Source organism: Bidens hawaiensis, unplaced genomic scaffold (assembly GCF_021521415.1).
Source record: "Bidens hawaiensis isolate Kalapana, Puna unplaced genomic scaffold, B.hawaiensis_p1.1 tig00013117_1, whole genome shotgun sequence".
Taxonomy (NCBI): domain Eukaryota; kingdom Viridiplantae; phylum Streptophyta; class Magnoliopsida; order Asterales; family Asteraceae; genus Bidens; species Bidens hawaiensis.
In genome coordinates, this window is record NW_027492107.1 from 665,467 (window position 1) to 737,555 (window position 72,089).

The 72,089-nt window shown below is 36.7% G+C and overlaps 2 protein-coding genes and 4 pseudogenes across 4 annotated transcripts; all 6 read left to right on the forward strand.

Moving 5' to 3' along the window:
• The first annotated feature begins 2,564 nt into the window (after nucleotides 1-2,564).
• LOC143543340 (F-box protein At5g50450-like) lies at nucleotides 2,565-6,127 on the forward strand. Its single transcript, XM_077035686.1, has 3 exons — nucleotides 2,565-2,717; nucleotides 2,812-2,974; nucleotides 5,423-6,127. The coding sequence occupies exons 1-3, from the start codon at nucleotides 2,593-2,595 to the stop codon at nucleotides 6,125-6,127; spliced, it is 993 nt and encodes a 330-aa protein (XP_076891801.1). The 5' UTR covers nucleotides 2,565-2,592.
• A 4,371-nt stretch (nucleotides 6,128-10,498) lies between these two features.
• On the forward strand, nucleotides 10,499-22,504 carry LOC143543315 (nucleotide pyrophosphatase/phosphodiesterase-like; annotated as a pseudogene).
• Nucleotides 22,505-27,064: 4,560 nt separating this feature from the next.
• On the forward strand, nucleotides 27,065-31,293 carry LOC143543366 (nucleotide pyrophosphatase/phosphodiesterase-like; annotated as a pseudogene). The gene is made up of 11 exons (XR_013137063.1): nucleotides 27,065-27,331; nucleotides 28,206-28,296; nucleotides 28,379-28,448; nucleotides 28,550-28,672; nucleotides 28,750-28,842; nucleotides 28,916-29,045; nucleotides 29,202-29,283; nucleotides 29,361-29,493; nucleotides 29,583-29,788; nucleotides 30,244-30,679; nucleotides 30,767-31,293. The product of XR_013137063.1 is annotated as a nucleotide pyrophosphatase/phosphodiesterase-like (transcript).
• Nucleotides 31,294-58,198: 26,905 nt separating this feature from the next.
• LOC143543316 (putative inactive purple acid phosphatase 27) lies at nucleotides 58,199-60,170 on the forward strand (annotated as a pseudogene). The gene is made up of 7 exons (XR_013137052.1): nucleotides 58,199-58,303; nucleotides 58,379-58,508; nucleotides 58,643-58,722; nucleotides 58,808-58,940; nucleotides 59,006-59,235; nucleotides 59,320-59,755; nucleotides 59,843-60,170. The product of XR_013137052.1 is annotated as a putative inactive purple acid phosphatase 27 (transcript).
• A 3,931-nt stretch (nucleotides 60,171-64,101) lies between these two features.
• On the forward strand, nucleotides 64,102-66,326 carry LOC143543341 (pentatricopeptide repeat-containing protein At5g50390, chloroplastic pseudogene; annotated as a pseudogene).
• A 210-nt stretch (nucleotides 66,327-66,536) lies between these two features.
• On the forward strand, nucleotides 66,537-70,514 carry LOC143543317 (putative inactive purple acid phosphatase 27). Its single transcript, XM_077035668.1, has 12 exons — nucleotides 66,537-66,695; nucleotides 66,802-66,893; nucleotides 66,989-67,067; nucleotides 67,150-67,272; nucleotides 67,351-67,443; nucleotides 67,518-67,647; nucleotides 67,829-67,910; nucleotides 67,985-68,117; nucleotides 68,199-68,404; nucleotides 68,662-68,787; nucleotides 68,880-69,159; nucleotides 70,105-70,514. Exons 1-12 carry the CDS (start codon nucleotides 66,537-66,539, stop codon nucleotides 70,351-70,353), a joined length of 1,752 nt encoding a protein of 583 aa, XP_076891783.1. The 3' UTR covers nucleotides 70,354-70,514.
• Nucleotides 70,515-72,089: the final 1,575 nt, after the last annotated feature.

Here is a 72,089-nt window from a genome sequence, read left to right on the forward strand (position 1 = left end):
AATCATAGAGAACGAGAATTTGTGAGAATCCACTAATAAAATTGAACTTTCTAAGGTTGTACTATATAATTACACAAATAAATAATATATAAGTTTAAGTGAGTTGTTTCCCCTTTGATTAACCTTAGGTCGACTTTCGGCTATGTCAAACGCTATGAGTTCTGTAACCAGTATAAAATTTATTTTGGTTAATATAAAACACATCACAAAATTGAACGGGTCAACCTGTTATTATTTTTTTGTCAGTTGGTAAAGTCGAGAAACTCGTCAAACTTATTAAAATGATTTTCATGATATAGCTCCAAACTTTTATTATATGAGAAATATTCTCTTAAATTGGTTCATAACTAATTTTTTTCATTTATACATATATGATACTGAGAATAAATTTCCAATAGATAGAGTGTTTTAGGGTATGTTTTTGCACATGCGTTATTTTTTTATTAAGTTCATTTCTTTCTTTTTTTTTTTGAAAAATTCATTTAGTGATATAAATAAAATTAATTTATGTATAATGATAAATGCATATATGTAATATATTTTTCAACATATATTATGTATTGCTTTATTTGTAACTTAATTATTTAGATCATCTCGTGTGTTACACGGACTTTAAAGCTAGTACATGTATATAAAAAAAATTAAAAGATTTGTCCATGATTTTCATTTTTTCACCATTTAATCCTTTTTCAAGATTTAACCATTGTATTGATTTATATAGTTTAATGATTATATAATAAAAATAATGAAGAATTTTATATTTAATTGTAAAAGATCAAAGATTATTCTTTCTAAATTGATATGAATAAGTTAATATAATTTTAGAATGGTATGAAAATTAATGGATAGAGGATTTTCTACATTTAATGAATTGTTATACATTTTAATGAATGTTAATTAGGTGGAAAATGTATTTAAGGGAATTTCATATGTGTAATCCAATGTGCACACTTTATAATGATACCATGTGGGAAAATCATATGCTTTAATATCATAGTTAGATGTAAGGCTAAGCGTAGTGGAGGGCTATAAATTGGGGCGAATTACGACACGTGGCTCCAGTCAGCAAAGAGTAGAAATTTGTTTTTTGAGTGTAATGGTGTAGGGGCTACAAATAGTAATATATATATATATATATATATATATATATATATATACACGTAGTAATATAATAATAATAATTATTATTATTTCCTCCTTCCGGCGACAAAACCCACCCGCCCCCGCCATGGGCGAAGCTATGTGGGGACCGGGGGTGGCCCCGGCCACTGCCGTTTTCTTCGTTAGTATGGTAAATTTTGCGATTTTTCTCGAAAATTTATATAGGTATTAAGCGCGGTCACCCCGATGTATTTTTTCAAAATGCAACCGGTCACTACTGATTTTTTTAAATATAATTCTCCATCGTTTGTTTTTTTTTCTAAAACCTCGCAATATTTATAAACAAAAGTTACAAAATAGTAATCGAATAGTAAAATATTTGTTTTTATAAATATTTTAGGTATTTGCAATTGTTCTTCTCAGTATTCACCCTTAGGGATGAGATTGGTACCGTACCGGTGCCGGTACCGATACCAAAATATTCGGTTCGATACCGGTATTGAAGATAAAATTTGAGATATACCGGTACCAAAACTCAAAACTTTGGTATCAATTCGGTACCGACAGTACCAAATCTGTACCGATTTCGGTACCGATACATGTATCAATACCGAATTTGCTTATCCGTACTCACCCTTTCTCTCGCATCATGAATATTTTAGGTCTTTGTTGGTTAAAATATTATTCTGTTTTTTTTATTGTAAGAAACAATTGTTTGAATAAATGAAGAAAAAATAGATACATAGATGTCATACTGCTTGATCCGACCTGACCCGAATCACCGACACGAACCGAATCGTCGACCCGAAAATTTTTGAGTCCGTGACTTCAGTCACCCCCGTAACTAAGACCAAGCTTCGCCACTGGCCCCCGCCCCATTTCACCCAATATCGCCCGGGGGCGGTGTTCCCCCCAAAGTCGCCCCACTTTTCTCGCCCACTACGTTAAGCCTAATGGGTATTTTCCTTAGAGTGCTCTTCAAATTGAATTCGATGAGACAACATATGTACAAACTTTCTTTAAGGGACATGCCTGCGTAACACTCAACATTTTAAACATACTAAAAGAATAAAGATGATTGAGTAAACTAATAACATTTTTCATACTAAGAGAATGAAGATGATTGACTAAGCTAATAATAATTAATAACGGTTAAAATAAAAGTAAAAAATACTAACATAGATAAATATATTGATATTTTCCATTTATTCTCTCCTTTTTTCTTTATTCATAGTACGTGGGCTCCTTAATATTTAATAACACCACCGTAGCACCTTCTATTTTACTCAAATCTTTATTATACAATCAACTATAAAAGTTAAACCCCTTACAATTTTAATCTTTTAATATTTCTACACAATAAACATATGAATCAACCGTTTCGAGATGCACACCTCTCCATATCCCACACAAATCTCCACATCTACACAAAATAAAAACCATTCAACGTTTCTCACAAAAAAAAAAAAACATATCATCAATATTCTACTCATGAAGAAGAAGCTAAGAATATCTGATCCATTTGAATCATTGCATGATGATATTATTATATCCATCCTATGTAAACTCAGTTCTACCGCATCTTCACCGTCTGATTTCATCTCTATTCTTGACACGTACGTTTTAATATTATTATTATTTTATATTTTGTTATAAGTAAGATCTGAATATAAACAAAAATGTGTGTTGTTTTTTTTTTATTGTTGACAGATGTAAGAGGTTGAATAAGTTAGGGGTTCATCCGTTAGTGTTGTCAAAAGCATGTTCTAAAACGCTTACTGTTAGTGCTAAAAGTTGGTGTGAAGAGGCTCACCGGTTTTTGAAACTGTGTGTTAACGCCGGTAACGTCGAGGCGTGTTATATTCTCGGAATGGTGAGTATTAATAAATTATTTAGGAATGAGATCAGTAACGTACAGATTGAAAACACCGAAACCAAAAACTTGAATAACGAGCATTGGTTGAAAATACGGTACTCGGTATTTTCAATCGGTGCGGTAAAAGTTTTTTTTATGTTTTTGGTTTCGGAATTTTCAATTGGTAGGGTATTTGATATATGGTTTTACTCATTTTTTAGTATAGGTACTAGAAAAATTGAGTAAAGCCATGTCGCGTACCGATTGAAAATACCGAAGACATAAAAGAACTTTTACCGACACCGATTGCCTGAGTACCGCATTTTCAACGGTAACGGCACGACAACCAATGCTCGTTTTTCATGTTTTTGGTTTCGGTATTTTCAATCGGTATGGTAATTGGTATATATGGTTTTACTCATTTTTTAGTACAGGTACTAAAAAACGAGTAAAACCATATAGCGTACCGATTGAAAATACCAAAAACAAAAATATGAATAAACGAGTACCGGTACTATTGAAAATAATGTACTCGGTATTTTCAATCGGTTTCGGTACCCAGTTTCATGTTTTTGGTTTTCGTATGTTATATGGTTATAATTATTATCAGTTTTGGTATTTTTCGATATAATAATGATCCCATCCCTAATTAAAATAGTGGTAGTTTGGTACCATTGAAAATAGCGGAACCAAAAACATAATGAAAAAAACTCCTTAAAATTAATTTCTACTATTATTGTATTAGATTTAGAGCCCGTGTAGCACACACAGGATGATTAAAATAATTGAATTACAAATTAGCAACGAATTTGTGGCAATTACAAATGAAGCAATACATAATGTATATGGAAAAATGTATTACATCTATGCTTATATCATTATACATAAATTGATTTTATTTATATCATAAAATGATTTTTTCGAAAAATTAATAAAGTTAATAAAAAAATACTGCACCTGCAATAACATACATAAGAATACTCTATCTATTGAAAATTTATTATTAGTGTCTTATATGTATAATTGAAAGAAAAATTGGTTATGAACCAATTTCGGATAATACTTCTCATATAATAATATTTTTGAGTTACACTATGAAAAATATTTTGATAAGTTTGAGTTTCTTGACTTTTGCCAATTGACAAAAAAAATAACACATTAACTCGTTCAATTTTATGAATGTTTTGCTTCACTTGAGCATAATTTTGCACGACATGTTTCACATGCAACAATCTGATCACTATTCAAGGAAAAGTCAATGCTGACATAAATGTTTCTAATTTTATAAAAGTTAGAAGCATTGATAGGCCTAGAGGTGACATGTCGAAAGTGTTTGTCATTTTTTCTTAAATTTTAATAGTCATGAAAAATACTCAATGTGCAAAATCCAGAATCTTTAGACTATTTCCAAAAATGCCAATAAAAATAAATTCGAAACCCAATCACAATTAAAATTCTAACTTTCATTTGTTTTACATTTTCAAGTCAAAACTTTGAACCCGTAATAAGTTTGACGATAAATCTATTTGCACTCTCAAATTTTTAAAAATATTCAGATTACCCCCATTTACCCGTAACAAATTTGAGCCAAATGTAGTTGATTTGTACCAAAACGATCTATTCACCAACTTTTAACCCGTAACATCAAATTTAAGTTTGACGAAAAACCTTAAGCAATCGGTGATAAAAAAAACCTAAGAAACTAAATATAATAAACTTTAATATATTTGAAAGTGATTTGTATATACTATCCTTACAATTTAACACGTATTTTATTATATTTGAAAGTGATTAGTATATTCTATCTTCACAATATAACACATATATGCATAGTTTACTAAATTAACAGAAAAAATAAATAGATAGATTTAAATCATATATTTATAATTTATAAATTTATATGACAATGTACAAAAAAAACCAATAGATAAGTGGATTTTTTTTAAAAAAATGGATAAACTTTTAAGCATATATTTATAATTTAATGATTAAAAAATCACTTCTTAAATTGAAAGCATATTAGATTTTTTATATTTTTTTATTTATAATCTTCAACAATAAACGTAGTATAATATGCTAATAATAACATTTAAAATTATATTCTTTTCAATATTTAACAAACAAAGTTTGTTGTTGATTTTTGGATTTCACCAAGTATGTTGTAAAATATATTCTATCAATGTATATAAGTATAACATGTAAATGTTTTTTTTTATAAAAGTGTATAGGTATAATAAAAATATAGTTTAAAAAAAATAATTTAATCATGTTATATATATAATATTAATGAAGCGTAAAAGGAAAGTAAATAATTATTGATATATATGACATATATTAGTTTTGGAGGGAAAAAATTGTGAGGATTAACCAAAAACTGACACGTGTTACAATTATTTTACTTTCTTAGAATAGGTAGATTTTGAATTTATGGTACAAATCTTAATTACTAAACTTCTTATTTTGTAGATCCGATTTTACTGCTTACAAAATCGGAGAAGTGGCGCGTCGTTAATGGCGAAGGCGGCGATTAAGTCACACGCATCGGCACTATACTCGCTCGCATTGATTCAGTTCAACGGTAGCGGTGGTTTAAAGACCGATAAGGATCTCCGTGCAGGCGTTGCTCTGTGCGCGAGAGTAGCGTGCCTCGGCCATGTGGACGCTCTTCGTGAACTCGCACATTGTCTCCAAGACGGTTACGGAGCACGGAAGAACGTCCACCAAGGCCGGCGTCTTCTCGTGCAAGCCAATGCACGAGAATTCGCATCCGTGATAAATGTTTTAAAAAATAAAGATAAAAATAAACCGTTGGTGTTACCGTTACCGTTAATGCACCCGGTGAATAAGTTTATGGTGGAATGGTTCGGGCTAGGGGAAAACCGAGAAAACGTGGCGTGTCATGGTTTAAGAATGTGTTCTTACGAGGCGTGTGGGCGACCCGAGACTCGAATAAGCGAGTTTAGGAGGTGTTCGGGTTGCGGGAAGGTAAACTATTGTTCGCGGGGTTGTCAAGGGTATGACTGGCGGGTACGGCACAAGGGGGAGTGTGGGCCCATGGAGGAGTGGGTGGGCCATGTGGTTGATGACGTGGAGGTGGGAGGTGATGTGAATGGTGAGGATGATCGGACGGTGGAGATTGAAGGAGGCGAAGGTGATGGGATCGAGATCTGATTTGTCATTTGTGTACCGTTTCTACAGTTGGATTTTTTTTAATTTTTTTTTTTACTTTTTCAGATTTTTGTAAAGGTGGTTTTAGGTGAAGGATTTTAACTTTTGAGACCATGATTTACTCTAGTTACTCTGTTTCTTATATTTTCTTTAAAAATCCGTAAATACTAATTTAAATGCTAGAAATATTAGGCCATTCGTAATGGAGAGTTTTGGGGCGGCTTTTTGACCCAAAATGCTAACAACACCGCCCCATGATATCTTGATGTGTTCTCGTATTCAAAAATATACACAAAGCTAGATAAACCGGCAGGTGAGACCGGTTGGAAAATAAACCATTAGAGAAGATGTGGTGTTTTGAAAGTTTTTCCATATATAGTGGAAAACATTCAAAACGTCTCCATTCTCCTCTCTCTCCGTTAGATGGTTTTCCTCCATGGCCCCACCCCTCTTTTGAAGTATGTAAAATTAGGAATTAGCGTTTTTGGTACTGGTACCGATTGTTACCGGTATTTCTTAAATTTTACACGAATTTCGATATTGGTATCAAATACTTTCGAACTTCAAGATCGGTACCGATATCATTCAGAGCTCTTCCCTATATAAAATGCATTTATTGATAGTCTTTATGTAGTTTTTAATAAATATTTCATTATTTATTATAATATTAAATTATTTCAATATTTTCAAATTGCTTAATTAAATTTATTTAATAAACCCCTTATTTTTAGTAAACTTTTTTCTTTCCTTATTAAGCTAAACTAAATTGAGAAAATTATATAAAAAAAGTACCTCAAAATATGCGGAAACCTCAACAACGGAGGAGAGAAGGGCGAATGCATACCCGGATTGAGACGTGTTGAGTGGGTTAGACATAATTTATCAGGACTTGCATCTTTCGAACGACACAACAATGTATAAAGGTTTTTTTTAAAGGTATGATAAAATGTTATGGTCTATTAGGAGAATGATCATATTTATGCACTTAGTTTACTTTAGCTTCATTTTCCTTAAGAGCTATCTATATATTCAATACAACATGTTATGCTTATAAGTTGTAATAATGAGAAAACAGTAACTTATTTTTGTTACACACCTTTTATTTAAACAATGTTTATTAGGCACACAAAACAAAGTTACTAGGGACACACTTTTACTTGAAAAGTTACAAACAGTAATGCTATAATCGTAGTACGTTCCGTATATAATTGTTTATATTATTTAAAAAGGAAATAAAAGTTCGTAAACATTTAATACATTTAAGAATTTATTAAAAGACGACGTTACATTTATTGCATAAGAGTTTAAAAATCTGACAACGTTACATTTAATAGAAAGCTGGTTAACCGAATAAAAACGTATAAAACTTGAAGAGGTAGGTCCCCGCAAAGCCCAGTTGGACCCGCAAGACTCACCTTGAAGAGGTACGTCTGCGCAAAGACCAACTGGATCCGCAAGACCCACCATGCTCAGAGAGATGAAGACCTTACACGCAGTAAGCCAGCTGTCCCCCGCAGGAAAGCCTCCCTTGGTACAGTACCCTGCCTGTTCCCGCAGCTGTGGGTACAAGCCAACAAGGAAGGCTACCCGCACTAACAGTAAGGCTACACGCATAAGGCACTAACTCTTATATACTTCAGCAATGTCACCTGAAGAAGGAATGAGCAGGGTGGGAATATTCCCGCCCAAAAGAGCCAGTCCGTATGCTTCTAGAAGATCTTTTGTACTATACCTACCAAGGTATGGACAAAATAGACAAGATCTGACAAAAGCAACCCATGAACCAATCACAGGGGGACAACTCACTGACAATAGTACGAGGAGGAGCACGCTCCAGTACAAAATGTCACTATCAGCCGCTGCCTACCCACCAACTCCCATCGTGGCACGAACGTAGCCCATAGTTGGTGGAAAAGGAATATTATATACAGCTGGCCGTACATACTTGGAAACCTACATTCGGCTATAAATACTCCAACACCTTGGAACGGTATCATCATCTTCTCTCTAGCTATTTCTCTCTATATACACTTATATTCAGAGCAATCTAGTCTGATTCTCACGCCGGAGGGTGGTCACAAGGAGGAACCCCCCCTTCTCAGTGACGAGCTTACGGTGTCTGTTTTGCAGGTCGAGAAGAATAGCCATCTTTGCCGGACCTAACCCTCGTGGGAAACATCTACTTAACCCTAAGATTATCCGTAATCTGCCGGGGTCATTTAGTGTTTCTTCAAAACTTTTCTTTTATTTGTTTAAAAGTATCATGTTTTTATTATTTGAAATGTTTTTTCTTAAAATTTAACTCGAATAATCATATGTAACTAATAGTGGTACAAGAGCTTCTCAACAAAGCAAAACGTACTCGAGATGGTAATATTGCGAAAAAAAAAGTGAAAACTTGTCTCAAATAAGAGAAATGCATAACTTTGAAGCGGTATATGATAGGAATGTGTATTAAACTGAAAAAAAAAACAACTCGCAACTGATAAGTCGAACCGGAATAAACAATCTCTTGGAGACAGTGAAACTTAACATAGTTTATAAATATATATATCTCTTTAATAAGATCGAGTAGATTAAATTTAAATGGTGGGTAATTTGAAGTTCATGATTTTATCACATATTGTGGAATGCGGATACTATCTTGAAACCCGTCCTTTGATGTACTTCCTCCGTCCCATTATAAGTATCATAGTTTGACTTTTCAAGTATTTCGTTTGCAACTTTGATCGTAAATATTTTTGTTCGTGTCATATAATACTTGATGAAAATTATATCAATGTAAAATACATTTAAAACCAAATCCATTCATATATTTTACATCAAGTATTATATAACATAAACAAAAATATTGTGGGTCAAAGTTAAACAAGAAAGACTTGAAAAATCAAATTATGACACTTATAATGGGACAGAGGAAGTAATAAATTGTTGCACAAACGAGATGCGATTACATGATCTCATGTATCACATTTTAAGCAATGTGTACAAATGTTTTTTTAAACTTCAGTTGTTTAATTATTAAATGAATTCATGCTACCAAATACAATAAAGTAGTTATCGTAACAACTTTCGTTTAACTTCGAAAACTGAACAAACATATGACATATAAGAGGATTCTTATTCAATCCATAACCTCTAAATTTAAAATTACACTAAAAAAATACTACATTTTCTTTCTCTTTTTCAATAAAATAATACATGTTTATACCTTTATCATTACATTTTCTCTTTCTTTCACTCACAACCACTTTCAACAAATATTTATAAAAGTATAGGGGGTGAACAATAATTTTTCATATATACAGAAAAATCACTGCATAGTTTTTCAAATATACTCACAACATCCTAAATCACTTCATAAATTATAAAAACCCACTCACCAAATTTGGCGGTTTGAATGTGAATGCTCTAACTAGAGGTGCACAAAATACCCGGACCCGACCCCGACCCGAGTATTGCTAATACCCGATTTTTCAATACTCGATCATACTTGAACCTGGATTTTTCTAATATGTGATTTGTGCACCTCTAGTCTAATTGGTTGAGTTTTTTTGTTATCCATTAACAAAAAATTTTGATCCACTAAGGCCAATGCTGTATACCTGTAATTACGAGAGCGGGCTGTATGTTGCCGATAAGCCCAATATTGTAGTTAAGGCATTAGTTCAGAAAATTGGCCCAATCATTAAAAATAAGATGATAAAACAATGGATTTCTCTATAAAATGCTAAAGGCATAGCCGGCTTCGATAGGAGAGCAGGGTGGTCGACGCAAATTTTATATTTTATTATAAAAAATATGTACTTTTTAATGTTTATATCCAATTACTCTAACTCATTTAAGTTTATTTTTTAACAAAGTAAGCTCATTTTAAAATTTTAGTTGTTTAAACCCAATAAAAAACCCATTTACTTAAGACAATTTTTTTGCACTTTCGCCCCCAAAAATATTAATGCTTCTCAGAAACAACTATGCATTAAGGTTAGTGAAACGTTCATTTAGAGGTGAGAAAAATATTGAGATCAAGATATGAATCCGAATTCACTCTAACTGGTCCGGTTTGGATCTGATATGTCAGATTATATTGGTTCATGAAACCTGTCCCAACCCAATTCGAACCAGTTCGGTTTATTTCTCCTCAAACCCTAATTCAATCGTATCTGGTTTAGCCCTGATCCGGTTTTGACTTCTATAGATCAAATCAATCGGGTTTTAAAGCCCCAAAATCTGGTTTGTGCATCTCTAGTTTTACCGTCTTTCCATAAATCGTAACATGAAACTTTAACTGCAACTTTTGAACGGGTCATGTATTCACTATCTGATGCGGGATGCAACTACTAAATATGTGTTTATATTGTCGTTTCAAGAAACATGGAGCAACGATTGCGACCATTATTTACCATCCATGGATTTAAAGGACGTGACCAAACAGGTGGGTCGGGTAAGATAGACGGTAATTAGGGGACAAACCACATTGTTTAAACAGTATATGTTATGGCCATCACGAGTTATGGCTAAAAGGAGTTCGAGATAAAATGTTAAAAAGTCACAACTATTGACGTTCGGGTGTTGAAATAATTATACATGTATATTACAACAAAATCAAGAAAAGAATAGTTTTTTCGAGTAGAAACAAATGTGAACATACACGTGGAAAAATAGTTAAAAATAAGGTGTGTGTGGTGCGGTTTTTGGCTAAAACCAAACTGAAAACCAAAACTTCGGTTTTTGTAAAACTTCGGTTTTTGTAGTTTTTGAAACTGTTCAGTTTCGGTTTTCGTTTTTGTCATTTGAGCTTAAAAATTTTAGGGAAAAAAAATTGGCAAAAAAATATGAATTTAGGTATAAATAAATTGGTTAATTGTAAAATAATAGACTATTATACATTTTATCAAAAATATTGGAGTTACATATTTATTAAACTCTTATAAATTACTTAATATAAAATATAAAAAACAAAACTTTAGAAATTCGGTTCGGTTCGGTTTTTTCGGTTGTTTTTACATGCAAAACCAAAACCGAACCGTTAGTGCGGTTTTTACAAAAAACATAAAACCAAACTGTCGGTTTTATTTCGGTTCGATTTTTTCGGCTTTGGATAAGGTTTTTTAAATTTCTTGCCCACACTAGTTAAAAATAAATAATTAAACTAAAAGCAAAATAAACCTAGTTTTTAGAATGATGAGCTGGACTCTGTATATTTAAACACAATGTATGTTTGATTATTCCTGATGCAGTGATGCGGTGTGACGATGTGGGGACCAAATGTGACTGTACAAGTAGATACAAGGATGGAAAAGAACAAATGAAAAAACGTTAAACGTATGTCTTCATTGATAAATAATATATATTTTTTCGAACGGCACATAAATAATATATCATTTCAATTTAAGTAACTACAGTTTGCTATGATAATTCTTTTTCCATTGTCAACAGGGTTGGCTTAACGTTTTTTGCGGCCTAAAACTAACTAAAATGTTTAGACTTTTTCTTTTCTTTTGTTTATGCGTATAGCACTATAAAGTATACAATAATTATAGAATATGAATGGTATGCCGTCATATTGCCGTGATAATGGATAAGAAGCAATCCTCTTTGGTGTGACTCATCAATGAGTTAATAATTCCAAAAGAAATCTAATTTCAAAATCTCATAACGCATGACTCCTATTTATAATGAAGGTCATATAAAACTGCAGGTCTAAAGTCATGAACTCATTTAGCTTACCCACTAGCTTATCCACGAGACAACCAGATTGTGAAGGATTAAAGAGACGCATTAAAATAGAATTATGGTTAAAATATAACTTTTATGTATGATAGCTTTAATATGTATAATTTAGAACATATATTGTGGGGGCTTCAAAGTGTTTTAAAAGTTGTTGTGGCATGTCTTTAACGCCTGGCACATCATGTAAGGGCGTTAAAGCCCGGGCTGGCTTCAACACATAAACGGAGCGACAAAGGAGGAAAAGGTGGGGCCCAAATACTTTAATATAATTATGGTGATACTTTAACATGATAACGGGGCTTTAAACCACACGTGATGTTGAATGGGCGGCACTTTAACGTGACGTGATACTTTAACTTGGGGTTAAACTCTTTCACAACAACAAACCGACAAAAAAATTAATAAAATCTTATCTTACCTCTATAAATTGTAAAAATTAAAATTAATTACAAGTTAAGTATTTAGATTTTTTCTATCTAATTTTTTAACCATATATAAATATCCAGTAAAACATTTAAGATATTATGACTTACTGATTACCATCTCTAGTAACATATTTAAGATATTATGACTTACTGACTACCATCTATAAATAAGACCACAAACTATTCTCTTTTGATGAAATAATGCCAACCATGAAGAGTCTTTCATGTTTCTTGTTTTTGGTCTCATGCACTTTTGTTTATACAGCTACCAGCCATGGTTCATCTTACTCTTGTCTTCTAAGCGGTGACGTCGAGCATCACCCTCATCTTCCAATCGGTGAACAACCACTTGGCAAAATCGCCACTAATAATGCTGTTTTCGCTCTCCATAACTCGGCTTCCATTCACGCTAGCCCTTTCGTTCTAGGTTCTAAGGTAAAAAAAACGTTACCTATCGTTATATCGTGTACCAAATGTTGTAATTAAAACTTTTCAATGGAACTTAACGTGGATTTTTTTTTATGTTCGTTTCAACTACTCTAATATATTTGTATACGCGTGTACTCGATCAATTATCATATATCTCTTTTGATGGTTATTGACACTTAATGTGGTTTGTTTAGACAAGCAAATGCTTTTATAGTTTAACTTGGATTCACATTTTGGGGGTTAAACTAGAGTTTTCATATTAAGGAAGTTGTCTTAGTTGTTTTTGTATTTATATTAAAGATGTTACAATTTACCTTTCAAAAGTATAATAATGCTTTACCCATTTTGAACAATATAATATATTATTATCCACTTAACTATATTATTCAGTTTATTTTATCTGATAACTTATGTTATTTCGTATAAATTTGTTGAATACGGGAGTTGTATTCAAAACAAATTATTATTCATTCTTTTTGTATTATAATATATCGAAAACCGATTTTGATCGAACAATAGCAATACCGGTATTTGTTACTTTGTTAATGCCGGTACCATAATGAACTGAACCAAACAGATTTCGACTAAACAACATCGGTATTATCGAAAACTGGCACTGATATTCATTCTTATGATTTTCGATTGATGTAAAACTATAAAAGTGTAAAACACTTACCAGTTTTCTTTTGGTCATATCACAACTTTATTTTTTGGGTATCGCGAGTGCCAATATCGCAATGAAACAAACCAATACCCACGCAACACGTAGAGGAATTCAACTAATTTACATAAAACGTGTTTTGAAAACTGTTATTTGTAATGTTAGTTATGATACTTTGTTCTGCACATGCAAGTCAATTATTATTGAATGTACAAAATGTTATTAATGGACTTTTACGAGAATAAACAGAAAGTATGTCTTTTTATAGGGCGAGGATACCGAATGGATCAACGTGAACCTTGAGTACCCCGAACCGACTAACGATGACTGGGTTGGAGTTTTTTCACCAGCAATGATCAAGTACCAAATCTTTTTCTATAGTTCATAAAATACTTGCTTCATTATTATTGTTATTTTTTTTTTCTAAACCACTTAATGAATTTTACAGTACATCAGATTGTCACTCTGAAACCGGTAAGTGGCCGGAGGCTCCACTTATGCACAGCCCCAATAAAGGTATGATAATAATATTACCATAAATCTTGAAGGCAATTTTAACTTATGGTTTATAATTAATATTGAATATTAACTTGAACTATGTAACAGTACAAATTTGCAAACCACTCTACTGCTGATTATGCTAACACAGGAAAAGCGAAACTGAGCTTTCGACTTATTAACCAACGCGCTGACTTCTCCTTTGCCTTATTCACAGGCGGACTGGAAAAAGTAAATTTCGTGATTTATTAAAATAAACAAATGTAACACTCTAGACAAGTAAAAAACAAATCCGTAAGCTCATATGTGACTTATTTTGTTTATGGATTTATAGCCAAAATTGGTGGCTGTTTCTGACCCGATATCATTTGCATACCCGAAGGCCCCTCTATACCCTCGTCTTGCCCATGGAAAGGCTTGGGACGAGGTACGTTTTTTAATCCTAGTTAACTTATAATATAATAATTTGAGTTATATGTTTTTGTTATTTATAAATTTATAAAATGCGTTGAGCTATGCAACTATGCAGATGACGGTGACATGGACCAGCGGCTACAATATTGATGAAGCCACTCCGGTTGTTGAGTGGGGTTGGAGAAACCATATTAAAAGGCTTTCTCTGTTAAAAAGAATGGATCAGTCAAAGATTTGTTACATCATTTCCGAAAATTAAAAGATTGGCCACGATTTCCTCCCCAATCCCGGCAAACTTTTTCTCCAAGTCTTTACCTTATTTATTACATTGTAATAATTATAAATAGGGTTCTTTCTTATCATTGTATACACACAATAAAAATCAATACAATATTTTCAGCTTTCAATTCTTTTCTCTCTGTCTTTCTGTACCAGACAACATGGTATCAGAGCGGAGTTCATGATCCTCGAAACAACCCAACAATCTCAACAATCAATCCAAAATCCAAACCACCGCAGTTGCGCCGCGAAACGCCGCCGCCGCCGCCGTGGAACACCTATCCAAAACCCAAAATTCCGACCAAACCACCGCTGCCACCATTAACCGCCGTGAACCGCCGCCACCGCTGCCACCATTTTTCCTTGGATTTGTTGATAGCCAGTCCCTCTTCTCGATTGCTTAGTAGGTCTGATATTGATCGCGACTACAGGTGTAGTACAACTTGATTGATTCGAATCCTATTAACCTCTCATAGAATTGGGGTCCTGGTTTGTCAACTTCCTAACCATGCCAACCAACTATATAGGAAATGACTCTTGGATTTTCGATTCGGGTGCAACCGATACCATGACGTTTGACCCGTCAGATATTCGGTCAAGGTCAAACCCTAGAAGAAACCAAATTTATACCGCCAACGGTGGAACGATGCCGGTGAAAGGGGGAGGAACAATTGAAGTTTCACCAACTCTGAAATTACCAAACTGCCTTTATGTCCCGTCACTATCGCAAAAACTACTCTCGGTTAGCCACATTACCAAAGAGTTAAATTGCACGGTACTAATGCATCCTACTTTCTGTCTTATACAGGATATCAGGACGGGTGCGATTATTGGACGTGGTACTGAGCGCCAAGGATTGTACTATGTGGATGAAGTGGCTCAAAAGGGTACTGTGATGTTGGCACATGGAACCGACAAACGAGAAGCCTGGCTGTGGCATAGAAGGTTAGGGCATCCATCTAATGGATATTTGCATCTTTTATTTCCAAAACTTTTTCCCTCAAATGGAAAAATAGAATGTGAAACCTGTCTATATGCAAAAAGCCATCGACAACCATTCAAACCTAGCAACACGAGAGTTGACACTCCTTTCTCCCTAATTCATTCTGATGTGTGGGGTCCTGCCCCTGTGTTGGGGGGACAGGGTTTCCGGTACTTCTTACTATTCGTGGATGACTGCACTCGCATGACATGGGTATATTTTTTAAAAACCAAATCTGAAGTGTATGAAAAATTTGCTATTTTTTACTCTATGATTCAAACACAATTCCGAACTAAAATTCAAATCCTTCGATCTGATAATGGGGGAGAGTTTGTCAATACACCTATGAAACAGTTCTTCAAAACCAATGGGTTAATCCATCAAACTTCTTGTTCCTATACCCCTGAACAAAACGGTGTATCCGAACGGAAAAACCGAATTATTCTTGAAATGACTCGCGCCCTGCTGATTGAATCTCAGGTTCCAACATCTTTCTGGCCTGAAGCCGTTGCTACCTCTGTCTACCTTTTGAATCGGCTCCCCACAAAAATTCTCAAGTTTAAAACCCCCTTAGATTGTCTTTCTAAATGTTCCAATGTCCCACATCCTCTTACACTCGAACCTCAAATCTTCGGGTGTATCGCGTTTGTTCATATACCCAAAATCAACCGGGACAAGCTCGGCCCATGTGCTGAGAAATGTGTATTTGTCGGCTATGGGATTGACCAAATAGGGTATCGGTGTTATAATCCAAAAACTCGTCAAATGTTTACCACAATGAACGTTGACTTTCTTGAAACCCAATATTTCTATGACACCCAACTCAGTGGTCAGGGGGAGAATGAGTGTATAGACACTCTGAGTTGGCTAGCTCAATTTTCCTCATCTGAAGAAGTAACAACAGAGAATCATCACAGTACGGTGAGCCCTTCAAACACAGCCACACAATCTGCGGAGCACAGTACCATTGAAGAGAGTCCACCCAACGTGATACCTGAAGTACCAACAGAAACTCCATCTACAACAACAGAAACTCCAGATCCACAGGCTGAATCAGTAGTGGAAGAGCAACCTACTCCACAGGTTGATAATGTTGAATCAGTTATAGCAGATACAACCGAGAGGTACACTCTCCTTCCCAGGTCTAATAGAGGGGTTCCTCCAACTCGATACTCCCCAGAAAAACAGTCAAAAAATTCAAGGTATCCTGTAGCGAATATGGTCAACGGGAACTTATCTGACAGCGCTAAAGCATTTACCAGTTCATTATACTCTCAACAAATACCTAATTCTGTGAAAGAAGCTCAAGGAGATAAGAACTGGGAAGAAGCTATGAAAATGGAGATGGGTGCTCTCAAGAAAAACAACACATGGGAAAGGTGTATTCTTCCTGAGGGAAAGAAAACAGTTGGATGTCGATGGGTGTATACAATAAAATACAAACCAGATGGTTCCATTGGAAGATACAAAGCTCGACTTGTTGCCAAGGGGTACACTCAGACATATGGGGTTGATTACTCTGAAACATTCTCACCGGTTGCAAAAATGGACACGATCAGAGTCCTTTTCTCTATAGCAGCTAACAAGAAGTGGTCTTTACACCAGTTTGATGTTACGAATGCCTTTCTTCATGGAGACCTAACAGAAGAAGTATACATGGAAGCACCTCCTGGTTTTTCAGGGGACTTTAAAGAAAGGGAAGTCTGTCGGTTGAAGAAATCCCTATATGGGCTAAAGCAGTCTCCTAGGGCATGGTTCGGAAAATTCACTTTGGCCATGAAAGAGTATGGGTATAACCAAAGCAATGCTGATCATACCCTATTCCTCAAAAGAAGAAAAGGTCTTGTTACTTGCCTGATCATATATGTAGACGACATGATCATTACCGGAGATGATGAAGAAGAAATAGCACGACTGAGAACAAATCTTTTTTCAAAATTTGAAATGAAAGACCTTGGGAATCTCAAGTATTTTCTCGGGATAGAAGCTTTGAGGTCCAAACAGGGGATATTCATCTGCCAAAAAAAGTATGTTCTTGATCTCCTAGCAGAAACGGGACTGGTTGGCTGTAAACCAGCAGATACTCCAATGGTAGTGAACCACAACCTTCACATGGAACCCGATGGAAAACTGGCAGACAAAGAAAGGTATCAACGGCTTGTGGGCAAGTTAATTTACCTCTCTCACACTCGTCCTGATATAGCTTATGCTGTTGGAGTGGTGAGTCAATTCATGCATCAACCACAAGTTGCCCACATGGAAGCTGCTCAAAGAATATTAAGATATCTCAAGGGAACCGCAGGCCATGGAGTATTGTTCAAACCAAATGGACATTTAACTGTTGAGCTCTACACCGATGCAGACTGGGCAGGAGATAAAGGAAACCGAAGGTCAACATCAGGGTATTTCTCCTTGGTTGGTGGAAACCTCGTTACATGGAGGAGTAAGAAACAGAAGGTAGTTGCCTTGTCAAGTGCAGAAGCAGAATTTAGAGGTATAGCTCGAGGGTTAAGTGAAGTTTTGTGGATTAGGAAGCTGTTAGAAGATATTGGCTTTCCCCAAGTTGTTCCCAGTAAAGTTATGTGTGACAATAAAGCTGCAATACAAATCTCTGAAAACCCAGTTCAACATGACCGGACTAAACACGTGGAGGTAGATCGACATTTCATCAAAGAGAAATTGGAAGAAAGAATCATCGAACTTCCGTATGTTCCATCAAAAGATCAACTTGCAGATATACTCACAAAGGCCGTCAACGGAAATGCTTTGAGTAGTTGTTTGAGCAAGTTGAGTATTGGTGATCCCACTATTCAACTTTAGGGGGAGTGTTAAAAAGAATGGATCAGTCAAAGATTTGTTACATTATTTCCGAAAATTAAAAGATTGGCCACGATTTCCTCCCCAATCCCAGCAAACTTTTTCTCCAAGTCTTTACCTTATTTATTACATTGTAATAATTATAAATAGGGTTCTTTCTTATCATTGTATACACACAATAAAAATCAATACAATATTTTCAGCTTTCAATTCTTTTCTCTCTGTCTTTCTGTACCAGACAACATTCTCCTGCAGGGACATTAACCTTTACACGTGGCAGCATGTGTGGTATGGTGTATTTCTTTTCCGCACAGACGTGTATTTTCTAGTGATCAAAGATCCAATAAAAACTTGACAACTTTTGTCCACGTGTACCTTTTTATTCGATTTTAACATCGGTGTTTAAGATTTTTAATAATTAATGGCCTATAGGACCCCCTGCCCGTACAATTGGATGGCGTGATCCTGGTTTTATCCACACAAGTTTCTTAAAGGATTTGTGGCCTAATACCATATATGTGTGTAGCTTGTAACTTTATACATATATGCGCGTGCACGCGCAATTTTCTCTCTTATTATTTATATTATTTTATGAAAACGTGTTCCAGATACGAATATCGCATGGGGCATCTACTAAAAGACGGATTAACTGTTTGGAGTAAAACATATTCATTCAAATCATCCCCATCTCCGGGACAAGACTCGCTACAACGTGTTATAATATTTGGAGACATGGGAAAGGTAGTATTTGCAAAGACAAGTTTAAGAACTTTTGTTATCTTGGAAATTATTCTAATAATTTTTCAATGAAATAATGTGTTTAGGCCGAACGCGATGGATCAAATGAGTATGCAAATTATCAACCTGGATCCCTGCTTACTACAGACCAATTAATCAACGACCTCGATAACTATGATATAGTTTTTCATATCGGAGATTTGCCCTATGCGAATGGATATCTATCACAATGGGATCAATTCACGTCGCAAATCGAACCTATTTAATCAGTAAAGCCATATATGATTGCAAGGTTTCTTATATGTTAAAACATAAATATTTATAATATGTGCATGTATAGTTCTAACTTCTAAATACATGTTAATACTAAAAACTTAATAATTTAATCTTGTAGTGGCAATCATGAACGCGATTATCCTAATTCAGGATCCTTCTATAACACTCCTGATTCTGGTGGAGAATGCGGTGTGCCGACCAAGACTATGTTCTACGTTCCTGCAGAAAACCGAGCTAAATTCTGGTAAAAAGAAAAAGAAAAAGAAAACACTTATTTTCTTAAACACTTAATTGGTTTAATATATTTTGAACTCAAGTTTTTTGTAATGTTTACAGGTATTCAACGGATTATGGAAGATTCAGAGCACGATTGGCGAGAAGGTTCAGAACAATATGCATGGATAGAGGAATGTTTGGCATCGGTCGATAGACAAAAACAACCATGGCTCATATTTTCTGCTCATCGTGTTCTTGGCTATTCGTCAAACGATTGGTTAGCAAAAGAGGGTGCGTTTGAAGAGCCGATGGGACGAGCCCATTTACAGAAGCTATGGCAAAAATATAAAGTGGACATTGCATTTTTCGGACATGTCCATAACTATGAAAGAACATGTCCTATATATCAGGTATGTTTGTGTGTGTATGCAAATATATTACTCTCTTTTCTTCACTTTAAATAATTTTCACTTTAAATAATGATAAATATTAAAATATTTATCTTTTTTACGGTAGAACCAATGTGTGAACAAGGAAATATCTCATTATTCAGGTACTGTGAATGGGACGATCCATGTTGTGGTTGGTGGTGGAGGGAGCCATTTGTCGGATTTTATTAAGATTAATACATTTTGGAGCTTGTATAAAGATCATGATTATGGATTTGTGAAACTCACGGCGTTTAATCACTCTTCGCTATTGTTCGAGTACAAGAAGAGTGTTGATGGAGAGGTTTATGATAACTTCACAATCTCGAGGGACTACAGAGACGTATTGGCATGTGTACATGATGGTTGTGAAGCTACCCTTTGGCAACTTAGTACATGTTTTAAAAATTTCCGGCAACACGCACACAACTCCATAAATAAGTTTCGATGTTGTGTTTTAACTCGTGTGTATCAAATAATTGTTGTTGAAAGTTTGTCGAATAAGCGCACGCGTCCTAGGTTTTTTTTCTTTTTCCCACTACAAGTTGTTTGTAGAGTTGTTAATGTATGGTTTTACACTTGCAAAATAAAGTTTGAAGTTGTTGATTGCATTAACAATGCCTTTTTTGTTATTTATTAATTAAACTTCTGTAAATAAAATAACTTATTTTATTAAATACAGAATGTGACACCCTGATAGGGTTGTTTAAATTGCTCGAAAAATGCTCGTTCTAATTATCTTCACATCATGATTCAACCAACAGTTTCGTATATAAGCGTTATCAAATGACACATATAACATGGCAATTTATAAACATGCTAAGTTAGTGAAGATAATACACTGTATAAGAATTTCGAAATGGCTCAAGGTTGTGTATTATAAACTTAACCGGGTTAGGATAACTACAACCTAGTATAACATGAGATGAATAAATCCAGCATGTTGTAAACAATCAGTTTCTATGAATATTTATACTTGGGATGTCATCGGTAATAAATCAATTAATTGGTCGAGTTGAAAGTGGACCTATAATATACACGTGCACAAATCCGGTTTTTTTAAAAACTGGTTTCAGCTTTGGTCAACAAAATCAAGAACGAGATCGGGTGGGAACCGTTTCCGGACACGGTTGGGTTTTTGACCGTATTTAGACCAGCTTGGCTGGGTTTTATCGGTTTTTGGCTGGGTCGGGTGTATATGAAAATGTGCTGAATTAGAAAGTAAACCAAAAATGAACAAAATAAGTGGGAAATTAAAGTATTTATTAAGTAACAATATGAAGGTTTTGACCAGATAGAGGTGTAACGGTTTCAGGCCGGGTATGCTGGGCCGGGTCCGAAACCAGGTTTTATGCTCAAATATACTGTAATATACCCTATTGGGCTGCTACATGTAAAACCTGCTAGGCCCGAGTAAAAGTGGCTCTTGGGTAGGGCCGTCCAAACCGCTCGTCGCTCGAACTCGTTCGGCGCTCGCTCGGAAAATGTTCACTTGTTTTTCGCTTGATTGTAAACGAGCCGCTCTGCTCGGTTTGGTTCGGCTCGAATATTTTTAATTTATTTTATATATAATTATACATGAACAAATATAAATATATAGACAAAACACATAAATACAAGTTTACAATTTTTTTAACCCCTTTAAGTTTTTCTTATTTCGTCAATTTTATAGTTTTATTTGTTCCCTTCAAGTTTTTAGAATACTAGAAGTGTGTTTACATGATCATTTTATTTCACTTCAAACTTACTTTTAATAAAAATTTACAATCTATTTTTTGTATAAAAACTACTAATTTATTTATAAAATATTTAATTTACAACCTTTAAACTTTTTTCTTATTGAAAATTTTAAAGTGAAAAAGAAATAAATAACGCTCGAAATCGCTCGATGTTCGATCGAAAAATGCTCGATTCGATTTTGGCTCGTTTCAGTTTTCGGTTGGTTCGAATTTAAACCGTTCGGTTCGGTTCGGTTGTAAACGATCCAAGAGACGAGCAAGCTTTGTTCGGTTCAGTTAAGTTCGGCTCGTGAACAGCCCTGCTCTTGGGCGGTTGGGCGTGTAACACTTGGTGGGCTCGAATGGGAATAGAAAGCATTGTGAGCAGGTGGGCCGCTAATGCCAGCCGTATAAGAAACAGCCTGAATTTGGGTTTGGGCTGGGCTGGGCTGGGCTGGGCTGGGCTTGCGTTATAAGGTGGGTGGATTAAAGGTTGCAACGTGGACCACTTGACCATTATCCGGTCCATATTTTGATGATATGATTATCTTGTTGTGGCCCCGAGTAACCGCGTATCATTTTCATCATGTATATCAAATTGGCATGCATGCACTCACTGCCATATGTTTATCAACAGATAGAGGTCCACATTTCTCAACAGGCCCTATCAATCTTTTTAGGTGTAAATCGCATTAAATTTTTTTACCTTTTTTAGGCTATTCATTATGGAGGGGCTTTAAAGCCCATTCACGTCATCGTCACGTAGTAAACGGGACTTTGAAGCCCCTTTCATTAATGTTCCACTATTGTTTAAAGGCCATTCCCCGCCACATTATATGTATGTATGTATGAGAGAGAGATGGTGAAAAGTATTATGGCCCCACCAAAATCCCAAGCCGGCCGTCTTCACATTAAACAACCCCCCCCCCCCCCCCCCCCCCCCCGGATGTCCTCTATGGTGGTTGGGGCTTTAAAGCCCCTTTCCCGCCTATAGAAGATGGTCTTATAAGAAATTTCATGTCCTTGGCAGATCAATCATTTTACATATCTAAAGTGAAAACAAATTCACTAAAAAAATTGGTTCGTATTTTAAAAACCATTTTCATGAGATGTTAAAAACATGGAAAAATAAGTTGAAAGTGTGATATTCGAGCTATACTAAGTACTAACATTATGTTTTTGTTTGTAACACTCAAAATGAACCTAATATACATTGAATACGTATTTACATATTTTTAAAAAATTTACTATTATTCTAGTGGAGGTTTAAAACTCTAGCTTGTTTATAATAACCAGTGCCCCGGCCCTGCTTCCATGACATCTATACGTGTATAACCACAAACACTTAACATTAAGCAATCTTAAAACCAAAATCACTTATATAATTTTAGAATTTAAAGACCTTAATGAAATGCTAACCTCCACCAACCAAAATACTATTGTGAACATATTTTTTTTCTGGTTTTCCACTTTTCCTATTAAAATAACATTAGCTTATCTTGGGTATCCCCAATTTTGTGGGACATGATCAATCTCCTATTGGTTATGGTGGGATTGCATTTATCTTATACGGATATTGTTGTCCAATAAATTAAAAATTGTGAGATGCAGTCATGAATTATCAATAGAGAAGGCCTTTATAATAATAATAATAATAATAATAATAATAATAATAATAATAATATATTTTCTGGTTCTAATAATCTTTCATGATCGATAGTTTTTATCGTTTAATTTATTAAATACAAAACCGGTGATGTTTGAGATATGCAGTTATTGAATAGTGGTGGTTTGTGACGGCATTGTGATGCCTGAACCGACGGTTAAGGGTGGATGCAAAGAAACAATGCGATAATTATGAATAATGTATCTTTTATTTCTTAATAACTAATCAAGATCTCTTTAATTAGATTATACAATAAAAAGTTATGAAGCTGACAAGCTGATGATGATGCTAATAAAACTAATGATGATTTGCAAATGATAAAAACTCAATATATATTGCAAATAATTAGTCTATGAAGAATCATTTGGTATATCGATTCGATCACCTAATGAATCGTTTAACTATTACTCACTTGGATAGTGAGAGTAAAACAATCGTGTGTATCCTAACGTAGCCCAATTAAGTGTAAACCTTGATGAAAATTGGTAACTATGTAAGTTTAATTTATCAAACTAGTGTGGAGAGATGATAGTGTTCGACATGTATAGTTAAAAGTTAAAAGAGAGTGGAATTTATATGTTTTTTGAACAACTTAATTTAGATAAATAAGTTGGTTTGGAGAGTAAAGCATATATGATATGCTAAGCCTACAAGAAGACATCTGATTCTACGTGTACCCAACTCCTTTTGTATTGAATTTTATTAGATAACCCAACTCATGATGCATCAAATTTTATCCACGAACACAACTCGAGTCACATTGTCAGCAAACCCAAATCGTGTTTTATAGAGACTAGGGATGGAAGACCCGTTTAGTTTTTTTGGTCCCTAAGATTATTAATCCTAATCTTGTTCAATGTAATTGTAATATTGTACCGAGCTTAATAAGATACCTAGTTGCAGTCCGTTGATGTAGATCGTCTTGAATAAACCATGTTAAATTGTCATGTTGCTATTGTTTTTTTTCGTTTGCGTGATATTTGTTTGTGCACTTATGTGTTAGTTCCACCACTCCACTTAATCCTTAACACGCAACTCAAAAGGTTACAGAACAAAAATTACATATATATATATATATATATATAATATTTTCAGAGATTGATTTTTGACCACATGGATTCCTGCCTATAGTGGTTACCAGAAAGGTGATTTCTTTAACTGGAGGTAGGTACAAGGATGAAAAAAACAAACGTTTGTTTTCTTCAAGATGTTGTCACAGTAATCATAATTTTCTTTACATTTTTAAACTGATTATAAACTTTAGTTAATCAATAAACAAACAAAATATGATCTAGCTAGATCATTAGAGAGAAATATATTATTAAAAAGATATTGTATTTGATTTATGCATCTAAAATAAAGTTTGTATAGGGTTATACATCTAGGTAAAGTTAAAATACAAAGAGAGACAAAAATAAGAAGTGTAAAAAACCCAAAATATAATAAAAACAAAAAAAATTAAAAAAATAAAATGTTTCCGTCATCATTCTCGTTCAAAAAAATGATAAAAATAAAAAAAAATTGACAAAAAGACACAATGCCGAGATAAAAAACACAATGACGAAAATGAACAAAAGACACAACTATAACAAAAAAAAGACATAAAAGATCACAAAATATAATACAATGCCGAACAAAATATAGCACAATTTTGAGTAATATAACACAATATAAAGAAAAACTGACACAATGTTAAAGAAAAAAAGACACAATCAATGACGAAAATAAACACAAAACACAATGATAAACAAAAAGACACAACGACTTTTTTCACTTACTATTGTTTTTTTATGAGGACGAGAAAGACGGTGGAAACATTTTCGTGTTTTTTATTTTTTTCGTTTTTTTATTAAATTTTAAGTTACAATTTATTTATTTAGATTTATTTGAGAGGTTATTTTTGTGTGCCTACAAATGCTTCTCATCTTTTTCATTTTCGTTTATATTTGTTGAATAACTTGACCCATATCTATCTAGCCTGGTTTAACATCAATTGATTTCTTGTTTTTCATACGAACTAATTAATTGCAGTGTAAAAGTTGACATAGTAAAATATTCTTTTTTTTTTTTGGTAGTAGAGCAAATATATCAGCTGGGTAGGTTGGATTTGAAATATGAAAACTTTGTGTAAAAAGATTTACATTTGTTGCCTTATAATTATAAGGGTGATGTTTTTTTAATGTGTGCAAGTAGGCCCAATATTGAAGAACGTATTTCCATTGTATTATTATTTTATCTGAAAAAAAATGAAAGCACGAGTAAAAAAATAGGAAAATATCTTGGAATTTTGCTATGCTTTAGTCTATAAAATTTCGAACCACTCAGAATATGCCAAGTGAAAAACGCATCTTTACTTTGTGAACTTTAAAGCATTTCAATTATCACCTATAACAGGTACGCGGATAACCAGTTATGTCGTAACCTCCTTTTAAATAGTAAAGCTGATCTTAATGAAAAAAGTTGTGGTTCTTTAACGTCGATTAGTTATTGTGAACGACTCGTTGAATTCTTTTTAAGAACACATCGGCTTTGGGGGAAGTGGCCCAAACATATCAAAAGCAAAGAGAATGAAAACGAGTTGATTCTCAGCACATACTTTTTCATGTTTAACAATTTTCCTTGATATAAACTAAAACGGTACAAATGGAGAGTTTTGAAAGTGTTGGTTGGTGTTGTTGAAGCTTGTATAGTGTTCTTGCTGCTAGTTTCATAGCATTTTGGTTTTTTGGTTTTTAAATATAGTCACATACGAATCCTTAGGGAGATGTTTGGTGGTCGGACATCCATCACGGAGACGTTGGTGGTGGCGGTGAATTAATGGTGAGTGGAGTTCAATCTTTAAACTTTTTCAAAACTCATGAAGGAGATGAAAACAAAATGAAACATAACAGCGGAGATGATTTTCAATGAGAGAATTTAGTATCAAAACTCACGAGCCAGACGGATTTCCTTTGAAATTTCACAGGTGGGATCATACAAGATACACGTTGCATAATATTAGTGGCTTTGGAAATTTATCGGCACAAATCCATAAGCGTCGCCTCCATGAGTTTTGGGAGGGACATTTTGAGTCAAATAAAGCTTCTCTCTCATAAAATAGATCATTTTAAGAATTTTCTCCTCAATGATATATCATGTTCAAATTTGTCTCTTTAATTCCTTTTTTTTGTGCTAATTAGGCTAGTGGGAGTGGTTCATCCCACCCCTAATCATCTCTAATGCTCTTCCTCCTCTATGTAAGCACTACGTCATTTTGTCTTTAACCATCTTTCAACACAGGAAATGGTCATTTATCACCCTAATTCATCTTTCTACCATTAATTTGTAGAGAGAGATAGAGCGCATTGTACAAAGTGAGAAGCGACATGTATACGCCATGCGTAAGGTATTTTTTCCAGGTCTGAGAGACACCATGTTAGTGTTTCTTGCGGGACCAAGACACCCCGATGACTTCAGGGTGACCACTCGGTCCCCTTTTTGTCCAAACTCCAGACAACCCCATGTTGGACAAATCCATATTTGTATTTCACATAAACCACGTGATGGAAATCGACAACAAAATAATTCATTACCTTTTTTTTTTCTTTATTATTTCTACTTTATAGCACGATGAAATATACATATCAAGTCATCTATAAAAAGCCTAGAACACCTACTCTTTTAAAACATACACTAAAGGTGTTAGCTTAAATGCCTACCATGAAGCATCTTTCATTTTTCTTGTTTTTGGTCACGGCTACTTTTGTTTATACAGTTAGCGGTCATGGTTCGTTTTACTCTCGTCTTGTAAGCGACGGTTTGGAGCGCCATCAAGCTCATGTTCCCATCGGTGAACAACCACTAGCTAAAATCGCTGTTCATAAAGCTGTTATTGCTCTCCATAAATCAGCTTCCATTCATGCTACCCCTTTCCTTCTGGGATCCAAAGTAAACAAATTACGTTTATAGGCTATATTTGTTTTAGTCATGTTATAGCTAAACGACTCTCGACCATCAAATAACCGTTCACAAAATATTCACACAACCAATTTGACAAAAGAAACTAAACTTTTGCAAAACACTAGTCAGAAACTCAGAACGTGTTGGACGGGCTATATCAATTAGAGATAAATTAAATTAGTTGTATATAGCTAATTAAGAGCATGTTTGGGATTGAGTTTGAAAATTGCTTATTGACTTATTAGTGTTTTCAAAAAGCAAATAAGTTAAAATGTGTTTGGCAATCAAATGAATCTTTCTTAATTTAGCTTCTTGATAGGGTTAAAAAGTAGTTTTTCAAAAGTCTCAAATCCTGCCTTTTCAAAATGATTTTTTGTAAAAGCCAATGAGCATTTTTAAACTCAATCCCAAACATGCATACTTTATTTATTATTTATTTAATTAATAATAGCTAATTAGATTAGTTGACAAACATGCAGACTTTATTTATTATTTATTTAGGAGTTTGAACATGTATATAATTATACCAAGTCATGGTCTATAAAATCAAATCAGAATTGTGATTATGGTTTATGAGTTTGTAATCACTTTTAGAGTTAAATTTATTTAGGAGTGTGTGTTTATGTTTTGGTGAGCTACATCAACTCGTTCTTGAGGACGGCCGTCTAGACAATATCCAGACTGCCGTTCTTTCCATAGATGGTCAAACTTTATTTTTTTTTTGGTTCAAAACGGTTGTTCAACCTCTATCCAAAAGATTGTTTAAACGGTGTGGGATTATTTATTAGACAATATGTGTATAGCCAACTCCGTTTTTTTATAGGTATATACTTTGATATGATAGTATGAATGATGATTATAGGGTGAGGATACTGAATGGGTCAATGTGGACTTTGAGTACCCTGAACCAACTAACGATGATTGGGTTGGAGTTTTTCACCAGCAAAGTTCAAGTAACAAATCTTTTATCCTTGTTAAAATATATGCATAGTATTCATTGTTTTCTTTTTTATAAAATATTAATTTTTTTTACAGCACATCAGATTGTTACTCTGAGTCTGGTAACTGGCCAGAAGCTCCATACATATGCACAGCCCCAATAAAGGTACATAATAATAACACCATAAATCTTTAAGGCAATTTATATATTGTAGTATAATTAATATTTAGTAATAATCTAATAACATGAACTATGTTTTGTAACAGTACAAATTTGCAAACCACTCTACTGCTGATTATATTAACACTGGAAAAGCCACACTAAGCTTTCAGATTATTAACCAACGTGCTGATTTCGCCTTCGCCTTGTTTACGGGTGGTTTGGAAAATGTAAATTTGTGATTTTGTAATTTTAAACTAAACATTTGAAATTGTTTATGGAACTGATTTTGTTTATGGAATTACAGCCGAAATTGGTGGCTGTTTCGGACCCGATATCATTTGCTAATCCTAAGGCTCCTCTATACCCGCGGCTTGCTCATGGAAAGGCTTGGGATGAGGTACATTTTTTTAATCATTCTTAACTTTTTACTTATGATATGTTAATATGTGTTATGTTGTGTGATTGTGTAGATGACGGTAACATGGACCAGCGGTTACAATATTGACGAAGCGACTCCACTAGTCGAATGGGATTGGAAGAACCACGTCAAAAAGCTTTCTCCCGCAGGAACATTAACCTTTAAACGTGGCAGCATGTGTGGTATGGTGTCTTATCTTTTAACTCGAATGAGCGTGTGTGTAAAATCTTGATCACACGTGTCTATTTTGATAATTATTCCCAACTTTTTAACGATACAACATAAGTGGCGTAATATATTAAAATGAATCTATGTAACGTGTTATAATTGCACGACAGGCGCCCCTGCTCGTACCGTTGGATGGCGCGATCCTGGTTTTATCCACACTAGTTTCTTAAAGGATTTGTGGCCCAACACCATGTAAGTCATGTGTGGCCTTTGTGATTAAGTTTCTTTTATTTTTTTTATACATATTTTTTTATGAAATTTTTTTCCAGATATGAATATAGAATTGGACATATGCTGAAAAATGGATCAACTGTTTGGAGTAAAACATATTCATTCAAATCATCCCCATATCCAGGACAAGACTCGCTACAACGCGTTATAATATTTGGAGACATGGGAAAGGTAGCACTCGCTAGTCGCTAATAACACGTTAAAAAATTTGTTATCCTTTATATTATTAATATAATTGTCCTATGAAATTATGTATTTAGGCCGAACGTGATGGATCAAACGAATATGCAAGTTATCAACCGGGATCCCTTATTACTACGGACCAATTAATCAACGACCTCGATAACTATGATATAGTTTTCCACATAGGAGATTTGCCATATGCAAATGGATTTTTGTCACAGTGGGATCAATTCACTAAACAAGTAGAACCCATTTCATCAGTAAAGCCATATATGATTGCAAGGTTCGTATATTTGCATATTTGGATTTCTTTGCTAGATTAGGTGGCTTTACATAACAAAAAAGTTGGTTTTATGTGGCTGACTAAATTTTAAGTGTTTTTAAGTAATTTGTTATCTCAGATAGCGGATTATGACGACACGTAATCTAACTTTCCAAGTGGTAGTCCAAGTAATCCAATAGTGACATATGGAATCCGCTATCTCACATAGCGGATTACGCAACCCACCATTTTTTGACGATGACATGGATTGTCACTTGGAAAGTTAGCTGATGTGTCGTCATAATTCGCAATCTGAGATAACAATTTTCCTAAAAACACTTAAAATTTAGTTAGTCATCTAAAATCACTTTTTTTTTTCTTGTAATCCAGCAAAAAAAAAATTATACTCCGTATATTTGAGCATTAAATTTTATCTTTATGTATATATATTAATAACTTGTGTTATTATCATGCAGTGGCAATCATGAACGTGACTTTCCTAACTCAGGATCCTTTTATGACACTCCTGATTCGGGTGGGGAGTGTGGTGTGCCCGCGGAGACTATGTACTATGTTCCTGCAGAAAACCGAGCTAAGTTTTGGTACTCAACGGATTATGGAATGTTTCACTTCTGTATTGCTGATTCAGAGCACGACTGGCGAGAGGGTTCAGAACAATATGCATGGATAGAGAAATGTTTGGCATCAGTAGACAGAAACAAACAACCATGGCTAATATTTTCCGCTCATCGTGTTCTTGGCTATTCTTCAAACGATTGGTTAGCCAACGAAGGTGCCTTTGAAGAGCCGATGGGACGAGCTCACTTACAAAAGCTATGGCAGAAGTATAAAGTCGACATTGCATTTTTCGGACATGTCCATAATTACGAACGAACATGTCCTATATATCAGGTATATGGAGATGGATTATTAATTATTCCTTCTTTTAATTTCAATATACCAAGAATGTTGTTAACTTATTTATCTTTCTTATGGTAGAATCAATGTGTGAACTCGGAAATATCTCATTATTCTGGTACTGTGAACGGGACGATACATGTTGTGGTTGGTGGAGGAGGGAGCCATTTGTCGGAATTTACTACAATTAATACATTTTGGAGCTTGTATAAAGATCACGATTGGGGATTTGTGAAACTGACTGCGTTTAATCACTCTTCACTCTTGTTCGAGTACAAGAAGAGCGCCGATGGAAAGGTTTACGATAGCTTCACGATCTCAAGGGACTATAGAGATGTATTGGCATGTGTACATGATGGTTGTGAAGCTACCACTTTGGCAACTTAATTTGTGGTTTAGAAGTTTCTGTAGAAGTCGCGCAATCCTACATAAGAAGTTTCGACCTTGTGTCGTAACTTATATGTATCGAATATTTCTGCTACTAATTATGTAGAATAACTGTGTGTGTCCTTGTTTCTTCCTCGCTACAAGTTCCTTGTAGATGTATTAGATCTATGGGCATTGCACTTGTAGATTTAAAGAATAAAGTTTGTAGTTGTTACTTGTTAGCAGGGCTGGCATATCGTGTATACCCGTACACGATGAGATGAGAACACGAAATGTGTATACATACTTGTAAACGACACGAAAACTTATCGTGTACATGTATCCCAAACACAAACACGAACACGGACATGTTACTACCTGGTATACGCGATAATAAATTACTAACTTACTAAGTATGGTTAACGATGAGGCAGCAAGTTGTGACAATCGTAGGAAGCACCGACGACCGCGGGGTTGATGGCCGGAGTTCAGAGGAGGAGTTGATGGTCGGAGAGGGGCTGATGGTCGGAGAGAGTATGTCGTTGAGTGGTGACAGCGGAGAAGCATAGAGTGAGAATGTTTTAGGAATTTAGGGTTTAGGATAACTTATAATTATATATATAGGGGATGGATCGTGCGAGAAGTGATACTACGGCGAGAAGTGCGAGAAGTGAATGTGTAACTCCATTATATATATATATATATATATTCTTTCAACTTTAAACAATCACGAATAATATTTTATTTATCTTCTTCTGATAGAATCAATGTATGAACTCGGAAATATCTCATTATTCTGGTATTGTGAATGGGACGATTCATGTTGTGGTTAGTGGCAGTGGCGGAACTTGAACCATTGTATTCGGGGGGGGGGGGGTCGAAAATTTTAGTTTAATTATAAGTTCGTACATACAAACCAACCAAAAATTTTTCATCAAAAAAAGACTATATATCCAAAAAAAAATTTCTTACACATAAACGACAAAAGAAGAAAAAATACAACTGAGCCCGACGATTTTAAAGTCACTAAATTCATCGAAACATTCAAATCAACGATCCCTAATTTCATTTATCAGTTAGTTCAGTAATCAAACATATAAATATATAGTTATATAAATCATCTAAACTGAAGATTTCAAAGTTTGAAACATAAACTAATGGAAATAATAGATGAGTGGTTCAAACCTTTTAGTCTTTACTAGAGAAAAGATTCAACAGATTATCTATCTTCTTCAAATAAGCAAACAGTGAATCACAAAGGAGATGCGATGAGCCAATAATTCGCTATTTGGCCGGTGCATGTTCTATTTGACCATCGTTCTCCATTTTCAAAGCTTAAGAAACCAAACGTCGGCCTCCCAGCTACCGTATTATTGTTTAGGTTTCATCTGGGCTTTAAATTATAGGCTTGTAAAACACTTAAAGATATAACTCATGGACATAATTGTAAATATATGGGTTACATTATGCTAACTAGTTCTAAGCCCAAAATAGGAGGGGCCACAGCCCACAGCCCCTCCCTGCCCACTACATGGTCCGCCCTTGGTTGGTGGTGGAGGGAGTCACTTTTTCAGACTTCAATGAAATTAATACATTAGATTTCAATTATATTAATACATTTTGGGGCTTGCATAAAGATCGAGATTGGGGATTTGTGAAACTACCGGCGTTTAATCACTCTTCACTTTTGTGATGGAGAGCGTTATGATAACTTCATAATCTCAAGGGACTATAGAGATGTATTGGCATGTGTATATGATGGTTGTGAAGCTACCACTTTGGCAACTTAGTAAATGGTCAAAAAATCTCGGCAACACGCACACAACTCCTGCTTTAAAAAGTTTCAACGTGTTTTAACTCGTGTGTATCAAAGAAATGTTGCTGAAAGTTTGTCGAATAAGCTCACACGTCGTAATTTTTAATTTTTTTTTCACTACAAGCTGTTTGTACAGTTGTTAATGTATGGGTTTGCACTTTCAGAATAAAGTTTGAAGTTGTGGCTTGCAGTACAACAATGCAGCTTATTTGTTACTCACTAAAATAAACCGTTGTAGATAAATAATGTATTTTTATTAAATATTGAATGTGACACCCATAATCGATATTACGTTTTAGAGCGTAATTTGGGTCTTAGTATTTTCAATTTAAAATCAAGTGTCAGAGTTTATATTCACCGCATGTAAGATTTAATCCATTTACAAAAGATAATTTACCGTTGAAACCTAACTATGAGATTTAAATACATTAAAGTATTAAACCGTCTTAATACTTGACCAAATTTGTAAAACGGCATTTTAATACACTTTCGTGTTCATTGATCATCCCGGACTCCAATCACATTCATGACTCAACCACTAGTTTCATAAGCGTTATCTAACTACACATATAACACGACAACTTTTAACCATGCTAAGTTAGTGAAGATAATACATTGTATATGGATTTCGAAATGGCTCAAGGTTGCATATTATAAACTTAATTGGGTTAGGATAGCTCCAACCTAGTATTACACGGGATGATATATCCAACATGTTGTAAACAATCCGTTTCTATGAATATTATATTTGGGATGTTATCGGTCAATAAATCAATTAATTGGCTTAAATGTTTTAAAAATGGTCCAATAATACTGACTTGCACAATCGGGGTTCTTTTATAATCAGTTCCGAGTTTGGTGAACAAAGTCAAGAACCAAGTCGAGTAGGAACCGGTTCGGGTACAGTCGGGTTTTTGACTGTGTTTAGCCCGGTTTGGCCAGTTTGGGTCCGGGCTTTGACTAGGTAGAGGTGGAACCGGGTATATTATATACCCTACTGGGCTGCTATGTGTAAAGCCTGTTAAGCCCGAGTAAAGTGGCTCTTGGGCCTGTAACACTTGGTGGACTCGAATGGGAATAGAAAGCATTGTAGGCAGATGGGCCGCTAAAGCCATCCTATAAAAAACAATATAAATTTGGGTTTGGGTTAGACTGGGCTTGCCTTGTCAGGTGGGTTAAAAGACGCACTGTTTGATCATATCTGGTCCACATTTTGATGATATGATTAATCTTGTTGTGGGCCCGAGTATCATTTTCATCAGGCATGCCATATTATCAACAAATAGAGGTCCACATTGCTCACCAGGTGTAAATCGCATATTATAATTGATACCTTTTTAAGAAAAATGTTTTCAATCATGGGACTCCCACGTGGCTAGACGGATAAACCATTTTAAGGCCTAAAGTTAAAAAATAAAAATAAAAAAATCCCAGGCCTTTTGTTAAAAAGAAAATGGTTTTTGTTAAAAAGAAAATGGTTTGTATTTCAAAAACTATTTTCATGAGATGTTAAAAACACGGAAAAATAAGTTGGAAGTCTGATATTTGAACACCCCCCTCCCCCGCGCAAGAGCAAAAGTAAAGTCTTAGAACTACATTAGCATTATGTTTTTGTTTGTAACTCTCATAGTGGACATAATATACATTAAATACGTATTTACATATCTAAAAATTAGGTCTTATTCAAGTGGATGTTGAAAGTCCTAACTTGTTTATAATGACCATTGGCCGCCCCTTCTCCCTTGTCATCTATACTTGTATAATCACAAACACCAACACTATACTTGTATAATCACAAACACTTACAATAAGCAATCTTAAAGACAAAATCACTTACGTGCAATAAAAATTTAAAAGACCTTAATGAAGTGCTAGCCTCCACCAACCCAATATTAATGTTGACATATTTTTAATGTTTTCTGAAGAGGTAGGTCCCAGCAGAGCCCAGTTGGACCCGTAAGACTTACCTTGAACAGGGACGTCTGCGCGGTTGGACCCGCAAGACTCACCTTAAACAGGGACGTCTGCGCAATTGGACCCGCAAGACTCACCTTAGAGGGACGTATGCGCAAAGACCAACTGGATCCGCAGGACCAACCATGCTCAGAGAGATGACGTCCTTACGCGCAGTACGCAAGCTGTTCCCGCAGGAGAAGCCTTCCAATGGTGACGTACTCCGCCTGTTCCCGCAGCTGCGGATACTAGCCATCAGGGAAGGCTACCCGCACTAACAGCAAGGCTACACGCACAAGGCACTAACTCTCAAATAATTCAGTAATGTCACCTGAAGAGGGAATGAGCAAGCCGGGAATTCTCCCGCCCAAATGAGCCAGTCCGTACGCTACTGGAGGACCTTTTGTACTATACCTACCAAGGTATGGACAAAAGATCTGACCAAAGCTGCGACAGCTCACTGAAAACAGTACGACGAGCAGCACGCTCTAGTACTTAATGTCACTATCAGCCGCTGCCTACTCACCAACCCTTGTCGTGGCACGTACATAGCCTGCAGTTGGTGGAAAAGGAATAGTACACAGCCGCCATGTCACTATCAGCCGCTGCCTACCCACCAACCACCAGCACGGCACGTGCGTAGCCCACAGTTGGTAGAAAAGGAATATTATACAGCCGGCTGTACCTTCTTGGACACCTACCTTCGGCTATAAATACTCCAACACCTTGGAACGGTATCATCATCTTATTATCATCTTATATCTTCATATATTATCTGATATCTGCTCTAGTCATTTCTCTTAATATACACTTATATTCAAGAGCAATCTAGTCTGATTCTCACGCCGGAGGGTGGTCACAAGGAGGTACCCCCCCCTTATCAGTGACGAGCTCACGGTGTCTGTTTTGCAGGTCATCAGAAGAACAACCATCTTTGCCGGACTTAACCCTCGTGGGAAACATCTATTTAACCCACAGATTATCCGTAATCTGCCGGGGTCACTTAGTGTTTCTTCATTGGCGCCATCCGTGAATAAAAGCTAGAACTTATTCTTTTTCAGTTTTTTCAAAACTTCTGGAAATATGGTTAACGTTACTCTGGTCCCGAGGCCAGCGAGTGACCAAGAAACCCCGGTAATCACAACCCCAGCTACTGGGAGGAACACCGGCGAGTACACAAATTTTACGAACACTACCCCGGTTACTCAAGCCGGGGCAAGTGCAGTAAATTTTACGAACACTACCCTGGTTACCCAAGCCGGGGCAAGTGCAGTAAACAATCATCCCCTGGGATTCATTGATACCCAGGTGGAAAGACAACAGACGAGGCTCCCCCGCCAAACACTTGAACAAGTTAAAGCGTGGGCGGAAGCACGTCAGAAGGAATTCCAAGCTGAGTTGGACGAACGCTTACGTTCCATCCAACAGGCTGACGAATTTGGAAGCACTCGACAACAGCTCAACATGAGCAGTGAGTGCGAGTACTCGGACGATGATCGGGAGGAATCCGACACCGACGCAAACCCTCGCCATAGGGCGAAAGGGAAGCGTAAGGAAACGGACTTCCAACCGAGAAGGAATTTCGAAGAAACCTTCAAACCAAGGAACGCGGGGGGAAACCCACGTGACTTCTCCAAAACCTTTAGACCAACTGCTGCAAATGCGGGAACGTCCAAGTTTGCAAGGGACATTGCGGAAGCAATCGCCCCGAGAAGTGCCAAACAGATGTCCAACATCGGCACTTATGATGGTATATCCGACCCAGACGATCATTTGAACAGATTCATAGCGGGGGCAACCGTCAGCAACTAGACGGAACCCACGTGGTGTTATATGTTCCAGATGACGCTGGTTGGAGCAGCCAGAGCGTGGTTTGACCGTCTACCGGTCCACCACATCTACGATTGGGCGGACTTCCAGTAGAAGTTCAGCCAACACTTCAGTCAACAAAGAAAGTATACCGAAGAGCAATGGACGATCCTCAACTGCATCCGAGAGGAAGATGAGTATTTACTAAGACTTCATCACGCGCTTCAATTCAAAGAAGCTAAGTCTGGGCACTATTAGCGAAGATCTTATTCGCGCTGCTTTCATACAGGGCGCGAAGGACCCAGAGCTCATCCGCACCTTAACGGGTAAAGACGGCATGCCATCCACGTGGGATGCCATCATGACAGCAGCTAAACGCTTCGCGGAAACGGAAAAGCAACTGGGTAGAGATCTTCCCCAGAGCACAAACCTCTACACCCAGAAAACAAGAGAAAACAACGTCCTCACCGCCCGACTAAACAAAAAGAGGAAGCTAGGCATTTGGCAGTCAAGGGTAAACTTTGACACCTCATCCGGCTCGCACCCTCGGTTAGGCGGAAAGGATAACATGCAGTCGGCGAACCGGAACTCCAGATGGACGCCACTCACCAAAAGCGTCACCGAGATATTCGCCACCGAGAGGCTCCCATGGCCAAAGGCTCCAATTATCCGACAGCGTCCAAACGCTGATCAAAGCAAATTCTGTGACTTCCACAGGACAAGAGGCCACACCACCGAGGAATGCTTAGACTTGAAGGACATCGTCGAAGCATTTGTCAGAGATGGGAAACTCACGCACCTCGTGGCGTAATGAACGCTGAGCAGGCTAATGCGTGTAGAACCCCAGTTGGGGAAAACACGAATGAAACTGCAGCTTCAATGTTGGAGACTACATACTGCGTAAACAACGAGATTCCGAACCAGGTGAATATCGGCTCGAAAGGCTCGATGACACCCCCATCCCAAGAACATGGAAGGGAGTTCAATTACACAGGTTGCATGTAGATCAATTCCAAACTTGTAAAGAAAAGGCCCAGAGCCACTTCTAATGGAAATGATTCTCCTTACCACATTGATGCTGATGGTCTTACATTTATACTTATGAACTTTCCAGACTGATATGCCGGTATTCACCGCATAAATAAGTGGGGAAGTAAGTCGTTGCGTGTGGACGGCGGCAAAACCCGCATAAACACAAAAAACGGCAAAAATTTGTGAAATGAGGACAACCTTCACGCAGGTCAGTTATAGGTAAAGTTTGGTCATCCCACTAAATGAAAGTGACGGTCCTACCCGCACAATCATGATAGAGGAAACTGAACATTAACCTATTGACAACCGCGCGTCGAAAGGTTTAACTTATTCAAAACACTGATATGCCGGTATTCACCGCATAAATAAGTGGGGAAGTCGTTGCGTGTGGACGGCGGCAAAACCCGCATAAACACAAAAAACGGCAAACCTTCACGCAAGTCAGTTATAGGTGAAGATTGGTCATCCCACTAAATGAAAGTGACGGTCCTACCCGCACAATCATGATAGAGGAAACTGAACACTAACCTATTGACAACCGCGCGTCGAACGGTTAACTTATTCAAAACACTTGGAAAATTGCTAAGTTAAACTAAAGTATGCACGAGCGAATCATATATTGTTTATGCGGCAAAACAAGTGCCAAATTAAGCTATAATATGCATGAGCAAGTCATATAACGTTTATAAAGCAAGTCATCCAGTGAAATTGGCGGTCCTACCCGCACAAACATTTATATTTCATAAAAAATTCAAACATTACAAGAATGGCCGGGTATCTACCCGCCTACAGAAATATAAATCTATCCTAACGGTGGGAAGGGATCTCAAGGTTCAAACTTCAGGACCACTCCCTCCAAACCCACTTGTACCCGCACCATCAGTTGGCTGTGGCGGTTCAAGGAAAGTCTTGAGAATGGTTAGCCCATCATCATCAGCAGCAATTTCGTTCACCTTCTCCACCACCGGATGCGGGAAGGCAGCATACTGGTTCACTGCTTGGTCATAGGCAGCTTCAGTGTCCACGTCATAAAGAGGGAAGTTGGAAGGCGGGATGCCCTTCTCAACAAACCCCAGACCAAGCAAGAAACCAGCCTTTTCCCCATCCTAATGGGAAGCGTTGAGGGCTGCGCTCATGGCATCGTCGTAAGATGTGTCCGTGAAGATCCGATGCACAACCTACAAAAAGAAAAAATATATCAAACTTTTCTAAGTATAAAGAAAAGCGTAAAGACGTTATGAAGCTAAGCTTACCTACGACAACGCTTCTCGTAGAAGCCATTCCTTGGTAATCAGAGCCTCCTGGAGGGCAGCTTGAGCTTGGTTACGGGCGCGTTCGGCTTCACTTTTGTTAAGGTTGGCAAGCAACACTTCCTTAGCAGCAGCCTCTTCAACGCCCTTTAGCTTACGCTCAGTATGGTCAAGCATACCCCTATGGTCCAAGATCTCTTGAAGCTTCTTGGCGTCTTCCATGGCCAAGGCATCATGAGCCTGCTGGAGCCTCTCTAGTTTGGCTTTAAGCTCCTCATTCTCGGCGCGCAGAGGCTCAGCAACAGCTTCAGCCTTGGTGGCCCTCTCGGTCGCGTTCCGCGCAGTTTCCTTAGCCAACGAAGCTGTTCGTTAACAGCTTGGGCAGCCTTGGAACGGGCCTCGAGACGAGCCTGAACTTCAACCTCGAGGGCCTTGAAGGCCTTTTCATTCTCCGCAGCAACGGCGGAAAGTCTCCTATTCTTTTCCCGGATAGCCTGCGCCTGAGCCACTTCTTGGATACGCGCCGCCATTAACTTGTCGTTTTCACGACAAAGCAACTCGACGCGCGGCTGCATCCGGACAAGGAGAATCCGAAGCTCATTCGTCAGCCTACCCTCCTGGTAGCTAGACATGGCTTCCCCCAACGCGCCACTGGGGGCCGCGTGACGCGCCCACTCGACGCAGTCCACAGCCGTCCGAAGGGTTGTTCCCCGGCGGATGTTCCACCGTGGAACATACACCTCATTGGAATCCGACACTGTAAAAACAAAAAACAGTTAGGAAAAGATGATATAAAAAAAAAGAGGCCAAAATAACCCTACGCACCTGTAGGGTCGACAACAGGCCGGTAGCCGCCGAACCCATCACCCGAACCTAAGGGATATCCATCCAAGAGGTCAGGCAGATGGGAAGGAGGCAAAGATTGGCTAGAAGCCCCAAACATACCTGCTGAACCGCCCGGAGACGAGGTAGTCACCGGTGCCGGAGGCACGGTTGAAGCCGCCGCGGTAGAGACCATCGGAGGTGAACTCACGGGAGGTGAACTCACAACCGTGGCCGCCGCTGCGGAAGAGCCCGCAGAAAAAATCACCGCCGGCTCAGTGAAGGATGCAGTGAAGATGGCACTGACAGCCGGCGGAGATAACGTCACAATTGGAACAGTTGCCTCAACCGGGTGAGCAACTGAACCAACACTTGAAACAGGCGCGGCCGCCTGGGTCATCGCCTCGGGTAGGTTGACCAAACCTACCGTCATGGGTCGAGAGACGCTCCTCCCCGCTCCACTCTGGAATGCGGTAGCATCCACGCCTGCATGAAGACAAGATATTAAAAACAATGGCGGAAAGAATTGCGGGTAAGATTAATTTACACTTACGAGTTTTCTTGAACTTGAAGGTTCTAACAAGCGGGGACGAACCCGATGGAGCCGGCCTCTTCACGCCGGTCACCGTCGTCGTACTGGGCGGATCGGAGGTGACAACTGTCTCAACCTCCTGGACAGTTGTCTCACCACCACCAGGGTTCCCCGCCACCTCCTCACTTTCGGTCTCCGAGTCAGACCGGTTCCCCTGATCGGCGGTGGAGGCAACCTTCGCCTTGCCCTTCGCGCCAGCTGCCTTCTTCTTCCTCACGAAGAAAGGACCGTCTGCGGATTCCTCATCAGAAGATGACAAAATTAGAGGAATTCCAGCAGAGGTTTGAGCATGGAGAGGACGGGGGTTAAAGAAACCCTTACCTGGCCGCGTGGCGCTCAAAATCTTGTGGCCCGGCGGGTAGACCTCCACGAACCTATCCGCCGTTTGCTCCAGGATGGGCAACTCGTTCTCGTCAAGATCACGAGTACCCAACCGAGCGGGACCACCGCTCTCCCGCGGCTGCAGAAGAGACTGCAAGTTGTTTCCCTCTGAAAATAAAAAGAAAGAGATGGTTAGAGCAAAAACCCTAAATCAGCAAAAAGATATGAAGCATACCGTAAGGGATAGAGTTCAAACCGTATTCGAGGACGATAGGAATCTGTGGCGCCTCTGCCCCAGCATCCTTCCATACCCAGCTCATCCCAAGCATCACCATCCCAGACTCCGCAAAGCGGTAAACCGGAGTCTGGATCTGGGAGATCTTGGCGAACATTCCGCCTCTTGGTAATTGGAGGCGTGAAGGCTAGGGAGCGCCCTCCCGTTCTTGAACGTCATCGCAATGGGGACGACGCTAGCGGAGACATAGAAAAACTCCCGCTTCCAAGAACGAAGACTGCGCTCGGTAGCGCAGATCTTCAAACCCTTGATCCGATTGACCAAGGTATACCAGCCCTGGATGCACCTCCAGGAGTAGAAGGTCATCAGGCGGTCGACGCGGGGCTCAACGCCCAGAATATGGCACACCCATTCAAAATGGCGAACCTTTGTGATCGCCATCGGGTGCACCTCCGTTAGGTGTCCGTGTCTCTCCAAAACACGGTACACAAACTTAGTCAATGGGAACCTGAGATTCCCATAGATGAAGAATGCAGCATACACCCCTATCTTGCCCTTGGGGGCATCGTACACCGTCTGGTGAGGCTCAGGAAACTCAGGCTCGAAGGGCTCGAGCATGAACTTCCTGACGATGTACTGATAAACGTCGACGGAAAGAGCACACTGGCACTCCCCAGCAGTACTCTTATCGTCCTTGTCAGACGTCGGGTTCTCGATGTACACGTCGGACTCCTCGGCAATAGCCTCAGGATCACGAATGGAAGACATGTTTCGAAGGATGGAAAGAAGAACGATTTCAGGAGAATACTCGACGAAAGTTAGAGTATTCGCCGGAAATCGCTTAGAAGATGAAGTGAAACTGTGAGTTGAGATGCATCCTCTCCTCCCTTTATATACTCATCGCAATGAATGCGATGAATTTAATGCGGGAGAGACGGAAAAGCGCATGTGCAATGAAACTATGACACGTGGAAAAAGCAAGCTGGCAAGAGCTGTTGACAGGACGCGCGCCGTAAACTTCGCGCCCACGCGCCCGAAAACTCGCGCCCACGCGCCTGAAAAAGCGTCTGGAATGACCATATACTGTCACGTCACCATAACTTCATGCACGTCCTGAAACTGTCAGAAGAAACCGTCAGACCACGCTGACGTCCCTTCAACGGTTAGACTGTTCTTATCTTTTCACCAACTCTTCGAATTTCAAAAAAATTCAAAAAGATTCAAAAGTAAGCGGGACTATACCCCCTTACCTTGGCAACCAAGTAACTATAAGACAGGTGCGGGTACAGTGTCAAGGCAAAACCCTTCACATACTTAGCACCTGCAGGGAATTGAAGCCAACAATACCTTGGAAGTAAAGTAACTATAAGACGAGTGCGGGTACAGTGTCAAGGCAAAACCCTTCACATACTTAGCACTCGCAGGGAATTGAAACCAAGAAGGATCTTCTGGGCCATGCTTGCGGAAACGGAAATAACATCCCCGCATAGCGGGAACGTTGAGAACTAGATTGTTTGAAGCTCCAAGATGGAATTGGTTGTTTAACATAATTGATCACTATGTTTAAAACTACCAAAACCTCATGGAGAATCTACACAAGTGGAACTCAACACTCCTGACTTGCGAGGAGGTTACAGACCTACCCGCATCATACCCAAAGATCAAGCAGAAAAGTCGGGAATTTCTGCACGTGACATTAGGACTTCCGCGGGAAGAATCCCCATGGAAAACCTTAAAACTAAACCCTTTTCAAAACCCCTTGCTTAAGTCCAAAAGTTCACCTCACTTATTAACAATTCATGAGAAGAACATTGGACTGGGGGGACTTGAAGAGGTAGGTCCCAGCAGAGCCCAGTTGGACCCGCAAGACTCACCTTGAACAGGGACGTCTGCGCGGTTGGACCCGCAAGACTCACCTTAAACAGGGACGTCTGCGCAATTGGACCCGCAAGACTCACCTTAGAGGGACGTCTGCGCAAAGACCAACTGGATCCGCAGGACCAACCATGCTCAGAGAGATGACGTCCTTACACGCAGTACGCAAGCTGTTCCCGCAGGAGAAGCCTCCCAATGGTGACGTACTCCGCCTGTTCCCGCAGCTGCGGATACTAGCCATCAGGGAAGGCTACCCGCACTAACAGCAAGGCTACACGCACAAGGCACTAACTCTCAAATAATTCAGTAATGTCACCTGAAGAGGGAATGAGCAAGCCGGGAATTCTCCCGCCCAAATGAGCCAGTCCGTACGCTACTGGAGGACCTTTTGTACTATACCTGCCAAGGTATGGACAAAAGATCTGACCAAAGCTGCGACAGCTCACTGACAACAGTACGACGAGCAGCACGCTCTAGTACTTAATGTCACTATCAGCCGCTGCCTACTCACCAACCCTTGTCGTGGCACGTACATAGCCTGCAGTTGGTGGAAAAGGAATAGTACACAGCCGGCCATGTCACTATCAGCCGCTGCCTACCCACCAACCACCAGCACGGCACGTGCGTAGCCCACAGTTGGTAGAAAATGAATATTATATAGCCGGCTGTACCTTCTTGGACACCTACATTCGGCTATAAATACTCCAACACCTTGGAACGGTATCATCATCTTATTATCATCTTATATCTTCATATATTATCTGATATCTGCTCTAGTCATTTCTCTTAATATACACTTATATTCAAGAGCAATCTAGTCTGATTCTCACGCCGGAGGGTGGTCACAAGGAGGTACCCCCCCCCCTTATCAGTGACGAGCTCACGGTGTCTGTTTTGCAGGTCATCAGAAGAACAACCATCTTTGCCGGACTTAACCCTCGTGGGAAACATCTATTTAACCCCCAGATTATCCGTAATCTGCCGGGGTCACTTAGTGTTTCTTCATTTTCCTATTAAAATAACATTAGCTTATCTTGGGCATGCCCAATTTTGTGGGACAAGATCATCAATCTCCTATTGGTTATGGCAGGATTGCATTTATCTTTAATTTGACAAATGTTGTTATCCAGTAAGTTAAAAAATCATGAGATGCTATCATGAATTATCAATAGAGATTTTTTTTTAATAATAATAATTTTTCCGGTTCTAACTATCTTTCGTGATAGACAATTTTATCGTTTAATTTATTAAATACAAAACTGATGATGTTTGATATTCGATTGTTGAGTAGTGGTGGCTTGTGACGACGTTCTGATGCCCAAACCAATGATTAAGGGTGGCCGGAGGAAAGAGGAGAAAAGACAACGGTTAATTCTTGGTAGATATCTAGCTATAAGATCATATGATATAATTTGAAAGGTGAGAAACAATACAATAATTATGAATGATGTTTCTTTTATGTTTTAATAACTAATCAAGATTTCTTTAGTTAGATTACAATGTAAGTTTATGAAGCTAACAAATTGATGATAATGCTAATAAAACTAATGATTATTTCTAAGCAAATGATAAACGTGCAATTTATAAAAACAAATATATCGCAAATAAATAGTCTATGGAGAATCATTTTGTGCGTCAGATCACTTAGGGGGTGTTTGGTACAGAGAATGGAAATGGAGAGAAAATAGAAATGGAAATGGAATTGTAGAGAAAGAGAATTGGTATGGAGAATGAGAATCATTTCTCTTGTTTGGTACACGAGAAAATAAACAGAGAACTCTACCATACCCAACCCCACATCCACCCAACCTGACACCACTCACCATCGCAGCCCCACCACCACAGCCCCACCACCACCAGCACCACCACCACAGCCCCACCACCACCACCAGCCCCACCACCACAGCCCCACACCACCAGCACCACCACCACAGCCCTTTCTTCAACCACAACCCACCACCACCGGCTGCCGCCACCAAACCCCCTTCTTCAACCACAGTACACAAGAAATTAAAAAGATTTAAATTTTTGGAACATAAGATATAGAAAAAGGAGGCTCAGATCTGTCATCACTGCCTCTTTGGAGATTTTGTGGTGGTGGTTGTGGTGGCGATGATGATGATGATAATCAGAAGCCACCTGCAACCACCGCCGATTTCCACCACCACTGTCACCCACCTGCGACCACAATCACCCGACCATCTGAAAACCCTAACCTACCACGAACCACCACTTGAAACCCTAATCTCCGTTCACCCGTACCACCTGCAGCCTACAACCGGTTACCATCTCTGTGTTCACCACTGCGAACGGCGGAGACGGGGTGGTGGTTGCAGACTTGGAGACGAGGTGGCGGTTGCAGACTTGGAGACGAGGTGGTGGCCGGAGACGAGGTGGTGACATGCTATGAGGAGGCTGCTGAGAAATGGATTTCTCTTTGTTTTAAAGAGAAATGGAATTCTCTAGTTTTAGAGAAATAGAAAGAGAAATAGAAATGAAAAGTGGAAAACAAACAAAAGAAATATTTCTAATTCCATTTCTCCCCAATCAAATCCCTCTACCAAACACCAATAGTTTTATGTTTTAACTATTAGTCACTGCTTGGATAGTGAGAGTAAAACAATTGTGTGTACTCAAACGTAACCCAATTAATCGTAAACGTTTTCTGACTATGGAAATTGGTAACTATGAAAGTTTAATTTATCAAACTAGCGTGGAGAGATGAACAACTTAACTTAGATAAATGAGTTGGTTTGGAGTCTTGGAGAGTAAAGAATATATGATATATAGCTAAGCCTATAAGAAAAACATATGATTCTACGTGTAGTCAACTCTTTTTATATTAAATTTTATCAGCAAATCAACTCGTGATGTATTGAATTTCATCCGCAAACCCAACTCGTGTTTTATTGAATTTTGTCAACAAAATGTAAAACCATCCGTGGGTGAAAGTAACCGACATAAGAGCAGTGTTTTCCGTAGTCATGGTTTCAGTAGATAAAGAAAATGTAAAATCATCCGTGGGTGAAAGTAACCGACATAAGAGTAGTGTTTTCCGTAGTCATGGTTTCAGTAGATAGTATTTAAGTATGCTACATGAGTACAAGTTCATAAATAACCAAACAATAACTTAAAAACAAGTTTCAGTTAGGTTTTTGATTGATGGAATGTTTTCAATTAAAACACATGTTTTACTGTTTGTGGACCAATGGAAATAGGGTTATGGACCTATTATGTGGCTGGCAGAAAGCGATTTTGTCTCACTCTCTCACACCAGATGTGAAATTTGTCTATTTTTTTTTCTTCTTATTCTTCAAGTAGAGTTAGGTACAAGGATGAAAAAAAAAATCAAGACAATGGCTATCATATAATTTTTAACAGGTACATAACATTATCATTTTTAATCAATACACAAACAAGATATTATAAAGGCATTAGAGTATTTTTAATCTAATCTCTATCTCTAAATCAAAAATTACATTATGATAATTAGCAAACACGGTGATGATCAGACGAGATTATAACTAATTAATCACTCTCTCATAGTCTCATTACGAATTCATGAATCTATAATGATTTTAGTCAAAAATAACAATTAGAATGAAACCAATATTGATGCATAAATCGGAGATGAAGAAACAAAACCTATGAAATAGATTAGAAAATCGATTAGTTTAACGAAACATACATGTTTAAACCCGATTTGTGTTCAAAATTGATTAGAGAAGCAGACGACGGAAGAAGCAGAGAGGAACCACAAAAGCCACAAGTATAGCGAATACGTTGATGATTAGAGTTTCTGTGAAGGTTACGATGAAAACCAGGCGTGGGTTTTTTAGTTCCTGTGTATTGAGTGGGAAAACACACTAGGGAATGAATTAGACAGTGACATGTGGCGCTAGTCATTTCTTTTATTAGAAGAGTAGGATGTTGTTACTTTGAGAATTAACGGTTGTAGTTTTTTATCTTCTAATTTTATAAGAAAATTAAATCATTTTTTTAACAGCAGAGAATGTATTAACGAAAGATGAAGGTAAAAAATATCTAACCAAACATCAATAAAAATCTATTTGTATTTAATAAATAAGAAACTGGTTACGTCACGTGTGAGCCCGGTATTTTTTTTCCCGCATCTATTATTTCACTCATAAAGATTATAAATCATGAATCTTAGTTGTTAACTAGCTAATAAGTTTTTTTATTATATAATTGGTTTGTAACACAGTGATATAATTTTCTAACATTTTTTTAAGGCTAACAAACAAATAATTGTCTAGGTATTCTGTACGGGGTGACTAAATGACAGAAGGTCACTATAAGTTGGTCCAACCCAACCATACGGAGCTCTTAAGCGTACTTGTACCCGTACATGTACCCGAAAGCAACCCTACCTAAAGTTAGTAAATTTGGATACCCGTACCCAATAAACGTACCCGTACTGAACGGGTACGGGTATTCGGAAAAATAATCTCATCCCTACCCCAAAGTGTTGTAAGTGGGAATCAAATTTGGGTCTCTATTAAGAAACTCAAGCTTCCTACTACTACACCACATTAGAAATGACTATAATTAAGAGTTATAATTTTCTGACATAGTTGTTGCTTTAAGAATTAAGAGTTGCGAAGTAGAAAAGCAATCGTTTCTATATTTTCTAAATATACAAGAAAAATCTATACTTCTGGTTTTACCACGTGTTATAGTTCTGTAAGTTTATTTGTACAATGAGGCATACATTTTGGAGCTTGTATAAAAATCGAGATTGGGGATTTGTGAAACTAACGACGTACTCTCCACTTTTTTTGATGGAGAGGTTTTTGATAACTTCTAACTATAGAGATGTATTGGCATGTGTACATGATGGTTGTGAAGCTACCACTTTGGCAACTTAGTAAATAGTCAAAAAATCTCGGCAACACGCACACAACTCCTACTTAAATAAGTTTCAACGTGTTTTAACTCGTGTGTTTCAAAGAATTGTTGCTGAAAGTCTGTCGAATAAGCACACATGTCCTAATATTTTTTTTTTCACTACAAGCTGTTTGTAGAGTTGTTAATGTATGGGTTTTCACTTGCAGAATAAAGTTTGAAGTTGTGTCTTGCAGTAACAACAATGCAGCTTATTTGTTACTCAGTAAAATAAATAGTTGTAGACAAAATAATTTATTTTTATTAAATATAGAATGTGACACCCAGACTCGATATTATGTTTTAGAGCGTAATTTGGGTCTTAGTTTTTTCAATTTAAAATCAAGTGTCATAGTTAATATTCATCGCATATCAGATTTCATCCATTTACAAAAGATAATTTACCGTTCAAGTATAACTATGAGATTTAAATACATTAAAGTATTAAACCATCTTAATACTTGACCAAATTTGTAAAACGACATTTTAATACACTTTTGTGTTCATTGATAATCCTGGATCCGTAAAAAGTTTTAATTCACTATGATATTTATAACTGTATATATGAGTAAATCCAACACTAAAGTAGGGCACCGGACCGGGGCCTTACATTGATTTGATGAACCGGGTGCTCCGAGATGATGCAAAATCTCCCTCTAAATCGTCTATGGCTGCTAGGAGAGAAGATTTCTCGAATAGGGGCTGAAAATGATTATAATATCAACTAGGGTTTTCCCCCTTTTTAGATCTTTCGCTTAGTGCGAAGGATTTACTTCCACGTTTTCGCATAGCGGAAGATTAAAGAGCCTCATATTCAGACTTGTCTCGTCTAGAAACCCAAAATTCATATATTATGGGTTCCGTAACACCTTTTCTAGCCCGACATATGCCCGTTTACTTAAACACACTTTCCTGTTAATCTATCTTATTCAGTTTTCGCTTCGGCTTCGAGTTTCTCATTCAAACCTTTCCCAAATCCTTCTTAACCATCCATATATGCTTCCATATACTTCCATCTTCTAGATACTCGCTTAACTTAATCTAGATGGCTCTGAATTAGATCGTTTAATCTGAACACTAGTGATCATACAAGAACTTAAAGTAATCGTGTTCGTTATATATTATATATAAACAATTAAAATACATGAGATAACACATATATACATATGTTTTATACCCAACCATCACTTGTTTTTTTCCTTTAGTGATATAAGGGTTATGTTTGTTGGTTGTTTGGCTTTTTACGAGCTCCAAAAAGATAGCAATTGTGGTTAAGAACTTATGATCATAGACAGTAAAAAGCTTTATAATTGGATTATGTATATAGTCAAAAATGGTGTGAATTTGTGATGTTTAAAAGTCAGAATGGTAGGCTGATTTTAATTTTATTATATTCTTAATCCAAATTTAATTTTCATTTTTACATGTTTTTTCTTAATATGAATTTGTGTTGCCACTTTGATATTGTGACATTCTTCGTTTTTATAAATTGAAAACCCGATTTATTTTATAATTTCGACACATTTTGGAAATTCATTTATTAATAAAATGGTGAATTGTTCTTATATTTATGTTCATAATGTTGTTTATGTTTATAATGTTGAGTATTATATCATCATGTTTTTCATCAATTGAGTCAAAGATATTTAATTGGTTAAATAATTGATTATTTAATCGAAATTAATGATTTCAAGCCTTATGACTAGCATGTTGACTAGTCATCAAATTAACTTACTTTGACCTTGAAATTAACGATTTTGAGCCTACAAAAAACTCACTCATTCTCTACAATTTCTATGCACAACCAATTTACACTAGGGATGGGAATTTTTTTCCGAATACTCGTGCTTGTTCAGTACTTGTACACGTACCTGTATCCATACATGTCTATTGGGTACGGGTACCCAAATTTACTAATTTTAGGTACGGGTACTTTCAGGTACCGGTACCGGTACCTGTTTAGAATATGTTGGGGATTTTTATTAGGTTTTCAATATTCATGACTTAACTTTCAAACGGGATTTTCAAATCATAATATATATCAATTTAATCAGTTCCTTCTTGATCTATATGTGTATATTCATATATTGTGTGTTCATATATTTTTACTTCATGTATGTGTAATTGTGTATATCATTAAATAACATGTATTAATTTTCTCTCTTGTTAATCTATAAATGGATTTTATATTATGGTTTATTTTGTTTTGGTTGTATTATTACGGTTTTGGTTGTGGTATTATAGATAATTGTGTGTCGATGATGTACGGTACCGATACCAAGTATAGTGGAGATTTTATTTAAAAAAGAACAAAGTGGTACCAAACCGGGTACCGTACCCTTACCATAAAATTGGGTACGTGTAAGGGTACCCAGATTTACTGATTTCAGGTACAGGTACGTGTACATGTATGGTACCGATCTCATCCATAATTTAAACTCAAAATCATCCAAGCTTGTCTATTTCTCAAGCCTCAGGTTTGACTTGCAAAAGTCAACTGCTTAAGAATTATTATTTACCTTTTCTTTTGTGATTCAGTCCCCGGATAATGTTTATATCACGTCGTTACGCATAATGACTGTTTCCATGATGACAACACAAAGGACATTCATGGAGACGTATCATTCTTCGAAAAAGGCTCGTTTATGTCCGCTTTATGATTTTTTTGTTTAAAAGTCAACTTTTATTTTTACAAAATAATAATAAAGAACAATTTTTTTTATCATATTACTTCATCATTTACAAATAATGTTAGGCACAAACCCGTCTAAAAAACAGGGATCGTGTCCGAACAAAAAACAAACCACTCGTTAGATTAGTTTTCTTAATTAATTGTTCGGTCGGAACAAACCAGACTCACCTAAATTACCTAATTATTATTATTATTATAAATCATTTATTTTTCTTAGACTAAAATAAATTGACTTAATAAATCAAGTAACCAAAAACCTTTTTAATATACCCAAAATACTTTTTCTTTATAAATTGTTTTGTCATAAATCGAACATCCTTGCTAAATTATTTTCTTTACACAACTTATTTTTAAGCCTAGCTATTTATTTATCTAGGGCTGTTCATTGAACCGAACCTTTTCAGTTCACTCGCTTAATGACATTTTTTGATCTCGACTCGCTTACTTAACAAGTGAGTTTTTCATAACCATTTTTAACGTTTTAAATATTTTTTGGGTGTATCATGTCACAAATTTTTATCTCGTTAGTTAGGAAATTGTTTACAAACCGATTCACACATATCATTCATGTTAATATTATTCTCGCATCTTGTTTACGATACGTGAATTATGTGCAACGTGTTTATTGTTTTTATGGTGAAAGTTACGCAAACGCAAACACATACACATAGTGGGAGGGTTCGATGGGACGTACATGCGCCGTCTAACGTTACGACTTCGGTTGTTTACGTAAGGTTGTTCTCATCTCCCGACTTCTACAGCTGTAACATCCTGAATATTATAATGATAAATAAAGAAAGTTACGTTTAGTGATTTCGCGTTATTAATTAAGTAATATCGAGTAAAGAACGGATCATGGACTTAGATTAATTAAGGTGGGTTAAATGGGAATGGGCCTTAGGTCCATGGGCTTTAAGAGATATAAATATCCCCTAAACCAACCTAAAACCCTAAATACTCATTCTTACCATCTTATTCTCTAACACACTCCTAAAACACAAACACCACACCACCATATACGGCCGGCGGCCGAGAGAGAGAAACGAGCAAGATCCGAGAGAGAGTAAACGTTAGTTGTGATTAGATTTTTGTTATTCGAGTCCTACACGAGATCTAGAGTTCCTAAACAAGCTAACCAAGATCGAACGAGCACAAAAGGTATGTTCTTGACCTTTAAAGTTTACGTAGTATTGAACGTTTTTACCATAAAGGTCCAAACTTTACGTCATTCAGGGCTAAGTTTTACCCAAACAAGGCCATGGGAATGATCACGGGACTTGTTAACGTCATATCCAAGAATTTCTCGATGAAACGAGGGTGATTCTGGTGATTACGAATGAACAGAGGCGAATGCTGAATAACTTCGCCTGCAAGCCAACTTCGCCTTCAAGCAAGTTCGCCAGCCAAGTTCGCCCCTGACAATTTCGCCACAATAAGTTCGCTGTCAAGGTTAACTTCGCCTAAGGCCAAGTTCGCCAAACTGTAACTTCGCCTGGTGATAAGTTCGCCCATGATAACTTCGCCTAAGGCTAAGTTCGCTAATGCTCAACTTCGCCTGGCATATGTTCGCCTAGGGTTAACTTCGCCGAACACTAATTTCGCCTATGCTTAAGTTCGCTAACGATAAGTTCGCTTAATGTTAAGTTCGCTTATTGTTAAGTTCGCTTAATGATAAGTTCGCTGGAGTTAGCAAATGAGAAAATAAATTAAAAACCTAATGAAAAATGTGTTAAGACAGTTAATGGAAATAAAATTTTTCCAAGCTGACCTGGCAGCTCGACCCCAGCCAGGGGCTTTGCCCCTTGGACTCTGCTAGGGGCTGCCGCCCCTAGACCCCGCTGCCAGGGGCGCTGCCCCCGGACCCCCGTTCGTTGTGGGTTATATAAAGATAGAAATACAACATGAGTAGTAGTAGTTAATTGATACATGTAAATATTATACAGTTAGCCGTGCACAGCTCAAGAAGGGAATAACGATTAACGGGGAGCGTAACAGGATTCAGGTGAGTTTCTAGCCCCATTTATGTGTTATGTTTTCGGGGTTGTGTGCATACTCAATATGTTTGTTAATACGCTTATCCTAAGAGATAAGTGTATGCCTTATGTGAATAATGTGAGATGTATGAATGATTGCTTGATGGTACGTGAACGATCTTCGGATATTGCACGTACTGTCAGGTTGTAACGCTATGTATAAGGTAAGTATGATATGTATGCTTATGTGAATGAACGTGATAAAGTTAATAAAAGAAGGAAAGGATGGTTGTATGGTTGCATGGCTACGAAAAGGGTACCAAGCCCTAATAATACTCGAGGTGTGATGTATGGATGTATGGTAACGAAGAGGGAATCGAAACCTACTAATATTCGAGAACTAGGGAACCGAACCCTACTAATATTCGAGGAAAGAGGGTACCGAGCCCTAATAATATTCGAGGAAAGAGGGTACCGAGCCCTAATAATACTCGAGGAAGGAGGGTACCGAGCCCTAATAATACTCGAGGAATGTAGGGCGTAATGCTCTTTATAACGTAAGATATGAAAGCAAGTTAGTACAAAAAAAAGTATGAAAGTATGAAAGTATGATTGAAAGAATATAAGTTTATGTGTATTGTATAATGTATGATTAACTAGAACTCACTCAGCGTAGCTGACTTTTAGTATGCACGCAGGTGAGTAAAATGAGGCAGCTCGCTTGAGGGGACACGTGGCGTTGAATAAGAGACGGGCATCGGAAGGCTCAGGGCGTGTTATGTTTTAATTACTTAGTTTTCGAAAGACAAGTTGGTTGTTTAAGACAAGTTTTGAATTGTTATGGAATGTTTTATTAAAGTTTTTTTTATTCCGTGAATGTTTTTAACTAACTCTGATATTAGAACTGCGTTTATGAGTAAATCCAACACGAAAGTAGGGCTACCGGTAACGGGGCCTTACAACAACTTCGGCTAAATGAACGGGGGGATGACATTATTTGATTTCATTTACATTATGTTTGAATATTTATTGCATGACGATCGTTGAATCGCGCCTTTTATATATATTTATATACGCAAAAACTTATGATAACTCACCAACATATGTTGTTGACAAAATATATTATTTTAAACGTGTTGCATGTTGATACGATAAAGTGTCATGATAAGAAAATTAGTTATAACTTAGGATTATTTCAATGTATAATATTTGTTTAATTTAGATGTAACGTTGTTTGTCTCATTATCAAACTATTTGTGTACTTGCAAAATTAAGGAATAAAATAAATATATTGTCACTATTCATAGTGTTACGAACTTATGAGTAATATGTACGTTACACCCGGGCTTATTCCGCTTAAAGCCTAGATGTTACATATATTAATTCATGACTTCGGTAACGCATCGCATAAGTTACTACAACCATGTGCAGGCCAACATCAAACCATTGATACACAAATTACACCAAAGACTGAGGCCCACTAACAAACAAATGGTGAGCGTTTATATGAACCCTAACATTAGGCAATTATGCTAGCACAGAGACGAATGCAAATGCATGTTGTAATACGATAAAATCGAACATAATACACAACATACACAACCAAACTAAAACCGTATAAGTGAAACCAACATCAAAACGACAACAACAAATAAATAAAGCGACATGCTCTGTGTGATCGGTGTGTTGTTTTGTTGACATTCAATTAGATGTTTTGCATGTTTCCATGTATTTTTGTGCTTTGGATAATTTATAATTTTTCTTCATGTAGTTAGCTTAGGCTGCTTTGTCATTCTTGAGTTGTGCTTTCGTTAATGATGTGTCTTCTTTTGTGGTTGTGACAGCTTTAGTGTGTTGTTGATGTTGTATGCTCTGATTCTACCAGAAAGTGTTTCGAGCGAAGATCATCCAAGGTTTGTGTTATGCTACTCTTTTGTACTTCGCATTCACTATAAATTTGTGAAACCGTAATTAGGTGAATATTAAGTTTGTGTTGGTATAGGGCGACTTGGGTTTCAAAATGTCCAAGATAATATTACTATCATGTACAGCTCAAACGTATATCTATGTAACATATATTAGAAAAAAAATATGGACTACACCCGACATGTTTGCATTGTCACCAATTAATAAACGCACGATGGGCAACCTCACTCCGTCGCATCATGACGGGCGAGCCCACTAGTTATGTTTAAATTTGTCTTTTGTCCCAAAAAAATGCTAATAATGGTGGTGGGAGTGGTTTATCCCACCCCTAACTATCCCAAAGTTCTTTCTCCCCTAACTATCCAAAGTTCTTTATCCACATCAGCACTACGTCATTTTGCCTCTAATCATCTTTTAATTCCGGAAATGGTAATGTATTATCATAATCCATCTTTCAACCATTAATTTAGAGAGAGAGAGGGGGGGGGGGATTAGGATAAGCGGCATGTATACCTTGCAGGGCCATCTCCGAGAATCGCTAAAAAATTTTGGGCCGAAGGCGAAAAAAATTAGGGTTTTAGTAAAAGTGTATATTTTTTATGGGTTTAAACAATTTGATTTTAAAATGGACTTACTTGGTTATGATTTGGGTTATGTAAAATTTTTTTGTATAAAATAAACTTAAAATATGTTTGTCTAAAGTGAGACTAGATACTACAACATTTTGGTTGGAGTCATACCCCCCCCTGCCACTAGACCAAGCTATTGGTTGTATAATTGATTTTTAAACATTAAATATACAAACTTAAAACATGTCCGTCGACCACCCAACCCTCCTTTAGGGCCCAACCCTGAATTACCCGGCCAATGTTCCATTCCTGGCGGGGCCAAGACACCCCGGCTTTCGAGATGACCACTTTGTCCTAGGGATGACAATGGGTCGGGTTTGGTACAGGTTTAGGCATTCCCAAACCCATAACCGATTATTAAAGCTCGTCCCAAACCCGTCGGGTTTAATCAGATAATTTTCCGTCGGGTTTCGGTAATATCATTGGGTTTCGGGTTTCCTATCGGGTTTTGAAAATATTTCATCTCCCAACCTATAAATTCCATCCAAAGCTACAAAAATCCATTTATTCTTTTATCCATATAATATTAGGATAGTGAATAAATGGATTAAAATGTGTACTAAAATTAGTAAACTAAATAACTTACCATAGATTAAACACAAGTGGAGGATGCTTATTAGTAAACAAAATGAATTGCTATTGATTACTACTACCTACAAATAGGTAAATAGATTGAGCTGCAACTAAGCAAACAAGTACAAAGATTGAACTGCAACTAGTAAGTAACTAGGATATATATATACAACCATCAAAAAACTTATATAGGAAATTAAATAAAACTGAGCTAACTGTAGTTGAGTGATAATATAATTATAAATTAGAATATACTATATATAAATATATAAAAAAATTATGTCGGGTATATCGGGTATATGGTTTAATGTTATCGGGTAATAGGGTGTATGGTAAATCCCAAACCCACGAAAATTTTCAAAACTAATCCCAAACCTTAATGGGTCAGGTATTACTCGTCCCGATTATGTTGGGTTTCGGATTGTCCTATCGGATTCGGGTTTCAGTGTCATCCCTACTTCGTCCACTTTATTGTCCAAACTCAAGACAACCCCATGTTAGGCGACCCCATGTTTGTATTTCGTATGAACCACGTGATGGAAATCACCAACGTTATAATTTTATAACCCCACCTCTTTTAGTCCTATAAAAAGCCTAGACAGTCTTCTCTTTTGAAACATGCAAGGTGTTTGATAAAATGAGTATTATGAAGTCTCTTTCATTTCTCTTGTTTTTGGTCATGGCTGCTTTTGTTTATACAGTTAGCGGTCATGATTCGTTTTACTCTCGTCTTGTAAGCGACGGTTTGGAGCACCAACCTCACGTTCCCATCGGTGAACAACCACTAGCTAAAATCGCTATTCGTAAAGCTGTTATTGCTCTTCATAAATTAGCTTCCATGCATGCTACCCCTTCCCTTCTAGGAACCAAGGTAAACAAACTGCGTTTATGGGCTAAATTTGTTTGGGAGTCATGTTATAGCTAAACCACCGTCGACTATCTGATCTCACATCATCAAATGACCGTTCACAAAATATTCACACAACCATTTTGACAAAAGAAATTAGACTTTGGAAAATATGCGTAAGAACGTGTTGGACGTAATTTAGGTTAATTAACTTAATCAATTCGAGATAAATTAAATTAGTTGTATTTAATTAATAATAGCTCATTAGATTAGTAGGCAAACATGCAGGTTTTATTTATTATTTATTTAGGAGTTCGAACCTATCTTTAATTTTACCGAGTTATGGTTTGTATAACCTAATCAGATTAGAATTGTGAATATGGTTTACGAGTTTGTAATCAATTTTAGAGTCATATTTTTGTTAATAAGATTGAGAGTTATTCAATCCAAACTCATCGTGTGTGTTTACGTTTTAATGAGCTCTATCAATTCGTTCTTGAGAATGGCCGTTTTAACCATAAATGGTCAAACTTTATTATTATTATTTTTTTGGGTTAAAATGGCCATTCAACCTCTATCCAGATGGTCGTTTAAACAGTATGAGATTATTTGTCAGACAGCGTGCATATAGCTAATCACGTGTTTCTATAAGTATATACTTTTGATATGGTAATTAATATGAATGATGATGATAGGGTGAGGATAATGTATGGGTTAATGTGAAGTTTGAGTACCCTGAACCAACTAATGATGATTGGGTTGGAGTTAGGGGTGTACACGGACCGGACCGAACCGGACGAGAGCATGTCCGTGTCCGTCCGTTAAGCTTTTGACAGACAAATGGACGGTTCACGAACACTCTACCGAACGAAAATCATGTCCGTGTCCGTCCATTAAGAAATTGAGTTTGTTCGTGTCCGTCTGTTAATATTTTAAACGGACGTTAACGGACAATAATGGGCAAACGATCACTAATGGACATTAACGGACAAACAAACATGTGAACATTAATGGACAGCGAACACTAATGGACAAATATAAACGGTTACATACTAACACCAAGCATATATCTAAACAACTTCACATACAAATTAGGAATTACACCATATAACATCCAAATATACTTAACACTTAATATATTAACATAAAGTGGATCACTATAATATAAGAGACATCAAACATGTGTAGTAATATAAAAGTGTTATTAATAAAACTAGAAATTCCGCAGTTAAATTACAATACTGGATAGATATAAACACTAACGATACCTGACGGACATTACCGGACGAACATTACCGGACATTCACGAACACTATCGAACGGACTTGGCCCTTGTCCGTGTTTGTCCGTTAAGCTTACCGAACGAAAATTTTTGTGTCCATGTCCGGTTCGTTTATTAAACGGACGAACATAAACGAACTTCTTGCCGAACGGACGCATCGTTTACAGCCCTAGTTGGAGTTTTTTCACCGGCAAAGTTCAAGTAACAAATCTTTTATCCTTGTTACAATACTTGCACCTTATTCCTATAGTTTTCTTTTTATAAAAAATTACTGAATGAATTTTACAGTGCATCAGATTGTTACTCTGAGGGCGGTAAGAAGCCTCAAGCTCCATACATATGCACAGCCCCAATAAAGGTATAATAATAATGATACTACCATAAATATTGAAGGCAAATTAATTATATATTGTTTTATATTTAACATGGAATATGTTTTGTAACAGTACAAGTTTGCAAACCACTCTACTGCTGATTATGCTACCACTGGAAAGGCAACGTTGAGCTTTCAGATTATTAACCAACGTGCTGATTTCTCGTTCGCGTTGTTTACGGGCGATTAGAAAATGTAAATTTGCGATTTTGTAAATTTAAAATAAACATTTGAAATTGTTTATGGAATTACAGCCAAAACTGGTGGCTGTATTAGACCCGATATCATTTGCGAATCCTAAGGCCCCTCTATACCCGCGGCTTGCTCATGGAAAGGCTTGGGATGAGGTACAATTTTTAATCATCCTTAACTTTTTAACTTATGTTTTACATTAATATGTGTTATGTTGTGCGATTATGTAGATGACGGTAACTTGGACTAGCGGTTACAATATTGATGAAGCGACTCCACTAGTCGAATGGGGTTGGAAGGACCAAATCAAAAAGCTTTCTCCCGCTGGAACATTAACCTTTAAACGTGGCAGTATGTGTGGTATGGCGTCTTATCTTTAACTCCAATGAGCGTGCGTGTCTATTTTGATAATTTTCCCAATTGTTTAACTATACAACGTAAGTGACATAATATATTAAAATGAACCTATGTAACGTGTTATAATTGCACGAAAGGCGCCCCTGCTCGTACCGTTGGATGGCGATCCTGGTTTTATCCACACTAGTTTCTTAAAGGATTTGTGGCCTAACACCATGTAAGTGTGTGACCTTTGTGATTACAATTTATTTTAATTTTTATATTTGTTTTAATTCATATTATTTTATGAAAACATTTTTCAGATATGAATATAGAATGGGACATAAGCTGAAAAATGGATCAACTATTTGGAGTAAAACATATTCATTCAAATCATCCCCATATCCAGGACAAGACTCGCTACAACGCGTTATAATATTCGGAGACATGGGAAAGGTAGCACTCGCTAATATCGCGTTAAAAACATGTTATCTTTTATATGACTCACTCACTCACATAAGTCTTGTATGAAATCATGTATTTAGGCTGAACGCGATGGATCAAATGAGTATGCAAATTATCAGCCAGGATCCCTGATTACTACAGACCAGTTAATCAACGACCTCGATAACTATGATATAGTTTTCCATATAGGAGATTTGCCATATGCAAATGGATTTGTATCACAATGGGATCAATTCACGGCACAAGTCGAACCAATTTCATCAGTAAAGCCATATATGATTGCAAGGTTCGTATAGACGTGTAGTTGTATATTTGAGCGTTAAATTGTGTCTATGTATATATATTAATAACTCTTGTTATTATCATGTAGTGGCAATCATGAACGTGATTATCCTAACTCGGGGTCCTTCTATAACACTGCTGATTCGGGTGGGGAGTGTGGTGTGCCAGCGGAGACTATGTACTATGTTCCTGCTGAAAACCGAGCTAAGTTTTGGTACTCAACGGATTATGGAATGTTTCACTTCTGTATAGCGGATTCAGAGCACGACTGGCGAGAGGGTACAGAACAATATGCATGGATAGAGAAATGTTTGGCATCGGTGGATAGAAACAAACAACCGTGGCTGATATTTTCTGCTCACTGTGTTCTTGGCTATTCTTCGAACCAATATCTAGCCAACGAGGGTGCCTTTGAAGAGCCGATGGGACGAGCCCACTTACAAAAGCTATGGCAAAAATATAAAGTGGTCATTGCATTTTTCGTACATGTCCATAACTATGAAAGAACCTGTCCTATATATCAGGTATGTGTGTGTGTATATATATTACACTTTTCCTTCGTTTAACTTTAAACAATCACGAATAATAATTTATTGATCTTTTCCTGTTAGAATCAATGTGTGAACTCGGAAATATCTCATTATTCTGGTACTGTGAATGGGACGATTCATGTTGTGGTTGGTGGCAGAGGGAGCCATTTGTCAGACTTCACTACGGTTGATACATTTTGGAGTATGTATAAAGATCACGATTGAGGATTTGTGAAACTAACGGCGTTTAATCACTCTTCACTCTTGTTCGAGTACAAGAAGAGTGCTGATGGAAAGGTTTACGATAGCTTCACAATCTCAAGGGACTATAGAGATGTATTGGCGTGTGTGCACGATGGTTGTGAAGCCACCACTTTGGCATCTTAGTAAATTATGGTTAGATTTTCAGCAGCAGTCATATATATATATATATATATAAAGCGTGTATTTAAATCCATGTGTGTTGAAGTATTGCTACTGAAAATCTGTAGAATAAACTACTAAGGCCTTTGTACGGGGCTTGCACTTGTATTGTAAAGAATAAATTGTAATGGTATGTGTTTTATTATATAAATAAATGAATATTGTGAAATGATTCACAGTAGTATCATTGTATTTATTCCTTAGGTAAAACATTATTTGGTAGAAAAATATAATTCATTAATTTTTTATATGTTGATGGGCCAGAAATATACATCACCTTAATTGTATGGGAACTAATATTATGTGCAGGGTCGTCTCAACGTTCTTGGAGGCTTAAAGCAAACTAAAATGTTAAGGCTTTTTTTTAAAAACAATTTGATATAAAACCTCTTCCATTACCCGGGTTTGGGATCGGCATTACGTTTATAGTTGGCGGAGTTAATTTTTTTTTCTTTGTATGTAAATATATTTATATGAAATTTAGTTATGTTCTGTCCATCAATCGAGCTTACATAATTCAGAAGCAATGAATTGGGCTTGACTTTAGCCCATTTAAAAACATACGTTATATAGCTGCAATATTTTGAAGGCCTAACAAAGGTGGAGGCCCAAAGCAATGGTCTGACTTGGCTGACCCATGGGCCGGGCCTGATTATGTGCATGAGAGTGTTTTAAGTGAATGGCATGATGAATTGCTAATGATAAAGTATGTTAGTTGTGTTATTTATAATCATGATTAATCATACAAGTTATGGGAGGTTTTTAAATGTGATTACAAAGTATTTATAAAATGAGTTTTGAAATTAGATTAATGATGAATGTATTCCATAAAGAAAGTATAGGCCATCGGTCTAATGGTGAAAGACCATGTATCAATATAATGTGACATTATCCATAACGATCTATTGACTTAAAACGAAATAGAGGGGGTTAGTTAAACCATGAAACGTGCCAAGGATCTAAAGGATCGGTAAAGTTTTATAAAACATGGCTCGTAATAAAGAATTTTATGTTGAATGGATAAGTTTAATAAATTACGAAATACGTCAAAGGGATTAAGGATGGAGACAAATTTATTGATATGTTAAAAGAGAGATAATGTATAATGTATTATTATTGAAATGCTCTGCCTTGTCTGTCATAGCTTCAGATGTGTCTTACATTTACGAAATATTGGTGTTTGACACGACTTTTTTATGTTTATTAGGAAGAAAAAGATGGTAAAGGTTTGGTGGTGCCTGGCTTCAGCGTTCTGGAAATATTGGTGGCCGACATGACTTTTTATGTTTCTTGGAATGAAGAACATTTCAAAATGTGAAGTGGTTTAACAAAAAAAAAATGGGAATTTGGCCACACGTTTTTTGCCACATGGGCTTGGAAGCTATCCCAAACGTCTACATAAAAACGCGTAAAGGTTTTAACTAACAACACTATACCCAGCCTAATGGTAAGGTTAAGGTAGTGCCTCAACTTCAATGGTTCGGCAAAATTGGTGTTCGACACAATTTTTTTATGTTTATCGTGAAGAATGAACTTCACGGTAATGGTAAGGCTAGGGTTGTGCCTCACCTTCAACGTTTAGGCACCAACTTAGTTGCGACACATGTCGTAATGTGATTTTGCCAGCTCACTTTTGCTTGATATTTTGTGCAGGTGCATTTGGTGTCTAGTAATGCCTAAAGGGGTTACGTGTCATTGTTCTATTTGCAACGAGTGCAAACGAACCGAGCCTCTTGCAAGCTACTCAAGCTCGGATCGATTAAAAAAACTCCAAATGAGCCAAGCTTTTTCGAGCTAGAGTCGAGCCTAAGCCACAAATAAAGCCATTTGGTTATCGAGCCCAGGTTTAAGCCTTATATGGGAAAGCTCCTTTAGGCTCGTGGAGTCTTATGTATTTTTAAGTTACTACACAAGCTCGAGCCGAGCTTAGGCTCGTTTAAGGTATTTCTCAAAATATATAAAAATAATTAGAAATGTATATAAACAACTCACAAGCCAAACTTGAGTTATGGTAAGTCAAAACCAGCATAGTCGAAATCAGGCTCGGCTCGTTTACGCCGATTGTAGGATAGATCTTTTAGTCAAAATGTAATCAAGGCAGTTAGGTTTCGGTTACCAAACTAACTTCCACCTAACAAACGACGGATTCTTCGATGCCCATTAACAGGCTACATTAATCAAATCCCCATAACTAGTGTTCTTCATAAAGGTAACCTACTGAACCCCATTTTTTTTACCTAATAAATCACCATGAACTATCAACTCGGTTTTAGAGGCATAAACAAGCCGAGCCATTTATGAGTTACTTGAGATTGACTTATTAAAAACTTATAAGTTAAGCCGAGCTTAAACAATCTCAAACTTTTATTAAGGCTATTTAGTAAACGAGCTTGAGCCCAAGCTTTACATATCGAGCTCACGAGCCTAAATGAGTTTTTTATTTATACAATTCTTGTTTAATATATTTTTATATAATAAATAATAGTTATTAATTTAAACATGTGAAAAAAATAATTTAATAATTTTATTATATAATGTTTAGATCAAATACAAATGAATTTTGTGAGAAGTGTACAAATAACTACATTAATTATGTTAACTAGAATAATTATTATTACTATATAATTTTTGAACTAGAGTCATGATCAATGCACTATTTTTGTAGGTTTTATTGGATTTTAATAATCCCTAATGAATGGTAATGACCGACAATAATTCATATTCATTTTATCGCTATCAGTAATCCCAAATTTAAAAACGCCCCCCCCCCCCCCGGTTAAAAAAGACTTAACGCCGTTATACTTTTTTTCTGAGTTTCAAACTAATGTTTTAGGACTTTTGATCGGAAGGAGAATACGAGTCGACTAACGTAAAACTTAGTTCGAAACGACGAAACAGTGCTTCAATTCGGGTATTTTAACTTACAACTAACAAAAACCAAGCCGTTTGGATTAACGTTTAGGACTGCCAGTGGCTAAAAATGGATATGGATTATTATCGGCCAAAACCATTCAATAAAGATTATTAAAATCCAATAAACCTTTTTCATAACATAATTATCTAGTTCAAAACTATTACACTGTTATTTATATGTCTAGTAGGTGAATTTTATTTGTACCAAATTATACCCCGTATTATATATACAAATTATAATAATTATTATTATAATAAATATATGATCTGGATCAAACACAAATGACTTTTATCATGAAAAGTATACAGATAACTAGATTAATTATTATTACACTATATTTTTTTATGAGTGAGGTTACTGTACAATAATTGCTTAACGTGCAATAGGTACGCGAATCACGCTCAAAAACAAAACGCTCAAAGGCAAAAAAAACTAAAACGCTCAGCCAAAAATACTAAAACGCTTAAAATGGTTTTCGTGAAGAAAAATAAAAAATTGATCGATTAACGACCCAAAACTGTTTATTTTGGTGAACCAATGATAATTGGATGTGTATTGACGATTTCGAGATCTTGTGATGTGATTTCATTGATCGATTTCTTGAAGATAAGTATTCTTGTACCTAACGTACGTCAAACAATTATTGTATTATATCTTTTCTCTATTTTTTATAACAGAATTACTCTAATTCAAACTAACTGTAATTACTCTGGTTATTTGTACGTTTATTTATACCGGATCTCAAATAATACTTCAACTGAACCCGATTGAGCTGAAGTTTAACATACTACTCACGAACCGAGCTCAACCTTTATAGACACAACTATAAACGAGACAAACTCAAGCCGTTTTAAATCAAAACGAGTCGAGCTCGAACCGAAACAATTATCTCCAAAACATAACTGAGCCAGTTCGTTTTCAGTTGGCAAACTAACTTCCACCAAACATATGACGGATTCTTCTATGCTGATGACTAATTCATAAACCCAGTTCACAATAATATTCATCTTCTACAATAATTTCACTCAATTATGGCTATGAACATTGCTATATCGTCTCACAAGAACAACAAATCAGTAATCGAAACCAGCAATCACCCATTACCAGATGTCAAAACTCTCTTACTTTCCGGGTCTTATTCATTACCCACAAGAAACCCCAGATCACACTCACCCGGAATCACTTGTTCGTTCATAGAACAACACGGGTTACACCCGAAACCCAAACCCGTTAAAACCGGGTTATGAGGTAGCTAAGAAAGAATCTCAATCTGGGCTTTGTGGGCAAATTGAGAAACTAGTTTTATGTAAAAAGTATAGAGATGCATTAGACTTGTTTGAGATTTTGGAACTCGAGTGTCGGTTTTGATGTTCGGGTTGGGAAGAGTACTTATGATGCTTTGGTTGATGCTTGTATTAGTTTGAAGTCGATTCGGGGGGTGAAACGGGTGTTCGGGTACATGGTTGATAGCGGGTTTGAGCCCGATTTGTATTTGAGGAATCGGGTGTTGTTGATGCATGTGAAATGTGGGATGATGATCGATGCACGCGTGTTGTTCGATGAAATGCCTGAACGGAATTTGGTTTCGTGGAATACGGTAATTTCCGGGCTTGTGGATGTTGGGGATTTTGTTGAAGCGTTTCGGTTGTTTTTGGAGTTGTGGGAGGAGCGGTCGGAGGCGAGTTCAAGGACTTTTGCGACGATGATGCGTGCGGCTGCGGGAATGGAGTTGATATTCCCGGGACGGCAGTTGCACGCGTGTGCGATTAAAATGGATGTGAGTCAGGATATATTTGTGTCGTGTGCGTTGATTGATATGTATAGTAAATGTGGTAGTATCAAGGATGCGCATTGTGTTTTTGATATTATGCCTGAGAAGACGACGGTGGGTTGGAACTCGATTATTGCGGGGTATGCGCTTCACGGGTATAGTGAAGAGGCGTTGGATCTTTATTACGAGATGCAGGATTCCGGTGTTAAAATGGACCATTTTACTTTTTCAATGATAGTAAGAGTCTGCACTAGATTAGCTTCGTTAGAACACGCGAAACAAGCGCACGCGGGGCTCGTACGCCACGGTTTTGGACTAGACATAGTTGCCAACACGGCGCTTGTTGATTTTTATAGTAAATGGGGACGAATCGATGATGCACGCAACGTGTTTGATAAAATGCCTATGAAGAATGTCATTTCATGGAACGCGTTAATCGCGGGATATGGTAACCACGGTCGTGGGATTGAAGCTGTAGAGTTGTTTAACCGTATGATTAGTGAAAGAATGGCCCCGAATCATGTCACGTTTCTTGCGGTTTTATCGGCTTGCAGCTATTCTGGTTTATCAGAACAAGGGTGGGAGATATTTGAATCAATGGGGACCGATTTTAAAGTAAAGCCTCGGGCCATGCATTATGCATGCATGATTGAGTTATTAGGTCGCGAAGGGCTTTTGGATGAAGCGTTTGCTTTGATTCGAGACGCGCCGTTTAAGCCGACGATCAATATGTGGGCTGCTTTGTTGACTGCGTGTAGGGTCCACAAGAATTTAGAGCTCGGGAAACTTGCAGCTGAGAACATTTACGGGATGGGACCGGAAAAACTTAGTAATTATATTGTTATGTTAAATATATACAACAGTTGTGGAAAACTTGAAGAGGCGGCTTCGGTGTTTAATTCTTTAAGAAAGAAGGGTTTAAGAATGTTGCCTGCGTGTACGTGGATAGATGTCAAGAAACAACAGCATATGTTTATATCAGGAGATAAATCCAAACCCCGTGTTCAGATTGTTAACAATTTGAAAAAATTAATGTCGGAGATTGAAAATCATGGTTACGTTCCAAAGAAAAACTCGTTGCTTCCTGACGTCGATGAACGGGAAGAACAAATGTCATTGTATCATAGTGAGAAACTTGCGATTTCTTACGGGCTGATAAACACAACAAATTCAACACTGTTGCATCTTGTGCAGAGTCACCGGATTTGTGATGACTGCCACCTGGCGGTCAAATTGATAACTAAGGCAACGGGACGAGTGATTGTTTTTAGAGATGCTAGTCGGTTCCATCGTTTTGAAGACGGGAAATGTTCTTGTGGTGATTATTGGTGACGGAGATTTCATATTTGCACAACAAAATTTTGTTTTCTATAACATATTATATTCTGTTGTATAACAAAATATCAAGAACCGGTATTCCATGATTAAATTTTTTATAGATATTTGCTGTTACATCATTTTTTACTTACTCCTGAATTTTTTCCATTTTGTTTCACACACTTTATGTTTCCTTATTATAAGCAGATTTATTACTGTTTAGTAGTTTATGTTGCATAATAAATAGTTAAATACTCCCTGCGTGTTGAATTAGAGTTCATCCATAACCGAGTGTTAGTTTAGTTGCATCTATACGCACGTCAACTAAACTGTTTGATAAAATCACAATAATGAATAATTTGTTAGTGTTGTTCTTGTTCTTGGTGTCGAAATCTTGTGTCACCTATTCTCTCACCAATAAACAACCACTCGCCAATATCGCGATTCACAAAGCTGTTATCGATATTCAAGAATCAGCTTCAATTACTATTGAATCTCGCCAACATACGGTAACTTGTTGATATTGTTGATATTATATATATGCATTCTGGTTAGTTTATTTCCCTTTTGTATCTTTCGGTTGTCTTACTAATCTTTTTATTTTGTCAATGATAGTGCGAGGATACTTTGCAAATCACCGTGCGTGTGGTGTCTGCAGAACCAAGTAACGATGATTGGGTTGGAGTTTTCTCACCAGCAAACTTCAAGTAATACACACACACACACACACATATATATATAGTTTTTTATTTTATTTAGCAAAGTAATATTATGGTTCTCATTGATTGAATGAATGCGGCAGTGCATCAGATTGTTTTAACGAATCTGATGACTTCATTCACTGGCAAGAGGCTCCATACTTATGCACAGCACCATTAAAGGTTGAAATTTTATAAATATTAAAGTTGCAGATAGTTTAGTTCGTATATCTTCTTCTAGCTGATAAATTAATTACATGAACAGTACAAGTTTGTGAATTACTCCAGTCCTGATTACGTAAGAAGAAGACGAGGTTCATTACGGTTTCAGATTATTAATCAGCGTGCAGATTTCGCTTTTGCACTTTTTACTGGCGGGTTGTACAATGTAAGTTTCTTTATTTGATTTGTTGATGCTGCGTTGCTACTACAGTCTCACTAACACAATACTTTTCTGGAATCATAGCCGAAATTGATCAGATATACACATCCTATATCGTTTGAAAACCCTAAAGCTCCGCTTTATCCACGCCTTGCTCAAGGGAAGTCTTGGAATCAGGTAAATTTCCAATTATGATTTTAATTTCCAATTTTTATGCTCTTTTGTTGTGTTCTAAATGATGAAATCATCAGATGGCGGTGACGTGGACAAGCGGCTACAACGTTGATGAAGCCGATCCGTTTGTTGAGTATAGTTTGACTCGTCAAGGCCGAAGTCTTTCCCATGCGGGAACTTTGACTTTTTCTCGTAGTAGCATGTGTGGTATGATGTCACATTTAGTCATATGAAAGTTTATAAAAATATATACAAAGGTTGCTAAAAATATAACGGACAAACAAATAAATGTACCCGGTATAATCCCACTGAAACCCCTTTTTTATTTCACGTGGACGGTATAAATTAAAGGGTTGTTAAAAATATATTAAGTATAATTCGTGTGCAGGTCCACCTGCAAGTACCGTTGGATGGCGTGATCCTGGTTTTATACACACTAGTTTCTTGAATAATTTGCGGGCTAATACCATGTACGCTTTGATTTTTAGTTTTATCGGTTCTCCTTAAATGATATATGATTTAAAATATTAATATTCTGCTGTAGGTATGATTATAGAATGGGCCATAGATTGGTGAATGGATCTATTGTTTGGAGTCAAAGATATCGTTTTAAATCATCTCCAAATCCTGGACAAGATTCATTGCAGCGTGTTATTATATTTGGAAATATGGGAAAGGTAGTGTTGACAAATATTAAAGTTTATATACAGAACGATTTAAAATTTTAAATAAAAGACTTTTAATATCTCTGATTTCAGGCAGAACGTGACGGTTCACATGAATACAATGATGACCAGCCTGGAGCACTAATGACAACAAACCAATTAAAAAATGACCTCAAAAACTTTGATATAGTATTTCATATCGGTAATCTAGCGTTTGCAGAAGGATATATCTCACAGTGGGACCAGTTCACTGCTCAAATTCAATCTATTGCTTCAAGAAAGCCGTATATGACTGCAAGGTTTGAATCATTGAACGGGTTGTAATAATCAAGTTGTAACACATTTATATAAATAATAGGCTGTAAACGTTAGTTCAAATAATTTTTAGTTCTAAACATTTTATCTAACAAGTCAAAACGGGTTGACGGGTCGACCTGTTTAATTAAAAAAATCAATCCAAACACAACTAGTGTATTAAACACGTTAGACGTGACAACCCAAAACCTGATTATTTTTGTGCGTGTTGACGTCTTACTTTTAAGTTTTTACCATGCAGTGGGCATTACGAACGAGATTTTCCTCATTCCGGATCACTCTTTGGGGATTCCGATTCAGGTGGAGAGTGTGGTGTGCCTGCAGAAACCATGTTCTACGTACCTGCAAAAAACCGAGCAAAGCCTTGGTAAGTTTTTTATTTTTTTATTTTTTATTTTTTTCATATATGATATAATTATTTTAATACTGTTTCATCTCAAAACTGTGTAATGTTGATAGGTATACAGCAGATTATGGAATGCTTCGCTTCTGCATAGCGGATTCAGAGCTCGACTGGGACGAGGGCTCGGAACAGTATGAATGGATGGAGAATTGTTTTGCATCAGTTGACAGACAAGAACAGCCATGGCTGATTTTTGCAGCTAATGCTGCTCTTGGATATTATAATAATCAGGATTCCTTTAACGAGTCAATACAGAAGCTATGGCAGAAATACAAAGTGGACATTGCATTCTCTGGAGACAGTCGTAACTATAAAAGAACCTGTCCTGTATACGAGGTACCACTCTTGTTTTGTATTTAAATGTAGAATATCAAGTTATCAACCAAGTTTTCAGTTATATAGGTTAAACACGTTATAAAATAATCAGAATCAAACAATCAACTCTATACAACAGAGTGTAGAAATTTCGGTTGGGATGTGCTTCTGTTGTTTGGTGTCATAATAGTCAAGGCTTAGGGGGTGTTTGGATTGCTTATTTTCACTAACTTATAACTTATAAACTTTTTGAAAAGTAATAAGGTGTTTGGCATTGCTTATATTGTGAGAGATAAAGTTCAATAAGTTACACTTTTGTAACTTGAAAATTTATAAGGAGGCAAAATAAGGAATCCCAAACACCCCCTTAGGCTACCCCCCCCCCCCCAAACTTTAAACTTCTTGAACAATTTTATTTGACATGTTATACCACTATTAACATTTTTTTCATGTTATAGCATAAAATTTGTGCATTTTATTACGTAAATACACTTTCTTTTTTTATTTATTAACAAACATTATGAAATTTGTTTTAAAAAAATTGCAAACTATCTCTATAAACTATTTAAAAAAAAGAAAACAATTGTAGAAAAAGAAAACTTATTTTTAAAATTAAAAAAAATATTTCATATAAGACAAACATGTTTTTTGTTATTTTAAATAAACAAAAAATCGTTTTAAAAATTACAAACATAAAGTAAAAAAAAAAATAAAATAAAAAGTTAAAAGAATGTGTATTAAAAATAACAATAATAAATGATAGCAAAATGACAAAAAACAAAACAAAAAAGGTTTAATTTGTATTAATGTAAAACTTGAGGGAGGGGGTATGTTTAGTAAAAATGGGCGGGAAGGGGGGGGGGGGTTAACGTTTAGCAACGCCCAATAGTCAAATGATCAGATGTTTATGTGTTTGGTAAATACCGAGTGTAACAAACTAATAGATAAAATGACATTTTTGCGTAGAATGAATGTGTGAGCAGGGACGAATATAATTATATGCGTAGCATGATGGGGACGATCCACATTGTTGTTGGCGGAGCAGGGAGTCAAGTTGACAATTTTGCCGATATAAATCCGGACTGGACTCTTTATACAGACACCGACTTTGGATATGGCAAACTTACTGCTTTTAACCATTCTTCACTTCTCTTTGAGTACATGAAAAGTAGAGATGGAAATGTTTATGATAGTTTCACAATCTCAAGGGACTAAGAGCTGTTATTAAGCTCTTCATATTTTTCTCAACTTGTTGGGTTTTATTCCAGTTGTAATTTGATGGTGGTTACTTATTTTGTAATGTTTCAGTATTCTGCATCATTTCAGGTTAATAAAAAATTAACTGTTTAAAAAGATAAGGAAGTATGTGAAAAAAAATAAAACTTGATTCTTGAACATACAAAATAATGTATGACACTTATTGTAATCGTGTATATCTACAGTTTAATATATAAAAAGAGGTTAGTGTGGGGTTAAGTCATTTAGTAGAGGCACATGTCTCTTGGTCTTATGTTTAAACGACAAATGAATAGTTTTAGAATTACAGGAGTTACGATTGTTTTTTTTTTTCGGAGTTTGTCCTAGCTTTTATTTTTTATCCTATGTTTATATTTTTAAAGTAGCTTATAGCTTATTTTCTATTATTTGATAAGCTCCTTTTAAGTATTTGGATTAGCTTATATTCTACAAGTTGATTATACTTCTTACTAAGTTGTTAAATCCATCATTATTTAATTTGTTTTAGTAATAAGTTGCTTCAATATTATTAATCCATCATCATTGAAGGTAAATGGGTAATTTACCCACTTAAACAAATAAGCTAAAAAACCATCTTCAAATAAGCTTATATAATCTTATAAGCATAAGCTAAAAAAGCTCAACCAAACACCAAACTAAACTTATTTTATAAAGAAAAGCTAAAAATGATATAAGCTTTGCTAAAAAAGCTAAGCCAAACACCCCCCTTAATACAGAAAGAGTAAACGGCTAAATTGTCTATGAGGTTTAGTCAAATTTACCAGTTTCATCTAAAAGTTTTTGTTATGCCGTTGGAACCTTAAGGTTTACAAATCTTTTCATTTTTATATATTAATCTAACTTTGTCTATATTTAACGTTAAGTTAGGAGAAATTCAGTTTTTTTCTTTTTTTTTTTTTTGTAATTAAAAAACTCTTTAGAATATATAAAATAATAATAATAAGTTTTAAACTTTCTTAATAAAAAGACATAATTGTCCCTAGTAGACGAGAATGGGATGAAACAACAAGATTAAAAAACCTAAAGAGTTAGTATGCCGAAAAATAATCAATCAATCAATCAATTATATTCAGTGAAGTCCCATCAATAGCATAGCTATAAGTAGGGTCTGGGGAGGGTTGGATGTAGACACACCGTACCTCTATCCACATGAATAAAGAGGTAGCTTTCAGAGAGACCAAATCTCATATAGACGATTTTAGCAGTTTACTATTTTACAATAGTAGCAATAAGAATATTGTTTTTTGATACATTTAAAAATAATAATAATTCTTATAACAGACTAATAAATAATTTTGTGGTAAAAACAACATAAGCGTCCTTTCCAATGTCATGTAGTGGTAGAAAAACATGGGTTCTTCAATGGAGACTTATGTTCGATCTTCACATACAATACTTTGGGAAGGGCATGCGTGTCTCAATGAAGGAAAATCAGGACCTTTGTGATCTCTGGTTTGATGCGTTCGGGTTTTATCACAATTGAACATTCGGGAAAGTGGGGTTTTCACAGAACGGGGATAACTTGGAGGCGCTTAAGGGTTCGTACGTCTGGGTTGGGCCAGCTCCCCGATTCCGTTTGTTAGCCGTTCAAAAAAAAAAGAAAAGAGTAAAAGGTTACCGTGTTACTTTAATAGATTTAAAAATAAAAAATATATATTCAAACTAATAATTTCCTCATAAAAGGTAAAAGTGCA

Excerpts from the sequence above, each read along its gene's own strand:
- LOC143543340 (XM_077035686.1), top strand. The coding sequence starts at position 2,593 with ATGAAGAAGAAGCTAAGAATATCTGATCCATTTGAATCATTGCATGAT. Across the intron at positions 2,718-2,811 it reads TTCATCTCTATTCTTGACAC|ATGTAAGAGGTTGAATAAGT; the intron begins GTACGTTTTAAT and ends TATTGTTGACAG. Across the intron at positions 2,975-5,422 it reads CGTGTTATATTCTCGGAATG|ATCCGATTTTACTGCTTACA; the intron begins GTGAGTATTAAT and ends CTTATTTTGTAG.
- LOC143543317 (XM_077035668.1), top strand. The coding sequence starts at position 66,537 with ATGAATAATTTGTTAGTGTTGTTCTTGTTCTTGGTGTCGAAATCTTGT. Across the intron at positions 66,696-66,801 it reads TTGAATCTCGCCAACATACG|TGCGAGGATACTTTGCAAAT; the intron begins GTAACTTGTTGA and ends TGTCAATGATAG. Across the intron at positions 67,273-67,350 it reads TTACTGGCGGGTTGTACAAT|CCGAAATTGATCAGATATAC; the intron begins GTAAGTTTCTTT and ends CTGGAATCATAG.